This window comes from Pseudophryne corroboree, chromosome 7 (genome assembly GCF_028390025.1).
Source record: "Pseudophryne corroboree isolate aPseCor3 chromosome 7, aPseCor3.hap2, whole genome shotgun sequence".
In the NCBI taxonomy this organism is placed as follows: Eukaryota; Metazoa; Chordata; class Amphibia; order Anura; family Myobatrachidae; genus Pseudophryne; species Pseudophryne corroboree.
In genome coordinates, this window is record NC_086450.1 from 90099670 (window position 1) to 90171758 (window position 72089).

The window sequence follows — 72089 nt, forward strand, 5'->3', positions numbered from 1 at the left end:
CGTCACTCGTCGTCCATAAGTATACTATCCATCCATCTACATTGTATACCTGTGGTGTCTTTTTTTTATACTATAAACGCAGTCTGCTGACAGTGTCCACCAGGTCCATTATACTGTATATAGCAGTACGGTAGGCCACTGCTGTACCTACCTCTGTGTAGTCACTCGTCATCCATAAGTATACTATCCATCCATCTACATTGTATACCTGTGGTGCCTTTTTTTTTTATACTATAAACGCAGTCTGCTGACAGTGTCCACCAGGTCCATTATACTGTATATAGCAGTACGGTAGGCCACTGCTGTACCTACCTCTGTGTCGTCACTCGTCGTCCATAAGTATACTATCCATCCATCCACATTGTATACCTGTGGTGTCTTTTTTTTATACTATAAACGCAGTCTGCTGACAGTGTCCACCAGGTCCATTATACTGTATATAGCAGTACGGTAGGCCACTGATGTACCTACCTCTGTGTCGTCACTCGTTGTCCATAAGTATACTATCCATCCATCTACATTGTATACCTGTGGTGTCTTTTTTTTATACTATAAACGCAGTCTGCTGACAGTGTCCACCAGGTCCATTATACTGTATATAGCAGTACGGTAGGCCACTGCTGTACCTACCTCTGTGTCGTCACTCGTCGTCCATAAGTATACTATCCATCCATCTACATTGTATACCTGTGGTGTCTTTTTTTTTAATACTATAAACGCAGTCTGCTGACAGTGTCCACCAGGTCCATTATACTGTATATAGCAGTACGGTAGGCCACTGCTGTACCTACCTCTGTGTCGTCACTCGTCGTCCATAAGTATACTATCCATCCATCTACATTGTATACCTGTGGTGTCTTTTTTTTTTATACTATAAACGCAGTCTGCTGATAGTGTCCACCAGGTCCATTATACTGTATATAGCAGTACGGTAGGCCACTGCTGTACCTACCTCTGTGTCGTCACTCGTCGTCCATAAGTATACTATCCATCCATCTACATTGTATACCTGTGGTGTCTTTTTTTTTTATACTATAAACGCAGTCTGCTGATAGTGTCCACCAGGTCCATTATACTGTATATAGCAGTACGGTAGGCCACTGCTGTACCTACCTCTGTGTCGTCACTCGTAGTCCATAAGTATGCTATCCATCCATCTACATTGTATACCTGTGGTGTCTTTTTTTTTATACTATAAACGCAGTCTGCTGACAGTGTCCACCAGGTCCATTATACTGTATATAGCAGTACGGTAGGCCACTGCTGTACCTACCTCTGTGTCGTCACTCGTCGTCCATAAGTATACTATCCATCCATCTACATTGTATACCTGTGGTGTCTTTTTTTTTATACTATAAACGCAGTCTGCTGACAGTGTCCACCAGGTCCATTATACTGTATATAGCAGTACGGTAGGCCACTGCTGTACCTACCTCTGTGTCGTCACTCGTCGTCCATAAGTATACTATCCATCCATCTACATTGTATACCTGTGGTGTCTTTTTTTTTATACTATAAACGCAGTCTGCTGACAGTGTCCACCAGGTCCATTATACTGTATATAGCAGTACGGTAGGCCACTGCTGTACCTACCTCTGTGTCGTCACTCGTCGTCCATAAGTATACTATCCATACATCTACATTGTATACCTGTGGTGTCTTTTTTTTATACTATAAACGCAGTCTGCTGACAGTGTCCACCAGGTCCATTATACTGTATATAGCAGTACGGTAGGCCACTGCTGTACCTACCTCTGTGTCGTCACTCGTAGTCCATAAGTATGCTATCCATCCATCTACATTGTATACCTGTGGTGTCTTTTTTTTTATACTATAAACGCAGTCTGCTGACAGTGTCCACCAGGTCCATTATACTGTATATAGCAGTACGGTAGGCCACTGCTGTACCTACCTCTGTGTCGTCACTCGTCGTCCATAAGTATACTATCCATCCATCTACATTGTATACCTGTTGTGTCTTTTTTTTATACTATAAACGCAGTCTGCTGACAGTGTCCACCAGGTCCATTATACTGTATATAGCAGTACGGTAGGCCACTGCTGTACCTACCTCTGTGTCGTCATTCGTCGTCCATAAGTATACTATCCATCCATCTACATTGTATACCTGTGGTGTCTTTTTTTTTTTATACTATAAACGCAGTCTACTGACAGTGTCCACCAGGTCCATTATACTGTATATAGCAGTACGGTAGGCCACTGCTGTACCTACCTCTGTGTCGTCACTCGTCGTCCATAAGTATACTATCCATCCATCTACATTGTATACCTGTGGTGTCTTTTTTTTATACTATAAACGCAGTCTGCTGACAGTGTCCACCAGGTCCATTATACTGTATATAGCAGTACGGTAGGCCACTGCTGTACCTACCTCTGTGTCGTCACTCGTTGTCCATAAGTATACTATCCATCCATCTACATTGTATACCTGTGGTGTCTTTTTTTTATACTATAAACGCAGTCTGCTGACAGTGTCCACCAGGTCCATTATACTGTATATAGCAGTACGGTAGGCCACTGCTGTACCTACCTCTGTGTCGTCACTCGTCATCCATAAAGTATACTATCCATCCATCTACATTGTATACCTGTGGTGCCTTTTAGTTGTGCGCATTAAAATATGGAGAACAAAAATGTGGAGGTTAAAAAAATAGGGAAAGATCAAGATCCACTTCCACCTAGTGCTGAAGCTGCTGCCACCAGTCATGGCCGAGACGATGAAATGCCATCAACGTCGTCTGCCAAGGCCGATGCCCAATGTCATAGTACAGAACATGTAAAATCCAAAACACAAAAGATCAGTAAAATGACCCAAAAATCTAAATTAAAAGCGTCTGAGGAGAAGCGTAAACTTGCCAATATGCCATTTACGACACGGAGTGGCAAGGGACGGCTGAGGACTGGAAGGAGCACCCGCAGTCCAGTTCCTGATAGTCAAATTGAAGATGTCAGTGTTGAAGTACACCAGGATGAGGAGGATATGGGTGTTGCTGGCGCTGGGGAGGAAATTGACCAGGAGGATTCTGATGGTGAGGTGGTTTGTTTAAGTCAGGCACCCGGGGAGACACCTGTTGTCCGTGGGACGAATATGGCCATTGACATGCCTGGTCAAAATACAAAAAAAAATCAGCTCTTCGGTGTGGAATTATTTCAACACAAATGCGGACAACAGGTGTCAAGCCGTGTGTTGCCTTTGTCAAGCTGTAATAAGTAGGGGTAAGGACGTTAACCACCTCGGAACATCCTCACTTATACGTCACCTGCAGCGCATTCATCATAAGTCAGTGACAAGTTCAAAAACTTTGGGTGACAGCGGAAGCAGTCCACTGTCCACTAAATCCCTTCCTCTTGTAACCAAGCTCCCGCAAACCACACCACCAACTCCCTCAGTGTCAATTTCCTCCTTACCCAGGAAAGCCAATAGTCCTGCAGGCCATGTCACTGGCAAGTGTGACGAGTCCTCTCCTGCCTGGGATTCCTCCGATGCATCCTTGAGTGTAACGCCTACTGCTGCTGGCGCTGCTGTTGTTGCTGCTGGGAGACGATCGGCATCCCAGAGGGGAAGTCGGAAGACCACTTCTACTACTTCCAGTAAGCAATTGACTGTCCAACAGTCCTTTGCGAGGAAGATGAAATATCACAGCAGTCATCCTGCTGCAAAGCGGATAACTGAGGCCTTGGCAGCCTGGGCGGTGAGAAATGTGGTTCCGGTATCCATCGTTACTTCAGAGCCAACTATAGACTTGATTGAGGTACTGTGTCCCCGGTACCAAATACCATCTAGGTTCCATTTCTCTAGGCAGGCGATACCGAAAATGTACACAGACCTCAGAAAAAGACTCACCAGTGTCCTTAAAAATGCAGTTGTACCCAATGTCCACTTAACCACGGACATGTGGACAAGTGGAGCAGGGCAGACTCAGGACTATATGACTGTGACAGCCCACTGGGTAGATGTATTGCCTCCCACTCCAAGAACAGCAGCGGCGGCACCAGTAGCAGTATCTCGCAAATGCCAACTCGTTCCTAGGCAGGCTACGCTTTGTATCACTGCTTTCCAGAATGCGCACACAGCTGAAAACCTCTTACGGCAACTGAGGAAGATCATCGCAGAATGGCTTACCCCAATTGGACTCTCCTGGGGATTTGTGACATCGGACAACGCCAGCAATATTGTGCGTGCATTACATCTGGGCAAATTCCTGCACGTCCCATGTTTTGCACATACCTTGAATTTGGTGGTGCAGAATTATTTAAAAAACGACAGGGGCGTGCAAGAGATGCTGTCGGTGGCCCGAAGAATTGCGGGCCACTTTCGGCGTTCAGGCACCGCGTACAGAAGACTGGAGCACCACCAAAAATACCTGAACCTGCCCTGCCATCATCTGAAGCAGGAGGTGGTAACGAGGTGGAATTCAACCCTCTATATGCTTCAGAGGATGGAGGAGCAGCAAAAGGCCATTCAAGCCTATACATCTGGCCACGATATAGGCAAAGGAGGTGGAATGCACCTGTCTCAAGCGCAGTGGAGAATGATTTCAACGTTGTGCAAGGTTCTGCAACCCTTTGAACTTGCCACACGTGAAGTCAGTTCAGACACTGCCAGCCTGAGTCAGGTCATTCCCCTCATCAGGCTTTTGCAGAAGAAGCTGGAGACATTGAAGGAGGAGCTAAAACAGAGCGATTCCGCTAGGCATGTGGGACTTGTGGATGGAGCCCTTAATTCGCTTAACCAGGATTCACGGGTGTTCAATCTGTTGAAATCAGAGCACTACATTTTGGCCACTGTGCTCGATTCTAGATTTAAAACCTACATTGTATCTCTCTTTCCGGCAGACACAAGTCTGCAGGGGTTCAAAGACCTGCTGGTGAGAAAATTGTCAAGTCAAGCGGAACGTGACCCGTCAACAGCTTCTCCTTCAAATTCTCCCGCAACTGGGGGTGCGAGGAAAAGGCTAAGAATTCCGAGCCCACCCGCTGGCGGTGATGCAGGGCAGTCTGGAGCGAGTGCTGACATCTGGTCCGGACTGAAGGACCTGCCAACGATTACTGACATGTCGTCTACTGTCACTGCATATGATTCTGTCACCATTGAAAGAATGGTGGAGGATTATATGAGTGACCGCATCCAAGTAGGCACGTCAGACAGTCCGTACGTATACTGGCAAGAAAAAGAGGCAATTTGGAGGCCCTTGCAGAAACTGGCTTTATTCTACCTAAGTTGCCTTCCCTCCAGTGTGTACTCCGAAAGAGTGTTTAGTGCCGCCGCTCACCTTGTCAGTAATCGGCGTACGAGGTTACTTCCAGAAAATGTGGAGAAGATGATGTTCATTAAAATGAATTATAATCAATTCCTCCGTGGAGACATTCACCTGCAGCAATTGCCTCCAGAAAGTGCACGGGGACCTGAGATGGTGGATTTCAGTGGGGATGAATTAATAATCTGTGAGGAGGGGGATGTACACAGTGAAAGGGGTGATGAATCGGACGATGATGATGAGGTGGACATCTTGCCTCTGTAGAGCCAGTTTGTGCAAGGAGAGATTGATTGCTTCTTTTTTGGTGGGGGCCCAAACCAACCAGTCATTTCAGTCACAGTCGTGTGGCAGACCCTGTCGCTGAAATGCTGGGTTCATTAAAGTGTGCATGTCCTGTTTATACAACATAAGGGTGGGTGGGAGGGCCCAAGGACAATTCCATCTTGCCCCTCTTTTTTCTTTCATTTTTCTTTGCATCATGTGCTGTTTGGGGACAATTTTTTCAAAGTGCCATCCTGTCTGACACTGCAGTGCCACTCCTAGATGGGCCAGGTGTTTGTGTCAGCCACTTGGGTCGCTTATCTTAGTCACACAGCTACCTCATTGCGCCTCTTTTTTTCTTTGCATCATGTGCTGTTTGGGGAGTATTTTTTTGAAGGGCCATCCTGCGTGACACTGCAGTGCCTCTCCTAGATGAGCCAGGTGTTTGTGTCGGCCACTAGGGTCGCTTAGCTAAGTCACACAGCTACCTCATTGCGCCTCTTTTTTTCTTTGCGTCATGTGCTGTTTGGGGAGTTTTTTTTTGAAGGGCCATCCTGCGTGACACTGCAGTGCCATTCCTAGATGGGCCAGGTGTTTGTGTCAGCCACAAGGGTGGCTTAGCTTAGTCACACAGCTACCTCATTGCGCCTCTTTTTTTCTTTGCGTCATGTGCTGTTTGGGGAGTATTTTTTTGAAGGGCAATCCTGCGTGACACTGCAGTGCCACTCCTAGATGGGCCAGGTGTTTGTGTCGGCCACTAGGGTCACTTAGCTTAGTCACACAGCTACCTCATTGAGCCTCTTTTTTTCTTTGCATCATGTGCTGTTTGGGGAGTATTTTTTTGAAGGGCCATCCTGCGTGACACTGCAGTGCCACTCCTAGATGGGCCAGGTGTTTGTGTCGGCCACTAGGGTCGCTTAGCTTAGCCATCCAGCGACCTCGGTGCAAATTTTAGGACTAAAAATAATATTGTGAGGTGTGAGGTGTTCAGAATAGACTGGAAATGAGTGGAAATTATGGTTATTGAGGTTAATAATACTTTGGAATCAAAATGACCCCCAAATTCTATGATTTAAGCTGTTTTTAGGGTTTTTTGAAAAAAACACCCAAATCCAAAACACACCCGAATCCGACAAAAAAATTTCAGTGAGGTTTTGCCAAAACGCGTCTGAATCCAAAACACGGCCGTGGAACCGAACCCAAAACTAAAACACAAAACTAGAGATGTGCACTTGAAATTTTTCGGGTTTTGTGTTTTGGTTTTGGGTTCGGTTCCGCGGCCGTGTTTTGGGTTCGACCACGTTTTGGCAAAACCTCACCGAATTTTTTTTGTCGGATTCGGGTGTGTTTTGGATTCGGGTGTTTTTTTCAAAAAACACTAAAAAACAGCTTAAATCATAGAATTTGGGGGTCATTTTGACCCCAAAGTATTATTAACCTCAAAAACCATAATTTCCACTCATTTTCAGTCTATTCTGAATACCTCACACCTCACAATATTATTTTTAGTCCTAAAATTTGCACCGAGGTCGCTGGATGACTAAGCTAAGCGACCCTAGTGGCCGACACAAACACCTGGCCCATCTAGGAGTGGCACTGCAGTGTCACGCAGGATGGCCCTTCCAAAAAACACTCCCCAAACAGCACATGACGCAAAGGAAAAACGAGGCGCAATGAGGTAGCTGTGTGAGTAAGATAAGCGACCCTAGTGGCCGACACAAACACCTGACCCATCTAGGAGTGGCACTGCAGTGTCACGCAGGATGGCCCTTCCAAAAAACACTCCCCAAACAGCACATGACGCAAAGAAAAAAAGAGGCGCAATGAGGTAGCTGTGTGAGTAAGATAAGCAACCCTAGTGGCCGACACAAACACCTGGCCCATCTAGGAGTGGCACTGCAGTGTCACGCAGGATGGCCCTTCCAAAAAACACTCCCCAAACAGCACATGACGCAAAGAAAAAAAGAGGCGCAATGAGGTAGCTGTGTGAGTAAGATAAGCGACCCTAGTGGCCGACACAAACACCTGGCCCATCTAGGAGTGGCACTGCAGTGTCACACAGGATGGCCCTTCCAAAAAACACTCCCCAAACAGCACATGACGCAAAGAAAAAAAGAGGCGCAATGAGGTAGCTGTGTGAGTAAGATAAGCGACCCTAGTGGCCGACACAAACACCTGGCCCATCTAGGAGTGGCACTGCAGTGTCACGCAGGATGGCCCTTCCAAAAAACACTCCCCAAACAGCACATGACGCAAAGAAAAAAAGAGGCGCAATGAGGTAGCTGTGTGAGTAAGAAAAGCGACCCTAGTGGCCGACACAAACACCTGGCCCATCTAGGAGTGGCACTGCAGTGTCACGCAGGATGGCCCTTCCAAAAAACACTCCCCAAACAGCACATGACGCAAAGAAAAAAAGAGGCGCAATGAGGTAGCTGTGTGAGTAAGATAAGCGACCCTAGTGGCCGACACAAACACCTGGCCCATCTAGGAGTGGCACTGCAGTGTCACGCAGGATGGCCCTTCCAAAAAACACTCCCCAAACAGCAAATGACGCAAAGAAGAAAAAAAGAAAAAAGAGGTGCAAGATGGAATTGTCCTTGGGCCCTCCCACCCACCCTTATGTTGTATAAACAGGACATGCACACTTTAACCAACCCATCATTTCAGTGACAGGGTCTGCCACACGACTGTGACTGAAATGACGGGTTGGTTTGGACCCCCACCAAAATAGAAGCAATTAATCTCTCCTTGCACAAACTGGCTCTACAGAGGCAAGATGTCCACCTCATCATCCCCCTCCTCACAGATTATCAATTCGTCCCCACTGGAATCCACCATTTCAGCTCCCTGTGTACTTTGTGGAGGCAATTGCTGCTGGTCAATGTCTCCACGGAGGAATTGATTATAATTCATTTTAATGAACATCATCTTCTCCACATTTTCTGGAAGTAACCTCGTACGCCGATTGCTGACAAGGTGAGCGGCGGCACTAAACACTCTTTCGGAGTACACACTTGTGGGAGGGCAACTTAGGTAGAATAAAGCCAGTTTGTGCAAGGGCCTCCAAATTGCCTCTTTTTCCTGCCAGTATAAGTACAGACTGTGTGACGTGCCTACTTGGATGCGGTCACTCATATAATCCTCCACCATTCTTTCAATGGGGAGAGAATCATATGCAGTGACAGTAGACGACATGTCCGTAATTGTTGTCAGGTCCTTCAGTCCGGACCAGATGTCAGCATCAGCAGTCGCTCCAGACTGCCCTGCATCACCGCCAGCGGGTGGGCTCGGAATTCTGAGTCTTTTCCTCGCACCCCCAGTTGCGGGAGAATGTGAAGGAGGAGATGTTGACAGGTCGCGTTCCGCTTGACTTGACAATTTTCTCACCAGCAGGTCTTTGAACCCCAGCAGACTTGTGTCTGCCGGAAAGAGAGATCCAAGGTAGGTTTTAAATCTAGGATCGAGCACGGTGGCCAAAATGTAGTGCTCTGATTTCAACAGATTGACCACCCGTGAATCCTTGTTAAGCGAATTAAGGGCTCCATCCACAAGTCCCACATGCCTAGCGGAATCGCTCCGTGTTAGCTCCTCCTTCAATGTCTCCAGCTTCTTCTGCAAAAGCCTGATGAGAGGAATGACCAGACTCAGGCTGGCAGTGTCTGAACTGACTTCACGTGTGGCAAGTTCAAAGGGCAGCAGAACCTTGCACAACGTTGAAATCATTCTCCACTGCGCTTGAGACAGGTGCATTCCACCTCCTATATCGTGCTGAATTGTATAGGCTTGAATGGCCTTTTGCTGCTCCTCCAACCTCTGAAGCATATATAGGGTTGAATTCCACCTCGTTACCACTTCTTGCTTCAGATGATGGCAGGGCAGGTTCAGGCGTTTTTGGTGTTGCTCCAGTCTTCTGTACGTGGTGCCTGTACGCCGAAAGTGTCCCGCAATTCTTCTGGCCACCGACAGCATCTCTTGCACGCCCCTGTCGTTTTTTTAAAAATTCTGCACCACCAAATTCAAGGTATGTGCAAAACATGGGACGTGCTGGAATTTGCCCATATTTAATGCACACACAATATTGCTGGCGTTGTCCGATGCCACAAATCCACAGGAGAGTCCAATTGGGGTAAGCCATTCCGCGATGATCTTCCTCAGTTGCCGTAAGAGGTTTTCAGCTGTGTGCGTATTCTGGAAACCGGTGATACAAAGCGTAGCCTGCCTAGGAAAGAGTTGGCGTTTGCGAGATGCTGCTACTGGTGCCGCCGCTGCTGTTCTTGCGGCGGGAGTCCATACATCTACCCAGTGGGCTGTCACAGTCATATAGTCCTGACCCTGCCCTGCTCCACTTGTCCACATGTCCGTGGTTAAGTGGACATTGGGTACAACTGCATTTTTTAGGACACTGGTGAGTCTTTTTCTGACGTCCGTGTACATTCTCGGTATCGCCTGCCTAGAGAAGTTGAACCTAGATGGTATTTGGTAACGGGGGCACACTACCTCAAGAAATTGTCTAGTTCCCTGTGAACTAACGGCGGATACCGGACGCACGTCTAACACCAACATAGTTGTCAAGGCCTCAGTTATCCGCTTTGCAGCAGGATGACTGCTGTGATATTTCATCTTCCTCGCAAAGGACTGTTGGACAGTCAATTGCTTGGTGGAAGTAGTAAAAGTGGTCTTACGATTTCCCCTCTGGGATGACCATCGACTCCCAGCAGCAACAACAGCAGCGCCAGCAGCAGTAGGCGTTACACGCAAGGATGCATCGGAGGAATCCCAGGCAGGAGAGGAATCGTCAGAATTGCCAGTGACATGGCCTGCAGGACTATTGGCATTCCTGGGGAAGGAGGAAATTGACACTGAGGGAGTTGGTGGGGTGGTTTGCGTGAGCTTGGTTACAAGAGGAAGGGATTTACTGGTCAGTGGACTGCTTCCGCTGTCGCCCAAAGTTTTTGAACTTGTCACTGACTTATTATGAATGCGCTGCAGGTGACGTATAAGGGAGGATGTTCCGAGGTGGTTAACGTCCTTACCCCTACTTATTACAGCTTGACAAAGGCAACACACGGCTTGACAAATGTTGTCCGCATTTCTGTTTAAATACTTCCACACCGAAGAGCTGATTTTTTTTGGTATTTTCACCAGGCATGTCAACAGCCATATTCCTCCCACGGACAACAGGTGTCTCCCCGGGTGCCTGACTTAAACAAACCACCTCACCATCAGAATCCTCCTTGTCAATTTCCTCCCCAGCGCCAGCAACACCCATATCCTCCTCATCCTGGTGTACTTCAACACTGACATCTTCAATCTGACTATCAGGAACTGGACTGCGGGTGCTCCTTCCAGCACTTGCAGGGGGCGTGCAAATGGTGGAAGGCGCATGCTCTTCACGTCCAGTGTTGGGAAGGTCAGGCATCGCAACCGACACAATTGGACTCTCCTTGTGGATTTGGGATTTCGAAGAACGCACAGTTCTTTGCGGTGCTTTTGCCAGCTTGAGTCTTTTCATTTTTCTAGCGAGAGGCTGAGTGCTTCCATCCTCATGTGAAGCTGAACCACTAGCCATGAACATAGGCCAGGGCCTCAGCCGTTCCTTGCCACTCCGTGTGGTAAATGGCATATTGGCAAGTTTACGCTTCTCCTCCGACAATTTTATTTTAGATTTTGGAGTCCTTTTTTTACTGATATTTGGTGTTTTGGATTTTACATGCTCTGTACTATGACATTGGGCATCGGCCTTGGCAGACGACGTTGCTGGCATTTCATCGTCTCGGCCATGACTAGTGGCAGCAGCTTCAGCACGAGGTGGAAGTGGATCTTGATCTTTCCCTAATTTTGGAACCTCAACATTTTTGTTCTCCATATTTTAATAGGTACAACTAAAAGGCACCTCAGGTAAACAATGGAGATGGATGGATACTAGTATACTTATGGATGGACCAGCGACTGCCGACACAGAGGTAGCTACAGCCGTGGACTACCGTACTGTTTCTGCTGCTAATATAGACTGGATGATAATGAGATGAAATTAATATATATATATATAATATCACTAGTACTGCAGCCGGACAGGTATATATATTTATTATGTAATGACTGATGACGGACCTGCTGGACACTGTCAGCTCAGCAGCACCGCAGACTGCTACAGTAAGCTACTATAGTAGTATGTATCAAGAAGAAAGAAAAGAAAAAAACCACGGGTAGGTGGTATACAATTATGGATGGACGAGCGTCTGCCGACACAGAGGTAGCTACAGCCGTGGACTACCGTACTGTGTCTGCTGCTAATATAGACTGGATGATAATGAGATGAAATTAATATATATATATATAATATCACTAGTACTGCAGCCGGACAGGTATATATATTTATTATGTAATGACTGATGACGGACCTGCTGGACACTGTCAGCTCAGCAGCACCGCAGACTGCTACAGTAAGCTACTATAGTAGTATGTATCAAGAAGAAAGAAAAAAAAAAAACACGGGTAGGTGGTATACAATTATGGATGGACGAGCGACTGCCGACACAGAGGTAGCTACAGCCGTGGACTACCGTACTGTGTCTGCTGCTAATATAGACTGGATGATAATGAGATGAAATTAATATATATATATATAATATCACTAGTACTGCAGCCGGACAGGTATATATATTTATTATGTAATGACTGATGACGGACCTGCTGGACACTGTCAGCTCAGCAGCACCGCAGACTGCTACAGTAAGCTACTATAGTAGTATGTATCAAGAAGAAAGAAAAAAAAAAAAAAACACGGGTAGGTGGTATACAATTATATATATATTATATACAATTATATATATATATATATATATATATATATATTAAACTGGTGGTGATTAATTAAACTGGTGGTCAGGTCACTGGTCACACTATCAGCAACTTGCAAGTAGTACTCCTAAGCAGACAATCACAATATATACTGGTGGTCAGTGTGGTCACAATGGCAGTGTGGCACTCTGGCAGCAAAAGTGTGCACTGTACGTTAAAATATGTACTCCTGCTCTCAGACTCTAACTGCTCCCCACTGTCTCCCCCACAAGTCAGATATACAGTCACACTATCACTTCAGCAAGTAGTAGTACTCCTCCTAATGCTCCCCAAAATTACTAAAGTAAATACTGTGTCTCTCTCTACTCTAGTCTCACTCTCTTCTCTATAAACGGAGAGGACGCCAGCCACGTCCTCTCCCTATCAATCTCAATGCACGTGTGAAAATGGCGGCGACGCGCGGCTCCTTATATAGAATCCGAGTCTCGCGATAGAATCCGAGCCTCGCGAGAATTCGACAGTGGGATGATGACGTTCGGGCGCGCTCGGGTTAACCGAGCAAGGCGGGAAGATCCGAGTCGCTCGGCCCCGTGTAAAAAAAACTGAAGTTCAGGCGGGTTCGGATTCCGAGGAACCGAACCCGCTCATCTCTACACAAAACCCGAAAAATTTCCGGTGCACATCACTAATTTCTTTACCATTTATTTTCCAAAAATTTTGCCTAGTGCTATCACGGCAGCTTTTAATCAAGGGTTGCCAGACACTTCAGGGCTGATAACATGCAGCCGTATATCACACGGGCTAAGGGTCCCATCCCAGAGCTGGCTCACCAGACAGAGGCAGCGGGACCTGCAATCATCATTGTCAGCCCAAGGTAATATCCTAGAAGGGTATAAAACAGCTAAGGGTCGGCAGGACTCAGGCGCGGTGATGCAGCAGCGGCCGCAATAAAAGTAATATCTCTAATCAATAAATCGAGGCCGCAGCTTCAGGGCCTACTCCAGAGCTGAGATTAGGAGAGCAACGATCTCCGCACTACTAATCCCAGGCGCCGGGATCCCTGTGGCAGTTTAACACTTAATGGCATACTTCCCAACTGTCCTGCTGGCGGCAGAACAGTCATGTTTTTCTGAGACTGTCCCACCGCCCTTCCCAGTGTCTCACGGGAGGGGAAAAGGTTGTGGGATGCAACGTCACTGCAGCTTGCAGCAGGTGAATAGATACCGTGTGATGTGCATGGCATCTATTCACAGTGAAGGGAGAGCTCTAGAGACAGCCCAGTATGTTGAAGAGTGCTGGGGACGCCTCCAATGTGAGGCAAATGGGGGTTTGCCACTAGGCTCCACCCCTTCCGATGAGGCCCCAACTCCTTTTCGAAACGCACGTGCCTCCGGTACTTGAAAGATCCCGATTTCCAGTTTAACAATGTTGGGAGGGATGCAATGAGACCGTACCCAATGAAGGGCAAGCACACAGATTTAGAGTTGCTGAAGGGGACAAGGAAACAAGGAGCAGGGACAGCAAGGATAGTGTGGTAGATGAACCAGAGGATGAAGGGCCCTACACCTGAGACCTTACATACTAAAGATATGTTTTTTTGCTGCTTTAGCATTCAGCGTCACACTAATGTTTTCTATCTTTTGAAAAGTTAATGCTTTGTATAAAGTGGTTAGCACAGCCATAAAGAATCAATTTTAGTTTTCTTCACCAAGAAATGATGTTCTGCTGAGAAAAAAAACTGATAACACTAAGTTTGTCCTCAAGTTCTCTCTTCTACCCCTTTCATACCAGCACCTCTGAACACGGGTTTTTGGCACATGAGCGCGCATAACCTGTGTTCATGTGCGGTGTGAACGGGAGCCGGGTCAATGCGACACGTTTCCCGTTCACTCTCTATGTAAGGGCGGCGCTTGGAGATCATGTGATCTCCAAGCGCCGCCCACGCCACGTCACTGCTGACGTCAGCAACCCGGCTGAAAAGCGCCAGAGGCGGGTCGCACCCTGCAATCTCCCGTGTCAGGCTCCTGGGTGCGATCCGCCTCAGGCAGTGTGATGGGGTATTACAGGTTGCCATGATTAGTCATTTGTATATGTGTCACATAATTAGTGATGTGCACCGGAAATTTTTCGGGTTTTGTGTTTTGGTTTTGGGTTTGTTTCCAAGGCCGTGTTTTGGGTTCGAACGCGTTTTGGCAAAACCTCACCGAATTTTTTTTGTCGGATTCGGGTGTTTTTTTCAAAAAACCCTAAAAAACAGCTTAAACCATAGAATTTGGGGGTCATTTTGATCCCATAGTATTATTAACCTCAATAACCATAATTTCCACTCATTTTCAGTCTATTCTGAACACCTCACAATATTATTTTTAGTCCTAAAATTTGCACCGAGGTAGCTGTGTGACTAAGATAAGCGACCCAAGTGGCCGACACAAACACCTGGCCCATCTAGGAGTGGCACTGCAGTGTCACGCAGGATGGCCCTTCAAAAAAATACTCCCCAAACAGCACATGACGCAAAGAAAAAAGGAGGCGCAATGAGGTAGCTGTGTGACTAAGCTAAGCGACCCTAGTGGCCGACACAAACACCTGGCCCATCTAGGAGTGGCACTGCAGTGTCAGACAGGATGGCCCTTCAAAAAAATACTCCCCAAACAGCACATGACGCAAAGAAAAAAAGAGGCGCAATGAGGTAGCTGTGTGACTAAGCTAAGCGACCCTAGTGGCTGACACAAACACCTGGCCCATCTAGGAGTGGCACTGCAGTGTCACGCAGGATGGCCCTTCAAAAAAATACTCCCCAAACAGCACATGACGCAAAGAAAAAAAGAGGCACAATGAGGTAGCTGTGTGACTAAGCTCAGCGACCCAAGTGGCCGACACAAACACCTAGCCCATCTAGGAGTGGCACTGCAGTGTCAGACAGGATGGCCCTTCAAAAAAATACTCCACAAACAGCACATGACGCAAAGAAAAAAAGAGGCGCACTTGCAGGGGGCGTGCAAATGGTGGAAGGCGCAAGCTCTTCCCGTCCAGTGTTGGGAAGGTCAGGCATCGCAACCAACACAATTGGACATCCTTGGGGATTTGTGATTTCGAAGAACGCACAGTTCTTTGCTGTGCTTTTGCCAGCTTAAGTCTTTTCTTTTTTCTAGCGAGAGGATGAGTGCTTCCATCCTCATGTGAAGCTGAACCACTAGCCATGAACATAGGCCAGGGCCTCAGCCGTTCCTTGCCACTCCGTGTCGTAAATGGCATATTGGCAAGTTTACGCTTCTCCTCAGACGCTTTTAATTTTGATTTTTGGGTCATTTTACTGATCTTTTGTGTTTTGGATTTTACATGCTCTGTACTATGACATTGGGCATCGGCCTTGGCAGACGACGTTGATGGCATTTCATCGTCTCGGAAATGACTAGTGGCAGCAGCTTCAGCACGAGGTGGAAGTGGATCTTGATCTTTCCCTATTTTTTTAACCTCCACATTTTTGTTCTCCATATTTTAATGCGCACAACTAAAAGCCACCACAGGTATACAATGTAGATGGATGGATACTATAGTATTATATTACTTATGGACGACGAGTGCACTGACGACACAGAGGTAGGTACAGCTGTGGCCTACCGTACTGCTATATATATATATATATATATATATATATATATATAATATACTGTATAATAATAATAACGGACCTGGTGGACACTGTCAGCAGACTGCTAAACTAGTATGAAGAAAAAAAAAGCCACCACAGGTATACAATGTAGATGGATGGATACTATAGTATAGTATTATATTACTTATGGATGACGAGTGCACTGACGACACAGAGGTAGGTACAGCCGTGGCCTACCATACTGCTATATATATATAATATACTGTATAATAATAATAACGGACCTGGTGGACACTATCAGCAGACTGCTAAACTAGTATGAAGAAAAAAAAAGCCACCACAGGTATACAATGTAGATGGATGGATAGTATAGTATTATATTACTTATGGACGACGAGTGCACTGACGACACAGAGGTAGGTACAGCCGTGGCCTACCGTACTGCTATATATATATATATAATATACTGTATAATAATAATAACGGACCTGGTGGACACTGTCAGCAGACTGCTAAACTAGTATGAAGAAAAAAAAAGCCACCACAGGTATACAATGTAGATCGATGGATACTATAGTATAGTATTATATTACTTATGGACGACGAGTGCACTGACGACACAGAGGTAGGTACAGCCGTGGCCTACCATACTGCTATATATATATATATATATATATATATATATATATATATAATATACTGTATAATAATAATAACGGACCTGGTGGACACTGTCAGCAGACTGCTAAACTAATATGAAGAAAAAAAAAGCCACCACAGGTATACAATGTAGATGGATGGATAGTATAGTATTATATTACTTATGGACGACGAGTGCACTGACGACACAGAAGTAGGTACAGCCGTGGCCTACCGTACTGCTTATATATATAATATACTGTATAATAATAATAAAGGACCTGGTGGACACTGTCAGCAGACTGCTAAACTAGTATGAAGAAAAAAAAAGCCACCACAGGTATACAATTTAGATGGATGGATAGTATAGTATTATATTACTTATGGACGACGAGTGCACTGACGACACAGAGGTAGGTACAGCCGTGGCCTACCGTACTGCTTATATATATAATATACTGTATAATAATAATAACGGACCTGGTGGACACTGTCAGCAGACTGCTAAACTAGTATGAAGAAAAAAAAAGCCACCACAGGTATACAATGTAGATGGATGGATATAGTATAGTATTATATTACTTATGGACGACGAGTGCACTGACGACACAGAGGTAGGTACAGCCGTGGCCTACCGTACTGCTATATATATATATAATATACTGTATAATAATAATAACAGACCTGGTGGACACTGTCAGCAGACTGCTAAACTAGTATGAAGAAAAAAAAAGCCACCACAGGTATACAATGTAGATGGATGGATAGTATAGTATTATATTACTTATGGACGACGAGTGCACTGACGACACAGAGGTAGGTACAGCCGTGGCCTACCGTACTGCTTATATATATAATATACTGTATAATAATAATAACGGACCTGGTGGACACTGTCAGCAGACTGCTAAACTAGTATGAAGAAAAAAAAAGCCACCACAGGTATACAATGTAGATGGATGGATAGTATAGTATTATATTACTTATGGACGACGAGTGCACTGACGACACAGAGGTAGGTACAGCCGAGGCCTAACGTACTGCTACATATATATATATAATAAATAATATACTGTATAATAATAATGGACCTGGTGGACACTGTCAGCAGACTGCTAAACTAGTATGAAGAAAAAAAAAGCCACCACAGGAGTGTTTTTCAGGCAGACAAACGTATACTGGACTGGTGGTCACTGTCAGCAAAACTGTGCACTGTACTCCTGCTATAACTGCTCCCCAGTCCCCACAATTAGGCAGTGTGAGCAGTGCACTCAGCACAGATATATGTAGCAGTGCAGCACACTGAGTGAGCACAGATATGGTGGAGCGTTTTTTTTCAGGCAGAGAAACAACGGATTAAACTCACTGGTGGTATAATCAAAACCCTGCACTGTACTCCCTAACAGCTGCTCCCCGTCCCCAATCCTCCCCACAATTATAACTAAGTCACTCAGTCTTTACTCTTTTCTACTATAACGGAGAGGACGCCAGCCACGTCCTCTCCCTATCAATCTCAATGCACGTGTGAAAATGGCGGCGACGCGCGGCTCCTTATATAGAATCCGAATCTCGCGAGAATCCGACAGTGGGATGATGACGTTCAGGCGCGCTCGGGTTAACCGAGCAAGGCGGGAGGATCCGAGTCGCTCGGACCCGTGAAAAAAAAGGTGAAGTTCGGGCGGGTTCGGATCCCGAGGATCCGAACCCGCTCATCACTACACATAATCATCTGTTAAATACATAAAAATAGACAAAAAGAATTGAGTCTCAAAGCTTTTTATGGTACCAAAGCCATCCATCAAGAAAATCCTCATTCCTCTTCAGACTCCAAGACTTATTCTTTTGGATTGTGTATTTATTAATTTTAGACATCAATCATTTTACTTTCCTGCTACTGCATTGGGCTGGTTAACTAAAAACTGAGCTCCTGTGCAGGGAGGCGGGGTTATAGAGGAGGCGGCGCTATGCATCTTGGGAACAGTCAAAGCTTTTGAGCCTATTGGTGCCTCGGATCAAGATCCTACTCTACACCCCAATGTCTCTCCTTGTGGAGCCCAGTGTACCTCGCAGAAAGAGTTTCAACAAAGGTAAGTTCTTACCATAAAACTCGTTTTAGCAGCATTGCAAACGCTAGGCCGCCGCCCTCTGGGAGTGTATCTTAGTTTAGCAGTATAGCGAACGAAAGATTAGCAGAACTGCTACTAAATAATTCCTTGCAGTTTCTGAGTAGCTCCAGACCTACTCCTAGATTGCAATCGCCTCAGTCCGTTTAGTTCCTGGTTTGACGTCACAAACACGCCCTGCGTTCGGCCAGCCACTCCCCCGTTTCTCCAGCCACTCCTGCGTTTTTACCTGGAACGCCTGCGTTTTTTTAGCACACTCCCTGAAAACGGCCAGCTTCCGCCCAGAAACACCCACTTCCTGTCAATCACACTACGATCACTCGAGCGATGAAAAAACGTTGCTCGAGCTTGTGCAAATCTCCAAAGTTTTGTATTAAATTACTGAACGCATGCGCGCTGCGTACCATTTTTCACCTAATCGCTCCGTTGCGAAAAACGGCAACGAGCGAACAACTCGGAATGACCACCATAGTTAGTACTTGACAATTGCTATTCAAAGATAATATTTATGTGTACCAGAGCCAGTAGTTAGGATTAGAGATGTGCACTTGAAATTTTTCGGGTTTTGTGTTTTGGTTTTGGGTTCGGTTCCGCGGCCGTGTTTTGGGTTCGACCGCGTTTTGGCAAAACCTCACCGAATTTTTTTTGTCGGATTCGGGTGTGTTTTGGATTCGGGTGTTTTTTTCAAAAAACACTAAAAAACAGCTTAAATCATAGAATTTGGGGGTCATTTTGATCCCAAAGTATTATTAACCTCAAAAAACATCATTTCCACTCATTTTCAGTCTATTCTGAATACCTCACACCTCACAATATTATTTTTAGTCCTAAAATTTGCACCGAGGTCGCTGGATGACTAAGCTAAGCGACCCTAGTGGCCGACACAAACACCTGGCCCATCTAGGAGTGGCACTGCAGTGGCACGCAGGATGGCCCTTCCAAAAAACACTCCCCAAACAGCACATGACGCAAATAAAAATGAAAGAAAAGAGAGGTGCAAGATGGAATTGTCCTTGGGCCCTCCCACCCACCCTTATGTTGTATAAACAGGACATGCACACTTTAACCAACCCATCATTTCAGTGACAGGGTCTGCCACACGACTGTGACTGAAATGACGGGTTGGTTTGGACCCCCACCGAAAAAGAAGCAATTAATCTCTCCTTGCACAAACTGGCTCTACAGAGGCAAGATGTCCACCTCATCATCATCCTCCGATATATCACCGTGTACATCCCGCTCCTCACAGATTATCAATTCGTCCCCACTGGAATCCACCATCTCAGCTCCCTGTGTACTACTTTGTGGAGGCAATTGCTGCTGGTCAATGTCTCCACGGAGGAATTGATTATAATTCATTTTAATGAACATCATCTTCTCCACATTTTCTGGAAGTAACCTCGTACGCCGATTGCTGACAAGGTGAGCGGCGGCACTAAACACTCTTTCGGAGTACACACTTGTGGGAGGGCAACTTAGGTAGAATAAAGCCAGTTTGTGCAAGGGCCTCCAAATTGCCTCTTTTTCCTGCCAGTATAAGTACGGACTGTCTGACGTGCCTACTTGGATGCGGTCACTCATATAATCCTCCACCATTCTTTCAATGGGGAGAGAATCATATGCAGTGACAGTAGACGACATGGCCGTAATCGTTGTCAGGTCCTTCAGTCCGGACCAGATGTCAGCATCAGCAGTCGCTCCAGACTGCCCTGCATCACCGCCAGCGGGTGGGCTCGGAATTCTGAGCCTTTTCCTCGCACCCCCAGTTGCGGGAGAATGTGAAGGAGGAGATGTTGACAGGTCGCGTTCCGCTTGACTTGACAATTTTGTCACCAGCAGGTCTTTGAACCCCAGCAGACTTGTGTCTGCCGGAAAGAGAGATCCAAGGTAGGTTTTAAATCTAGGATCGAGCACGGTGGCCAAAATGTAGTGCTCTGATTTCAACAGATTGACCACCCGTGAATCCTTGTTAAGCGAATTAAGGGCTCCATCAACAAGTCCCACATGCCTAGCGGAATCGCTCCCTTTTAGCTCCTCCTTCAATGCCTCCAGCTTCTTCTGCAAAAGCCTGATGAGGGGAATGACCTGACTCAGGCTGGCAGTGTCTGAACTGACTTCACGTGTGGCAAGTTCAAAAGGTTGCAGAACCTTGCACAACGTTGAAATCATTCTCCACTGCGCTTGAGACAGGTACATTCCACCTCCTATATCGTGCTCAATTGTATAGGCTTGAATGGCCTTTTGCTGCTCCTCCAACCTCTGAAGCATATATAGGGTTGAATTCCACCTCGTTACCACTTCTTGCTTCAGATGATGGCAGGGCAGGTTCAGGCGTTTTTGGTGGTGCTCCAGTCTTCTGTACGTGGTGCCTGTCCTCCGAAAGTGTCCCGCAATTCTTCTGGCCACCGACAGCATCTCTTGCACGCCCCTGTCGTTTTTAAAAAAATTCTGCACCACCAAATTCAAGGTATGTGCAAAACATGGGACGTGCTGGAATTTGCCCATATTTAATGCACACACAATATTGCTGGCGTTGTCCGATGCCACAAATCCACAGGAGAGTCCAATTGGGGTAAGCCATTCCGCGATGATCTTCCTCAGTTGCCGTAAGAGGTTTTCAGCTGTGTGCGTATTCTGGAAACCGGTGATACAAAGCGTAGCCTGCCTAGGAAAGAGTTGGCGTTTGCGAGATGCTGCTACTGGTGCCGCCGCTGCTGTTCTTGCGGCGGGCATCCATACATCTACCCAGTGGGCTGTCACAGTCATATAGTCCTGACCCTGCCCTGCTCCACTTGTCCACATGTCCGTGGTTAAGTGGACATTGGGTACAACTGCATTTTTTAGGACACTGGTGAGTTTTTTTCTGACGTCCGTGTACATTCTCGGTATCGCCTGCCTAGAGAAGTGGAACCTAGATGGTATTTGGTAACGGGGGCACACTACCTCAAGAAATTGTCTAGTTCCCTGTGAACTAACGGCGGATACCGGACGCACGTCTAACACCAACATAGTTGTCAAGGCCTCAGTTATCCGCTTTGCAACAGGATGACTGCTGTGATATTTAATCTTCCTCGCAAAGGACTGTTGGACAGTCAATTGCTTGGAGGAAGTAGTAAAAGTGGGCTTACGACTTCCCCTCTGGGATGACCATCGACTCCCAGCAGCAACAACAGCAGCGCCAGCAGCAGTAGGCGTTACACGCAAGGATGCAACGGAGGAATCCCAGGCAGGAGAGGACTCGTCAGAATTGCCAGTGACATGGCCTGCAGGACTATTGGCATTCCTGGGGAAGGAGGAAATTGACACTGAGGGAGTTGGTGGGGTGGTTTGCGTGAGCTTGGTTACAAGAGGAAGGGATTTACTGGTCAGTGGACTGCTTCCGCTGTCGCCCAAAGTTTTTGAACTTGTCACTGACTTATTATGAATGCGCTGCAGGTGACGTATAAGGGAGGATGTTCCAAGGTGGTTAACGTCCTTACCCCTACTTATTACAGCTTGACAAAGGCAACACACGGCTTGACAAATGTTGTCCGCATTTCTGGTGAAATACTTCCACACCAAAGAGCTGATTTTTTTGGTATTTTCACCAGGCATGTCAACGGCCCTATTCCTCCCACGGACAACAGGTGTCTCCCCGGGTGCCTGACTTAAACAAACCACCTCACCATCAGAATCCTCCTGGTCAATTTCCTCCCCAGTGCCAGCAACACCCATATCCTCCTCATCCTGGTGTACTTCAACACTGACATCTTCAATCTGACTATCAGGAACTGGACTGCGGGTGCTCCTTCCAGCACTTGCAGGGGGCGTGCAAATGGTGGAAGGCGCATGCTCTTCACGTCCAGTGTTGGGAAGGTCAGGCATCGCAAACGACACAATTGGACTCTCCTTGTGGATTTGGGATTTCGAAGAACGCACAGTTCTTTGCGGTGCTTTTGCCAGCTTGAGTCTTTTCATTTTTCTAGCGAGAGGCTGAGTGCTTCCATCCTCATGTGAAGCTGAACCACTAGCCATGAACATAGGCCAGGGCCTCAGCCGTTCCTTGCCACTCCGTGTGGTAAATGGCATATTGGCAAGTTTACGCTTCTCCTCCGACAATTTTATTTTAGGTTTTGGAGTCCTTTTTTTACTGATATTTGGTGTTTTGGATTTTACATGCTCTGTACTATGACATTGGGCATCGGCCTTGGCAGACGACGTTGCTGGCATTTCATCGTCTCGGCCATGACTAGTGGCAGCAGCTTCAGCACGAGGTGGAAGTGGATCTTGATCTTTCCCTAATTTTGGAACCTCAACATTTTTGTTCTCCATATTTTAATAGGCACAACTAAAAGGCACCTCAGGTAAACAATGGAGATGGATGGATACTAGTATACTTATGGATGGACCAGCGACTGCCGACACAGAGGTAGCTACAGCCGTGGACTACCGTACTGTGTCTGCTGCTAATATAGACTGGATGATAATGAGATGAAATTAATATATATATATATATATAATATCACTAGTACTGCAGCCGGACAGGTATATATATTTATTATGTAATGACTGATGACGGACCTGCTGGACACTGTCAGCTCAGCAGCACCGCAGACTGCTACAGTAAGCTACTATAGTAGTATGTATCAAGAAGAAAGAAAAAAAAAACCACGGGTAGGTGGTATACAATTATGGATGGACCAGCGACTGCCGACACAGAGGTAGCTACAGCCGTGGACTACCGTACTGTGTCTGCTGCTAATATAGACTGGATGATAATGAGATGAAATTAATATATATATATATATATATATATATATAGACAAATGGTCCCGGCACTCTTTCCACAAAGTGAAGATACTGCGGTGCCTTCCCTGAGGGGTTACCTCATAGATACATGTGGGGAATAAAGGCGGCACTCACGCAGATTTTTGCTGAAGTAGAAAAGTTGTCAGTTTTATTAGACCGACATGTTTCGGGGACTCGCCCCGTCCTCAGGGCATTAACGGGTTAATGCCCTGAGGACGGGGCGAGTCCCCGAAACATGTCGGTCTAATAAAACTGACAACTTTTCTACTTCAGCAAAAATCTGCGTGAGTGCCGCCTTTATTCCCCACATGTATATATATATATATATATAATATCACTAGTACTGCAGCCGGACAGGTATATATATTTATTATGTAATGACTGATGACGGACCCGCTGGACACTGTCAGCTCAGCAGCACCGCAGACTGCTACAGTAAGCTACTATAGTAGTATGTATCAAGAAGAAAGAAAAAAAAAAAACACGGGTAGGTGGTATACAATTATGGATGGACCAGCGACTGCCGACACAGAGGTAGCTACAGCCGTGGACTACCGTACTGTGTCTGCTGCTAATATAGACTGGATGATAATGAGATGAAATTTATATATATATATATATATATATAATTCACTAGTACTGCAGCCGGACAGGTATATATATTTATTATATAATGACTGATGACGGACCTGCTGGACACTGTCAGCTCAGCAGCACCGCAGACTGCTACAGTAAGCTACTATAGTAGTATGTATCAAGAAGAAAGAAAAAAAAAAACACGGGTAGGTGGTATACAATTATGGATGGACCAGCGACTGCCGACACAGAGGTAGCTACAGCCGTGGACTACCGTACTGTGTCTGCTGCTAATATAGACTGGATGATAATGAGATGAAATTAATATATATATATATATATATATATATAATATCACTAGTACTGCAGCCGGACAGGTATATATATTTATTATGTAATGACTGATGACGGACCTGCTGGACACTGTCAGCTCAGCAGCACCGCAGACTGCTACAGTAAGCAACTATAGTAGTATGTATAAAGAAGAAGAAAGAAAAAAAAAAAACGGGTAGGTGGTATACAATATTATATATATATTATATACAATTATATATATATATATATATATATATGTATATGGGGTGAACTGACAGCGCCAAAAAAAATAGTAGAGATAGTTTTTCACAGTATGTCTAGTATATTCCCCTGTTTAATCTCTATAGTACCACTCCCCTTTCTTTATGGGGTGTCTGCTCAATCTTAAATAAAACCTACACTTGTACGTGTGTAGGATAAAAGAAATGTAGAAAAAACAGATAAGATCAGAGCGACCACCGGTGGTAAAAACAGTATAAAACTAGAGATGTATATTTAAATAAAAAGACGGGATTTATTTATAACGAACGTAGTCAGTAAAAAATTTTTTAGACATACATGGCAATATATAAAATGCGTGTTTTCCTAAAAAAGTTTTTAGGTTAAAAATAAACCATAAAAAATTCAGAAAAAGGCATGAAAAGACCCAGATGTGTACTAAAAACAGGTCCTTATAGACATAAAAAAAGTACCATGTGAGGCATAAATGTATCTAAAAAGTATTTAAAAAAGAGGTAATGAATAGAATGAATAGCTTATCTTGAGGATTTTCAGTGATAACAGGAATCACCCAACGCGTTTCGTCTGGTTTGACTTCATCAAGGGGTAGTGAGCACAGTGGGACATGTCATCTATTTATACCCCTATGGGTCAGGAAGTAATTGGTGACATCACTTCCTGTGACAGGATGTACAAAATACATAGTAAGTTTTAATATTAAAAAATACAATTTAAATGATATCTGCAGTGAGGGGTGTTTGTAACATATAAAGCGCCTCAGTTGCGCCGAGATATTGTGTCCAGAATCTTTGTATGAACCAGAATACTTTCATAATTGCTGCAGTCCGGTTTTGACGCGAATTGCGTCATTTCCGCCCCACTTCCGGTGTCCGTAGGTCCTCTCCGCGCATGCGCCGGTTGTTTTGAGAGGAAGTGCGGCGGCCATTTTCTTGGAGTCCGTTTAGAGAGACTGTTGTCTTTGCTGGAAGCAAATGCCGGCGGCCATGTTTTCACAGTTTATATGTATATGTTTATGCAGTTAAGAAACGCTGACTCCGTCTCCACACAGGAAGCCCCACATGTAAATAGGAGAAACGAGAGTCAGTGATGCTGCAGATAATTCTGTAAGCATGGCATATCAATGCCTCATTTATAAATAACACTTATTGATTATAAATTGTGTTTGGAATATGCATTATAACACTGGTCAATAAATATAAAGTTGCTTCAGTTCAAATACCGATTGATATCTATTTTGCGGTATCAGACATATTCTATAGGTCTGCGTTTAGTTAGTAGCATATAAATTGAATGGAGAGGAATTAAAAGGTGAGATCGGCGTTATGATTAAATTCATAAATGTATGTATAGTTAAAAAACCATAAAAATACTAACTTCAGTTTAGGTGAAGGATAAGTTGAAATCGTGAATAGGATGGGATATGGAAGAAGGAAGGAAAATGGGAAGTAGGGAGGTGACGAAACACACAAGAAGGGGGGTAGTAGAAAGAACACCGACCCATGTTCTAGTTGTTATTACAGTACCCGGTCTTCTTGGGATGTTCCCATACCCAATACTGGCCGGGCCAACACTGCTTGGCTTCCAAGATCGGACGAATTTGGGCATATCCAGTGTGGTATGACTGTAATCTGAGGTCAGGGTAGTGAGAGAAGTGGTCCAGAGGTTGGGGAGCCCATCGCTCCGTGTTCCAACCTGGACTCAGCTAGATAAAACGGGGGGGGGGGGGGGAAAGGGGGGGAAAAAGGGGGGGGGAAGAGGGGTGCGCGGATATATAATGGTGGGGAATGCGAGCTTACGTTTACAGAAAGGGGGCTATTTCATAGCCTTCATTCAGTCCATACGGATGGAGGGATCTCAATTCATGTATCCAGAACATCTCTCTTCTTGACAAGAGGTTGGAGAGGTCCCCCCCTCTTTCTCCTAATGTCACCAGTTCCAGGCCTTTGAATGTGAGTTCTTCCGGGTTGGAACCGTGATGTTGTAGGAAGTGTCTGGAAACCGCGTGTGTTTGGACCCGGTTCTTTATATTCCTAATATGTTCTTGTATGCGGATTTTCAGTGGTCGTTTAGTCTTTCCGATGTATTTCATCTTGCACGTGCATTCCAGGAGGTAGATGACGGAGCATGTATTGCAATTAATAAAATGCTTGATTTTGTACTCCTTGGTTTCACCTGCGTTTTTAAAGGTTTTTCTATTGGGGTTCACAAATTTGCAAATGTTGCAGTGGCCACATTTAAAACATCCCACACATCTCGGTAGTGTGTTTCTTGGAGTCTCATGATTTCTTATCATGCTTGGTGCTAGGAGGTCCTTTAGATTTTGTGATTTCTTGAAAACCACTTGGGGTTCGTTTGGTAAATAATCTTTGAGAATGGGGTCCATTAACAATATGTTCCAATGTGATTTAAGTGTTTGTTTGATCAGGTTGTCATGTTTACTGTAGGTGGTAATGAATCTAACCGTGTCTTTAGCAGTTTCCTTGGGTTTGTATTCCAGGAGTTTATTTCTTTCCAGGGTTTTTGCTTTTGTATTTGCAGCTGCTGTGATGTGTTCAGGGTACCCTTTTTCTTTGAATCTCTCTGTGTAGACTGTCAGTTGGGCATCACGATCATCCTTCTTCGTGCAGTTCCGTGCAATCCTTGTAAACTGGGAAAGGGGAATATTATTCTTCCATCGTTTAAGGTGGTTGCTACGGTAGTGGACGTAGCTGTTTGTATCCACCTTTTTGATGAAATTTTTTGAAATAATTTCCTTCCCTTGGTGAGTCAATATTAGATCTAGGAACTCTATCTGTTCCGTACTATTGTTGGAGGTGAATTTCAAGTTCCTGGTATTGTCAGATATATATGTAAGGAAGTTATTGAACGAGGTTTCATCTCCGTCCCATATAATTAGGATGTCATCAATATATCTTTTATAAAAAATTAGTTTTGCGTTGAAGGGATGATCCGTGTAGATATATTCATCTTCCCAGTGGCCCATAAAGAGATTGGCGAAACTGGGCGCGAAAATTGTTCCCATCGCCGTCCCGCAGGTCTGGAGATAAAATTGGTCCTGGAATTTAAAATAATTGTGTTTTAAAATGAAGTTCATAATATCGCAAATAAAAAGCCGGTGGTCGTCCTTAATAAAAGGGTCCTTACTCATAAAAAAGTTGCATGCTTGGATCCCTTGGTCATGTTTGATGCACGTATATAAGGACTGTACATCTACAGTAGCCCACCTGTAAGTGTCCTTCCATACTTGTAATTCCATTAGGTTCAGAACTGATGTAGTGTCTTTAAGATACGCGGGTAAGTCCATAACATATTTTCTGAGGAAAATATCCACGTATTCCGACAGGTGGGATGTTAGGGAGTCAATTCCTGCCACAATTGGCCTCCCTGGTGGGTTGGTTATTGATTTGTGCACTTTTGGGAGGAAGTAAAAAATGGGGGTGACGGGGTTGGTGTTAAGGAGATATTGGTATTCCTCCTTAGTGAGTGTCTCGTTCCTGAGGCCTTTAAGGAGGATCGCTCTGAGTTCCTCCACGAATGATTCCTTCGGATCTGCTGCTAGTGGTTTATAAGATGATTCATCTCCCAGTAGTCTTTCTGCTTCCACAATGTATGCCGTACGATCCATAATCACCAAACCCCCCCCCCTTATCAGCCGGTTTTAAAATGATGTCTTTATTTCCCTGGATTTGTTTAATTGCTTGTCTTTCTTTATTGGTTAGATTCTTCTCTTTAATAGGTTGGATCTCAGCTTCACATAGGTCTTTTGCCACTAGGTCGTAAAACATGCCTATGTTGTTTCCCTTGGATTCCAGGGGATAAAATTTAGAGATCGGTTTTAATCCTGATTTTGATTGATCATAGTTTCTTACAACCGCGTCATCCTTCTTTAAAAAATGTCGTTTCAGGGTGAGTTTCCTCACAAATTTGTTTAAATCTATAAACGTTTCGAATTTATTCATCCCTTTTGTGGGTGCAAATGACAACCCTTTATTCAAAAGGGAGATTTCGTGCGTGGTTAGGTCGTGTTTAGATAGATTGAAGATGCCTTTGGGTGCGGCGTCTTCTACTGCAGGTACCTCCGTTTGAAACGGCTTTTTTCTGCCACTCCCCCGGCATCCTCTTCTTCTAGGTGCCTTTTTCGTGGTGATGCGTAGCTCGCTCCCTCCTTGGTGGTTGTGGTCGTATCCCTGATCTTTGTGTTTGGTCCTTGGGATAAAAAAACCTCTCCTGTTGAGTCTAGCTTGCGTAGTGCTGTGAATCTGTTGGAAGTTTGTGTGTGTCTCTTTTCTTGCATGGCTTGGCTAGGTAGTCCCCTTTTCCCTTTTTGTGGTACTGATTGCCAGTAATCCTTTCTCACCTTCTGTTCTTGTGGTCCCTCTTGGTTGAACCTGTTCCAGTTCTTTACTTTATTGTTTTCGTAATCCTGTTTGTCCCTGTTGAACTTTTTTTCTTTATTCCTGATTACTGTGTCCTCAATGTGTTCAAGTTTCTTATTCAAAACCTTCTCATTAATTTTGAAGTCTTCCTTATCCTTGAAGGTCTCAAAACCCTTTTCGGTTTCATTAATTTCTGTTTCTAGGTTTACAAGAATGCGTTTTTTCTCCGATACGAGCAGTCTCATTAAATTAATGGAGCAATTGTGTAGGATGGTATCCCATTCTTTCATGAAAGCCTGGTTTTCAGTGCCAAAGGTGGGTTGCTTTAGAATCCTGAGGCCTCTAGGGACTCTATCCACACTAACATAGTGTTCTAGACCTTTGATGTCCCACCATGCCTTTATTTCCTTAACAAGAAGTTTCTCAATGTCCCAAAACATATTGTCCAGGTTACCTGATGTGGGTATTTCCTCTGGTTTATTGGTTTCATTGAAGATTTTATTGCACAAATTGCTCCTTTTATCTGTACGTTCGTTTAATCTGAACATGCTGTGTAAATCCACTGACCCAATTTAAGGCGGCTGTAAGAAATAGTACAGAGATATGTGTATATGGGGTGAACTGACAGCGCCAAAAAAATAGTAGAGATAGTTTTTCACAGTATGTCTAGTATATTCCCCTGTTTAATCTCTATAGTACCACTCCCCTTTCTTTATGGGGTGTCTGCTCAATCTTAAATAAAACCTACACTTGTACGTGTGTAGGATAAAAGAAATGTAGAAAAAACAGATAAGATCAGAGCGACCACCGGTGGTAAAAACAGTATAAAACTAGAGATGTATATTTAAATAAAAAGACGGGATTTATTTATAACGAACGTAGTCAGTAAAAAATTTTTTAGACATACATGGCAATATATAAAATGCGTGTTTTCCTAAAAAAGTTTTTAGGTTAAAAATAAACCATAAAAAATTCAGAAAAAGGCATGAAAAGACCCAGATGTGTACTAAAAACAGGTCCTTATAGACATAAAAAAAGTACCATGTGAGGCATAAATGTATCTAAAAAGTATTTAAAAAAGAGGTAATGAATAGAATGAATAGCTTATCTTGAGGATTTTCAGTGATAACAGGAATCACCCAACGCGTTTCGTCTGGTTTGACTTCATCAAGGGGTAGTGAGCACAGTGGGACATGTCATCTATTTATACCCCTATGGGTCAGGAAGTAATTGGTGACATCACTTCCTGTGACAGGATGTACAAAATACATAGTAAGTTTTAATATTAAAAAATACAATTTAAATGATATCTGCAGTGAGGGGTGTTTGTAACATATAAAGCGCCTCAGTTGCGCCGAGATATTGTGTCCAGAATCTTTGTATGAACCAGAATACTTTCATAATTGCTGCAGTCCGGTTTTGACGCGAATTGCGTCATTTCCGCCCCACTTCCGGTGTCCGTAGGTCCTCTCCGCGCAAGTGGTTTTCAAGAAATCACAAAATCTAAAGGACCTCCTAGCACCAAGCATGATAAGAAATCATGAGACTCCAAGAAACACACTACCGAGATGTGTGGGATGTTTTAAATGTGGCCACTGCAACATTTGCAAATTTGTGAACCCCAATAGAAAAACCTTTAAAAACGCAGGTGAAACCAAGGAGTACAAAATCAAGCATTTTATTAATTGCAATACATGCTCCGTCATCTACCTCCTGGAATGCACGTGCAAGATGAAATACATCGGAAAGACTAAACGACCACTGAAAATCCGCATACAAGAACATATTAGGAATATAAAGAACCGGGTCCAAACACACGCGGTTTCCAGACACTTCCTACAACATCACGGTTCCAACCCGGAAGAACTCACATTCAAAGGCCTGGAACTGGTGACATTAGGAGAAAGAGGGGGGGACCTCTCCAACCTCTTGTCAAGAAGAGAGATGTTCTGGATACATGAATTGAGATCCCTCCATCCGTATGGACTGAATGAAGGCTATGAAATAGCCCCCTTTCTGTAAACGTAAGCTCGCATTCCCCACCATTATATATCCGCGCACCCCTCTTCCCCCCCCCTTTTTCCCCCCTTTCCCCCCCCCCCCCCCGTTTTATCTAGCTGAGTCCAGGTTGGAACACGGAGCGATGGGCTCCCCAACCTCTGGACCACTTCTCTCACTACCCTGACCTCAGATTACAGTCATACCACACTGGATATGCCCAAATTCGTCCGATCTTGGAAGCCAAGCAGTGTTGGCCCGGCCAGTATTGGGTATGGGAACATCCCAAGAAGACCGGGTACTGTAATAACAACTAGAACATGGGTCGGTGTTCTTTCTACTACCCCCCTTCTTGTGTGTTTCGTCACCTCCCTACTTCCCATTTTCCTTCCTTCTTCCATATCCCATCCTATTCACGATTTCAACTTATCCTTCACCTAAACTGAAGTTAGTATTTTTATGGTTTTTTAACTATACATACATTTATGAATTTAATCATAACGCCGATCTCACCTTTTAATTCCTCTCCATTCAATTTATATGCTACTAACTAAACGCAGACCTATAGAATATGTCTGATACCGCAAAATAGATATCAATCGGTATTTGAACTGAAGCAACTTTATATTTATTGACCAGTGTTATAATGCATATTCCAAACACAATTTATAATCAATAAGTGTTATTTATAAATGAGGCATTGATATGCCATGCTTACAGAATTATCTGCAGCATCACTGACTCTCGTTTCTCCTATTTACATGTGGGGCTTCCTGTGTGGAGACGGAGTCAGCGTTTCTTAACTGCATAAACATATACATATAAACTGTGAAAACATGGCCGCCGGCATTTGCTTCCAGCAAAGACAACAGTCTCTCTAAACGGACTCCAAGAAAATGGCCGCCGCACTTCCTCTCAAAACAACCGGCGCATGCGCGGAGAGGACCTACGGACACCGGAAGTGGGGCGGAAATGACGCAATTCGCGTCAAAACCGGACTGCAGCAATTATGAAAGTATTCTGGTTCATACAAAGATTCTGGACACAATATCTCGGCGCAACTGAGGCGCTTTATATGTTACAAACACCCCTCACTGCAGATATCATTTAAATTGTATTTTTTAATATTAAAACTTACTATGTATTTTGTACATCCTGTCACAGGAAGTGATGTCACCAATTACTTCCTGACCCATAGGGGTATAAATAGATGACATGTCCCACTGTGCTCACTACCCCTTGATGAAGTCAAACCAGACGAAACGCGTTGGGTGATTCCTGTTATCACTGAAAATCCTCAAGATAAGCTATTCATTCTATTCATTACCTCTTTTTTAAATACTTTTTAGATACATTTATGCCTCACATGGTACTTTTTTTATGTCTATAAGGACCTGTTTTTAGTACACATCTGGGTCTTTTCATGCCTTTTTCTGAATTTTTTATGGTTTATTTTTAACCTAAAAACTTTTTTAGGAAAACACGCATTTTATATATTGCCATGTATGTCTAAAAAATTTTTTACTGACTACGTTCGTTATAAATAAATCCCGTCTTTTTATTTAAATATACATCTCTAGTTTTATACTGTTTTTACCACCGGTGGTCGCTCTGATCTTATCTGTTTTTTCTACATTTCTTTTATCCTACACACGTACAAGTGTAGGTTTTATTTAAGATTGAGCAGACACCCCATAAAGAAAGGGGAGTGGTACTATAGAGATTAAACAGGGGAATATACTAGACATACTGTGAAAAACTATCTCTACTATTTTTTTGGCGCTGTCAGTTCACCCCATATACACATATCTCTGTACTATTTCTTACAGCCGCCTTAAATTGGGTCAGTGGATTTACACAGCATGTTCAGATTAAACGAACGTACAGATAAAAGGAGCAATTTGTGCAATAAAATCTTCAATGAAACCAATAAACCAGAGGAAATACCCACATCAGGTAACCTGGACAATATGTTTTGGGACATTGAGAAACTTCTTGTTAAGGAAATAAAGGCATGGTGGGACATCAAAGGTCTAGAACACTATGTTAGTGTGGATAGAGTCCCTAGAGGCCTCAGGATTCTAAAGCAACCCACCTTTGGCACTGAAAACCAGGCTTTCATGAAAGAATGGGATACCATCCTACACAATTGCTCCATTAATTTAATGAGACTGCTCGTATCGGAGAAAAAACGCATTCTTGTAAACCTAGAAACAGAAATTAATGAAACCGAAAAGGGTTTTGAGACCTTCAAGGATAAGGAAGACTTCAAAATTAATGAGAAGGTTTTGAATAAGAAACTTGAACACATTGAGGACACAGTAATCAGGAATAAAGAAAAAAAGTTCAACAGGGACAAACAGGATTACGAAAACAATAAAGTAAAGAACTGGAACAGGTTCAACCAAGAGGGACCACAAGAACAGAAGGTGAGAAAGGATTACTGGCAATCAGTACCACAAAAAGGGAAAAGGAGACTACCTAGCCAAGCCATGCAAGAAAAGAGACACACACAAACTTCCAACAGATTCACAGCACTACGCAAGCTAGACTCAACAGGAGAGGTTTTTTTATCCCAAGGACCAAACACAAAGATCAGGGATACGACCACAACCACCAAGGAGGGAGCGAGCTACGCATCACCACGAAAAAGGCACCTAGAAGAAGAGGATGCCGGGGGAGTGGCAGAAAAAAGCCGTTTCAAACGGAGGTACCTGCAGTAGAAGACGCCGCACCCAAAGGCATCTTCAATCTATCTAAACACGACCTAACCACGCACGAAATCTCCCTTTTGAATAAAGGGTTGTCATTTGCACCCACAAAAGGGATGAATAAATTCGAAACGTTTATAGATTTAAACAAATTTGTGAGGAAACTCACCCTGAAACGACATTTTTTAAAGAAGGATGACGCGGTTGTAAGAAACTATGATCAATCAAAATCAGGATTAAAACCGATCTCTAAATTTTATCCCCTGGAATCCAAGGGAAACAACATAGGCATGTTTTACGACCTAGTGGCAAAAGACCTATGTGAAGCTGAGATCCAACCTATTAAAGAGAAGAATCTAACCAATAAAGAAAGACAAGCAATTAAACAAATCCAGGGAAATAAAGACATCATTTTAAAACCGGCTGATAAGGGGGGGGGTTTGGTGATTATGGATCGTACGGCATACATTGTGGAAGCAGAAAGACTACTGGGAGATGAATCATCTTATAAACCACTAGCAGCAGATCCGAAGGAATCATTCGTGGAGGAACTCAGAGCGATCCTCCTTAAAGGCCTCAGGAACGAGACACTCACTAAGGAGGAATACCAATATCTCCTTAACACCAACCCCGTCACCCCCATTTTTTACTTCCTCCCAAAAGTGCACAAATCAATAACCAACCCACCAGGGAGGCCAATTGTGGCAGGAATTGACTCCCTAACATCCCACCTGTCGGAATACGTGGATATTTTCCTCAGAAAATATGTTATGGACTTACCCGCGTATCTTAAAGACACTACATCAGTTCTGAACCTAATGGAATTACAAGTATGGAAGGACACTTACAGGTGGGCTACTGTAGATGTACAGTCCTTATATACGTGCATCAAACATGACCAAGGGATCCAAGCATGCAACTTTTTTATGAGTAAGGACCCTTTTATTAAGGACGACCACCGGCTTTTTATTTGCGATATTATGAACTTCATTTTAAAACACAATTATTTTAAATTCCAGGACCAATTTTATCTCCAGACCTGCGGGACGGCGATGGGAACAATTTTCGCGCCCAGTTTCGCCAATCTCTTTATGGGCCACTGGGAAGATGAATATATCTACACGGATCATCCCTTCAACGCAAAACTAATTTTTTATAAAAGATATATTGATGACATCCTAATTATATGGGACGGAGATGAAACCTCGTTCAATAACTTCCTTACATATATATCTGACAATACCAGGAACTTGAAATTCACCTCCAACAATAGTACGGAACAGATAGAGTTCCTAGATCTAATATTGACTCACCAAGGGAAGGAAATTATTTCAAAAAATTTCATCAAAAAGGTGGATACAAACAGCTACGTCCACTACCGTAGCAACCACCTTAAACGATGGAAGAATAATATTCCCCTTTCCCAGTTTACAAGGATTGCACGGAACTGCACGAAGAAGGATGATCGTGATGCCCAACTGACAGTCTACACAGAGAGATTCAAAGAAAAAGGGTACCCTGAACACATCACAGCAGCTGCAAATACAAAAGCAAAAACCCTGGAAAGAAATAAACTCCTGGAATACAAACCCAAGGAAACTGCTAAAGACACGGTTAGATTCATTACCACCTACAGTAAACATGACAACCTGATCAAACAAACACTTAAATCACATTGGAACATATTGTTAATGGACCCCATTCTCAAAGATTATTTACCAAACGAACCCCAAGTGGTTTTCAAGAAATCACAAAATCTAAAGGACCTCCTAGCACCAAGCATGATAAGAAATCATGAGACTCCAAGAAACACACTACCGAGATGTGTGGGATGTTTTAAATGTGGCCACTGCAACATTTGCAAATTTGTGAACCCCAATAGAAAAACCTTTAAAAACGCAGGTGAAACCAAGGAGTACAAAATCAAGCATTTTATTAATTGCAATACATGCTCCGTCATCTACCTCCTGGAATGCACGTGCAAGATGAAATACATCGGAAAGACTAAACGACCACTGAAAATCCGCATACAAGAACATATTAGGAATATAAAGAACCGGGTCCAAACACACGCGGTTTCCAGACACTTCCTACAACATCACGGTTCCAACCCGGAAGAACTCACATTCAAAGGCCTGGAACTGGTGACATTAGGAGAAAGAGGGGGGGACCTCTCCAACCTCTTGTCAAGAAGAGAGATGTTCTGGATACATGAATTGAGATCCCTCCATCCGTATGGACTGAATGAAGGCTATGAAATAGCCCCCTTTCTGTAAACGTAAGCTCGCATTCCCCACCATTATATATCCGCGCACCCCTCTTCCCCCCCCCTTTTTCCCCCCTTTCCCCCCCCCCCCCCGTTTTATCTAGCTGAGTCCAGGTTGGAACACGGAGCGATGGGCTCCCCAACCTCTGGACCACTTCTCTCACTACCCTGACCTCAGATTACAGTCATACCACACTGGATATGCCCAAATTCGTCCGATCTTGGAAGCCAAGCAGTGTTGGCCCGGCCAGTATTGGGTATGGGAACATCCCAAGAAGACCGGGTACTGTAATAACAACTAGAACATGGGTCGGTGTTCTTTCTACTACCCCCCTTCTTGTGTGTTTCGTCACCTCCCTACTTCCCATTTTCCTTCCTTCTTCCATATCCCATCCTATTCACGATTTCAACTTATCCTTCACCTAAACTGAAGTTAGTATTTTTATGGTTTTTTAACTATACATACATTTATGAATTTAATCATAACGCCGATCTCACCTTTTAATTCCTCTCCATTCAATTTATATGCTACTAACTAAACGCAGACCTATAGAATATGTCTGATACCGCAAAATAGATATCAATCGGTATTTGAACTGAAGCAACTTTATATTTATTGACCAGTGTTATAATGCATATTCCAAACACAATTTATAATCAATAAGTGTTATTTATAAATGAGGCATTGATATGCCATGCTTACAGAATTATCTGCAGCATCACTGACTCTCGTTTCTCCTATTTACATGTGGGGCTTCCTGTGTGGAGACGGAGTCAGCGTTTCTTAACTGCATAAACATATACATATAAACTGTGAAAACATGGCCGCCGGCATTTGCTTCCAGCAAAGACAACAGTCTCTCTAAACGGACTCCAAGAAAATGGCCGCCGCACTTCCTCTCAAAACAACCGGCGCATGCGCGGAGAGGACCTACGGACACCGGAAGTGGGGCGGAAATGACGCAATTCGCGTCAAAACCGGACTGCAGCAATTATGAAAGTATTCTGGTTCATACAAAGATTCTGGACACAATATCTCGGCGCAACTGAGGCGCTTTATATGTTACAAACACCCCTCACTGCAGATATCATTTAAATTGTATTTTTTAATATTAAAACTTACTATGTATTTTGTACATCCTGTCACAGGAAGTGATGTCACCAATTACTTCCTGACCCATAGGGGTATAAATAGATGACATGTCCCACTGTGCTCACTACCCCTTGATGAAGTCAAACCAGACGAAACGCGTTGGGTGATTCCTGTTATCACTGAAAATCCTCAAGATAAGCTATTCATTCTATTCATTACCTCTTTTTTAAATACTTTTTAGATACATTTATGCCTCACATGGTACTTTTTTTATGTCTATAAGGACCTGTTTTTAGTACACATCTGGGTCTTTTCATGCCTTTTTCTGAATTTTTTATGGTTTATTTTTAACCTAAAAACTTTTTTAGGAAAACACGCATTTTATATATTGCCATGTATGTCTAAAAAATTTTTTACTGACTACGTTCGTTATAAATAAATCCCGTCTTTTTATTTAAATATACATCTCTAGTTTTATACTGTTTTTACCACCGGTGGTCGCTCTGATCTTATCTGTTTTTTCTATATATATATATATATTAAACTGGTGGTGATTATTAAACTGGTGGTCAGGTCACTGGTCACACTATCAGCAACTTGCAAGTAGTACTCCTAAGCAGACAATCACAATATATATAATACTGGTGGTCAGTGTGGTCACAATGGCAGTGTGGCACTCTGGCAGCAAAAGTGTGCACTGTACGTTATATGTACTCCTGAGTCCTGCTCTCAGACTCTAACTGCTCCCCACTGTCAGTGTCTCCCCCACAAGTCAGATATACATTATACAGTCACACTATCTATCTATCTATCACTTCAGCAAGTAGTAGTACTCCTCCTAATGCTCCCCAAAATTACTACTGTGTCTCTCTCTACTCTAGTCTCACTCTCTTCTCTATAAACGGAGAGGACGCCAGCCACGTCCTCTCCCTATGAATCTCAATGCACGTGTGAAAATGGCGGCGACGCGCGGCTCCTTATATAGAATCCGAGTCTCGCGATAGAATCCGAGCCTCGCGAGAATCCGACAGCGGGATGATGACGTTCGGGCGCGCTCTGGTTAACCGAGCAAGGCGGGAAGATCCGAGTCGCTCGGACCCGTGTAAAAAAACATGAAGTTCGGGCGGGTTCGGTTTCCGAGGAACCGAACCCGCTCATCTCTAGTTAGGATAGCATAATAGCATATAACCATACGCAATCAAGAAACCCACTGGAAACATTATTCTGTCCTCTTTCTGGTTCCCACGATCAGTCACAAGGGGGCTTATTTCCAAAATCCTCCAGACCCCATATAAAGTCCCCCCAGACCCCGCCGACTGGGTGAACTTTACTTCAGGCATGGTAGATAACGGAATGCTGTGGATTAAAGCTTATTGGTTATAATACCATCATATTTTCTCTCGCACCCCATTTTCCCAATTCTTGCCAGTTAATTCCCCAGGTGCCCATTAATCAGTATGCTTGGGTAAGGTTCTGTCTGTTTTAAAATCTGTGTGATAGCTGGCGACAAAGGATGCGAGCCGTTCTCATGTTTTTGTGAGTCAGTGTAGGGACTGGCCACAAGGGACCAATTTGATGAAGTAGGGTGGCTTCACTAATACACCTTTCACATCGCAATGTCGGGTCCCACTCGGGAATTGGAGAGGGTCCTTCCCGGGTGGGACCCAACATTGGACCCTTGCACACTGCCACCTAGACCCGGCAATATTGGTATCATGGGCGGAGCTGGCGCTGGGAAATCACATAATTTCCGCGCCGTCTCTCCCTATGCAGTGAACGGGTCCCAGGTCGAATCGACCCACCATCCCTTTCACACTGCACCTGACCCGGTATTTCACCTAGGAATAACACTGCTTGATTCCCAGTTTGAATTACCGGATCAGGCGACTCGGGAATTCGACCACGGCCCCTTTCACACCGCACAGCGACCCGTGTCGACCCGGCAATATACCGGGTATACTGGGTTATTTTTGTGGTGTGAAAGGTGTATAATCTCCAAGAGCCATCAATGTGGGAGGTGCACTATTTGTGACATTGTACGGTATTGGTGTGGCCATGAAGACATGGTTCACCGCAAATCATTTCATCAAGCCCTCAGACCGGCCACTTCACTGGGGGGAGTGGACAGGATCTGGGAGACTGGTCTCTCACTGGAGAGCCTCCCAGAGAGTAGTCATGTATGCATTGCATCTGCACCCATTCCAGTGTATATTCTGCACACAGGCAAAGTTTGCATGTAACTTAGAACCATTTCCATGGTACGATTCAGATAGCATCATGTGCTACAACCAACTGACACATGTTACTTCAGGAGGGTTCATTCTAAGCACTGAGGTCATGGGTTCGATTCCCACCATGGCCCTAACTGTGTGGAGTTTGTATATTCTCCCTGTGCTTGCGTAGGTTTCCTGCAACAATCCAAAATTATACTGATAGGTTAATTGGCTCAGGACAAAAAGTATCCCTAGTGTGTAAGTGTGTGCATGTACATGTGTTTAGGTCAGACTAGACGGGCAAAGTGGTTCGTATTTGCCCCTGCATAAGGTGAACGTATTCTCTCTTTGTTGCCTTAAATCCAGCACATTTTGGCAACAGTAACATTGAGCCAGATTCAGAGATGGACGCAGTGGCTGTGCTAAAAGATGCTAATGCCGCAGGGGGCGTCTTGTGTCCGCCCCCAACCACAGTGGCCACTGGCCACACGCGCACGGAAGGAATGGAGGGGGTCTGAGTACCTACAAACCCCCCTCCCCGGCGCCGATTCATCGGAGCTGCTGGCACAGCTATGAGGCAGCGGCTGACACTGAGAGGCTGGGCTCAGCACTGGCTGCATGTAGGGGGAGCTGCAGTGGCCGCGCGCTGCTCCTCCCATCCCAAGCAGTTCTTGAATGGGGCTTTCACACAGATCCTCGTGTGAGGCGCAGCCTCTGAGCAGGTGAGGCAGTGACTGTGTGGAAGCCAGGTTTGTGTCACATACAGGGAGTGGGGATGACATATGACAGGGTGGGCAGCCTATTATAAAAGGAGTTTTGCTTTCTGTTATTCGGGGGGGGGGGGGTTGTGGGCCTGTATGTATGTACTCAGTGTGTATGTATGTTTTGTGTATGTATGCTGTGCGTGTGCTTGTAAGTAAGATGTGTGTGTATATGTATGTCTATGCATATGTACAGATGTACTGTATGTATGTGTATATATATATATATATATATATGTATACAGTGGTTGAAGTGGGGCGGTATACCGCCACTTCTTCCACTGATCCGGAAATGAGCAAATGAAAGTGCAGCAGGAGGCGAGGGAAGTGGCCATCCTGCTGCACATGTTGCTCCCCATCCCTGCGCGGCGGCCGGCGGCTGTGTAGAGCGCTGTACAAGCTCACAGCTGCTCACCGCCATCAGCCGCTCACCGCCGCCAACCACTCACCGCCGCTCACCGCCGTCAGCCGTCCGCCGTCCACCGCTCACCCGCAACAAATGAGGTAATGCTCCCTCTCTCCCTGTCGTTACCGTCCCTGTCCCTACCGTCACACTCTCTCCCTGTCATCACTGTCTTCACTCTCTCCCCCTGTCGTCACTCTCTCCCCCTGTCGTCACTCTCTCCCCCTGTTGTCACTCTCTCCCTGTCGTCAGTGTCGTCACGCTCTCTCCCTGTCGTCACTCTCTCTCCGTCGTCACTCTCTCTCCCTGTCGTCACTGTCTTCACTCTCTCTCCCTGTCGTCACTCTCTCCCTGTTCTCCCTGTCGTCACTCTCTCTCCCTGTCGTCACTTTCTCCCTGTCGTCAGTGTCGTCACGCCCTCTCCCTGTCGTCACTCTCTCTCTGTCGTCACTCTCTCTCCCTGTCGTCACTCTCTCTCTATCGTCACTCTCTCTCCCTGTCGTCACTGTTGTCACTCTCTCTCTCCCTGTCATCACTCTCTCTCCCTGTCGTCACTCTCTCTCCCTGTCATCACTGTCGTCACTCTCTCTCCCTGTCGTCACTCTCTCTCCCTGTAGTCACACTCTCTCTCCCTGTCGTCACTCTCTCTCCCTGTCCCTGCTGTCACAATTTCAGCTCATTCAGTACACAATGTGAATTTCGGCTCATTCAGTGTGCTACAATGTGAATTTCGGCTCATACAGTGTGCTACAATGTGAATTTCGGCTCATTCAGTGTGGTACAATGTGAATTTCGGCTCATTCAGTGTGCTACAATGTGAATTTCGGCTCATTCAGTGTGCTACAATGTGAATTTCGGCTCATTCAGTGTGCTATAATGTGAATTTCGGCTCATTCAGTGTGCTACAATGTGAATTTCGGCTCATTCAGTGTGCTACAAGGTGAATTTCGGCTCATTCTGTGTGCTATAATGTGAATTTCGGCTCGTACCGTGTGCTATAATGTGAATTTCGGCTCGTACCGTGTGCTATAATGTGAATTTCGGCTGGTACCCTGTGCTATAATGTGAATTTCAGCTCGTACCATGTGCTATAATGTGAATTACGGCTCGTACCGTGTGCTATAAGGTGAAAGGGGCACCAGTACTAGATAGTATAAGGGGTTCTATTACACTGGACACGCCCCCTTTTGGGTGACCACGCCCATTTTTGGGAGACTGCGCACCACATAATTGCGTCCTTCACTTTTGCATACCCCTACGCACACACATATACATATGTATATATATGTATGTATGTATACATACAATACATACACACACACACACACACACACAGCCGGCAACAGAAACCTTGCGCCCCCCCAGTCCAACTCTGTGTGGACCAAACCCCCCTTGACCTCAGACCCACACATCCCTCCGAGAGAGCTGATATATCACTATAGTTCAGTCACTGATTATGTTTGTTGTCCAGTGTCCAGAGAATAAAAATGAGTGACAGCCTGCCTGAGTGTCTGCACGCCGGGCTGGCACTCTGTAGCCACAGTCCCACTCGGCCGCTCCTCACAGAGCATAGACAGGGCGGGTGGAGAGGAGGGAAGGACAAGGGTCTTACGTATAGCCATGCAACGTCATTGCACACGGGGACTGGCTGCTGGAGCCCCAGACAGCTGAGCTGGGTCTGGTCTGGGTGGTGACCACGGGGGTGCCGCTGCAGCTGAACCACCAAAATGTCCTTTTACTACATAGCGGGCGGGCCGCAGCTGGCACGATGCAGCGAAGCCGCAATCAGTATAATTATTTAAAGCAGGATCCATGCCATGCTGCTGCTGCCGCTGGACCTTGGGGCTCCTCACAGTGGTGAGGCCTGGGACGCATGTCCCCTTTGACCCCCCTTGTCACCATACAAAGGATCCCACACTCTAGCAGTCCCTAAGGAGACAAATCCTGCATTGGTGCCATTCCTAGGTGGACGGCACCCGCAATAGACCGCAAAGATGGAGGGAATCATTAAGTGACTTTTTGATGGTGAAAAATCTGCTCTTTAATACATCAATGATTTGGAGATGTGCTTCTCTTCTTCAGGATACAGCAAAGTATGGGTGTAGTACTGGTGACCGGCGGTCTCCTGACCGCCGGTCACCTTACCGACGCCGTGATCCCGGCGGGGAGGGGCGAGTGCAGCAAGCCCCTTGCGGGCTCGGTGGCGACCTGCGGTCGCCACGGGTTCTATTCCCACTCTATGGGTGTCGTGGACACCCACGAGTGGAAATAGTCCCTGTTGGTCGGCATGCCGACCATCGGGATAGTGAGCCGTCGGGTTAACGGAGGAGGTCATGTGACTGTCGGTCAGCTGACCGGCGGTCACATGAATACCACCCGCAAAGTATACCGTGCAAAAAACAAACCTTAAACGTCTTACCTTCCAGACCCCCTGCAGCTGTCTCCATGTGTACGCTGTCAAACCATTTCTGATTGTTCAGACCAGCGCTGCAACCGGAAGAGGTCAGACGGCGTACATGTGAAGACTGCTGCGGAGGGTCTAGTAGGTAAAATATTTAAGGTTTTCTGCAGTGTACTAAGGAAATGGAGGACATCCCCAAATCATATAATCATACAAACATGTGTGTCCTGATGATAGAGTTACGTACCCCGAAACGCTAAGTGCGTTAAAGCATCTTTGTGCTTTGTAGTGCAGTATATATATATATATATATATATATATAGATATATATATATATATATAGTAAACTCTCTTGGGCAGGGCCCTCTCCCTTCATGCGATTTTAATTCTTTTAGACTATGTTACTCTATTTATCGCTACCTAACCCTCGATGCAACAATGTTTATATACCCTATACTTGTCCTACATTGTCTTGTACTGCAAAGGTCCATACACATTAGACGATGTCGCTCTTTGAGCGACGTCGTCTAATGTTTCACCTCCTGGGCTGGCCGGTCGGCGGCCGACTGTACACACTGAGCGATATGACCGCTCATATCTCTCAGTGACGTCACGCCTCCGGCAGCCCTGCATGCAGGTCGTGGGCAACAGTCCAGATCCTGCATGCATGCACTGCCGACAGCGACGATCGTTGCCGACCCGTGGGGCTGCGCATTGGTCATCGCTGGCGGCATACACACTTGCCGATAAAATGAGCGACGTCGCTCAGGGAGGGGGGAAATGAGCGACGTCGCTCATTTTATCGGCAAGTGTGTATGGGCCTTAAGTGATTGCTTTCTTCTCTTGCCCATTTGTTTATGTATTTTCTTAGGCATTGCGGAACCTTTGCTATTTATCCTGATGACGGGGCATGGTTAACCCCAAAACAGTGGAAGCCCTGCAGCTATGGAGGATGTAGCGAGAGAGGGGATACCAAGCCTGACCCAGCCTGATCTGTCCCTGTCCTACCTGCCCTGGTTGGCTCACAGTGGTAGTGCCGTGATTTGCGCGCATTTGGGGGTGGAGCCTAATGCCGGGAAGTGTCCGCCCCCATAAGATACCTGTACTGTAGTCAGGTAGTGTATGTCCAGCTGGCTCCCTCTCCCTCTCTCTCTTTCCCTCTTCCTCTGTCCCTGACACTATATCGCTCTCTCCCTGACACTGTCTCTCTGTCCCCTCCCCACACCCTCTCTCTTTGACACTGTCTCCCCCACTCTCTTCCTGACACTGTCTGTCTCTCCCTGGCACTCTAGCTTTCTCTCTCTCTGTGACACTGTCTCTCCCTGATGCTGTCTAAATATCTCTCCCTGGCACTGTCTCTCTGTCCCTGACACTGTGTCTCTGTCTCTCTTTCTCCCTGACACTGTATGTCTCTCTCTCTCCCTCTCTTTGACACTGTCTTTCTCCCTCTCACTCGCCAACACTGTCTCTCTCCCTGACACCACCTCTCTCCTGACACTGTTTCTCCCTCTCTCAGCTTTCTCCCTGACACCCTCTCTCTCTCGCTCCTCTATTTTGCTCATTCCCTCTTTTTCCAATAAAATAAGATTTTACTCACCGGTAAATCTATTTCTCGTAGTCCGTAGTGGATGCTGGGACTCCGTAAGGACCATGGGGATTAGCGGCTCCGCAGGAGACTGGGCACAACTAAAGAAAGCTTTAGGACTACCTGGTGTGCACTGGCTCCTCCCACTAAGACCCTCCTCCAGACCTCAGTTAGGATACTGTGCCCGGAAGAGCTGACACAATAAGGAAGGATTTTGAATCCCGGGTAAGACTCATACCAGCCACACCAATCACACCGTATAACTCGTGATACTATACCCAGTTAACAGTATGAAAATGAAATATAACTGAGCCTCTCAACAGATGGCTCAACAATAACCCTTTAGTTAGGCAATAACTATAAACAAGTATTGCAGACAATCCGCACTTGGGATGGGCGCCCAGCATCCACTACGGACTACGAGAAATAGATTTACCGGTGAGTAAAATCTTATTTTCTCTGACGTCCTAAGTGGATGCTGGGACTCCGTAAGGACCATGGGGATTATACCAAAGCTCCCAAACGGGCGGGAGAGTGCGGATGACTCTGCAGCACCGAATGAGCAAACTCTAGGTCCTCCTCAGCCAGGGTATCAAACTTGTAGACTCTTACAAAAATGTTTTAACCCGACCAAGTATCAGCTCGGCAAAGTTGTAAAGCCGAGACCCCTCGGGCAGCCGCCCAAGAAGAGCCCACTTTTCTCGTGGAATGGGCTTTTACAGAATTAGGGTGCGGCAGTCCAGCCGCAGAATGTGCAAGTTGAATCGTGCTACAGATCCAGCGAGCAATCGTCTGCTTAGAAGCAGGAGCACCCAGCTTGTTGGGTGCATACAGGAGAAATAGCGAGTCAGTTTTCCTGACTCCAGCTGTCCTGGAAACATATACTTTTCAGGGCCCTGACTACATCCAGTAACTTGGAATCCTCCAAGTCCCAAGTAGCCGCAGGCACCACAATAGGTTGGTTCACATTAAAAAATTATACCACCTTAGGAAGGAATTGGGAACGAGTCCTCAATTCCGCCTTATCCATATAAAATACAGATAAGGGCTTTTGTATGACAAAGCCGCCAATTCTGATACACGCCTGGCCGACGCCAAGGCCCACAGAATGAACACTTTCCTCGTGAGGTATTATAGCTCCACGGATTTAAGTGGCTCAACCCAATGCGACTTCAGGAAATCCAACACCACGTTGAGATCCCACGGTGCCACTGGAGGCACAAACGGGGGCTGACTATGCAGCACTCCCTTAACAAAAGTCTGAACTTCAGGCAGTGAAGCCAGTTCAATTTTGGAAGAAAATCGATAGAGCCGAAATCTGGACCTTAATGGAACCCAATTTTAGGCCCATAGTCACCTCTGATTGTAGGAAGTGCAGAAATCGACCTAGCTGAAATTTCTCCTTTGGGGCCTTCCTGGCCTCACAGTACGCAACATATTTCCGCCATATGCGGTGATAATGGTTTGCGTTCACTTCTTTCCTAGCTTCAAATAGCGTAGGGATAACTTCCTCCGGAATGCCCTTTTCCTTCAGGATCCGGCGTTCAACCACCATGCCGTCAACGCAGCCGCGATACGTCTTGGAACAGACAGGCCCCCTGCTGCAGCAGGTCCTGTCTGAGCGGCAGAGGCCATGGGTCCTCTGAGATCATTTCTTGGAGTTCTGGTTACCAAGCTCTTCTTGGCCAACCCGGAACAATGAGTATAGTTCTTACTCCTCTCCTTCTTATTATTCTCATTACCCTGGGTAAGAGAGGCAGAGAAGGGAACACATACACCGACTGGTACACCCACGGTGTTACCAGAGCGTCCACAGCTATCGCCTGAGGGTCCTTGACCTGGCGCAATATCTTTGTAACTTTTAGTTGAGGCGGGACGCCATCATGTCCACCTGTGGCCTTTCCCAACGGTGTACAATCATTTGGAAGACTTCTGGATGAAGTCCCCACTCTCCCGGGTGGAGGTTTCTTAGTTGTCCACTCCGGGAATGAACACTGCTGACAGTGCTAACACATGATTTTCCGCCCATCGGAGAATCCTTGTGGCTTCTGCCATCGCCATCCTGCTTCTTGTGCCGCCCTGTCGGTTTACATGAGCGACCGCCGTGATGTTGTCTGACTGGATCAGCACCGGCCGGTGTTGAAGCAGGGGTCTAGCCTGACTTAGGGCATTGTAAATGGCCCTCAGTTCCAGAATATTTATGTGTAGGGAAGTCTCCTGACTTTTCCATAGCCTTGGAAGTTCCTTCCCTGTGTGACTGCCCCCCAGCCTCGAAGGCTGGCATCCGTGGTCACCAGGACCCAGTCCTGTATGCCGAATCTGCGGCCCCCTAGAAGATGAGCACTCTGCAGCCACCACAACAGCGACACCCTGACCCTTGGAGACAGGGTTATCCGCCGATGCATCTGAAGATGCGACCCGGACCACTTGTCCAACAGATCCCACTGGAAAATCCTTGCATGGGACCTGGCGAATGGAATTTCTTCGTAAGAAGCTACCATCTTTCCCAGGGCTCGCGTGCATTGATGCACCGACACCTGTATACGTATTAGGAGGTCTCTGTCTAGAGACAACAACTCCTTGGACTTCTCCTCCGGGAGAAACCCTTTTTATCCTGTTCTGTGTCCAGAACCATACCCAGGAACAGTAGACGCGTCGTAGGAACCAGCTGCGACTTTGGAATATTCAGAATCCAGCCGTGCTGTTGTAGCACTTCCCGAGATAGTGCTACTCCGACGAACAACTGCTCCCTGGACCTCGCCTTTATAAGGAGATCGTCCAAGTACGGGATAATTATTTCGGCCATTACCTTGGTAAATACCTCGGTGCCGGGGACAGACCAACGGCAATGTCTGGAATTGGTAATGACAATCCTGTACCACAATATTGAGGTACTCCTGGTGAAGAGAGTAAATAGGGACATGCAGGTAATCATCCTTGATGTCCAGTGATACCATGAAATTCTCCAGGCTTGCAATAATCGCCCTGAGCGATTCCATTTTGAACTTGAACCTTCGTATATAAGTGTTCAAGGCTTTCAATTTTAGAATGGGTCTCACCGAACCATCTGGTTTCGGTACCACAACATTTTGGAATAGTAAACCCGGCCTTGTTGAAGGAGGGGTACCTTGCTTTCACCTGCTGGAAGTACAGCTTGTGAATTGCCGCCAGTACTACCTTTCTCTGAGGGCAGCCGGCAAGGCTGATGTGAGGTAACGGCGAGGGGGAGTCGCCTCGAACTCCAGCCTGTATCCCTGTGATACTATTTGCAGAACCTAGAGATCCACCTGTGGGCAAGCTCACTGGTCCCTGAAGTTCCCGAGAAGCGCTCCTACCGCACCTGTCTCCACCTGTGGAGCCCCAGCGTCATGCGGTGGACTCAGAGGAAGCGGGGGAAGATTTTTGATCCTGGGAACTGGCTGCTGGTGCAGCTTTTTTCCTTCTTCCCTTGTCTCTGTGCAGAAAGGAAGCGCCTTTGACCCGCTTGCTTTTCTGAAGCCGAAAGGACTGTACCTGAAAATACGGTGCTTTCTTAGGCTGTGAGGAAACCTGAGGTAAAAAATTTTCTTCCCAGCTGTTGCTGTGGATACGAGGTCCCAGAGACCATCCCCAAACAATTCCTCACCCTTATAAGGCAGAATCTCCATGTGCCTTTTACAGGCAGCATCACCTGTCCACTGCCGGGTTTCTAATACCCTCCTGGCAGAATGAACATTGCATTAATTCTGGATGCCAGCAGGCAAATATCCCTCTGTGCATCCTTTATATATAAGACAACGTCTTAAATATGCTCAATGTTAGCAAAATATTATCCCTGTCTTAGCGTATTAATATTATCTGACAGGGTATCAGACCACGCTGCAGCAGCCCTATTTATGCTGAGGCAATTGCAGGTCTCAGTATATAACCTGAGTGTGTAAATACAGACTTCAGGATCGCCTCCTGCTTTTTATCAGCAGGTTCCTTCAAGGTGGCCGTATCCTAAGACGGCAGTGCCACCTTTTGACAAACGTGTGAGCGCCTTATCCACCCTAAGGGATATCTCCCAACGTGACCTATCCTCTGGCGGGAAAGGGTACGCCATCAGTAACTTTTTAGAAATTACCAGTTTCTTATCGGGGGAAACCACGCTTCTTTACACACTTCATTCATTCATCTGATGGGGGAACAAAACACTGGCTGCTTTTTCTCCCCAAAAATAAAACCCCTTTTATGTGGTACTTGGGTTCATGTCAGAAAATGCGTAACACATTTTTCATTGCCGAGATCATGTAACGGATGTTCCTAGTGGATTGTGTATATGTCTCAACCTCGTCGCCACTGGAGTCAGACTCCGTGTCGACATCTGTGTCTGCCATCTGAGGTAACGGGCGTTTTTTGAGCCCCTGATGGCCTTTGAGACGCCTGGGCAGGCGCGGTCTGAGAAGCCGGCTGTCCCACAGCTGTTACGTCATCCAGCCTTTTATGTAAGGAGTTGACACTGTCGGTTAATACCTTCCACCTATCCATCCACTCTGGTGTCGGCCCCACAGGGGGCGACATCCCATTTATCGGCCTCTGCTCCGCCTCCACGTAACCTTCCTCATCCAACATGTCGACACAGCCGTACCGACACACCGCACACACACAGGGAATGCTCTGACTGAGGACAGGACCCCACAAAGTCCTTTGGGGAGACAGAGAGAGAGTATGCCAGCACACACCAGAGCGCTATATAATGCAGGGATTAACACTATAACTGAGTGATTTTTCCCCAAATAGCTGCTTGTATACATATATTGCGCCTAAATGTTGTGCCCCCCCTCTCTTTTTAACCCTTTGAGCCTGAAAACTACAGGGGAGAGCCTGGGGAGCTGTCTTCCAGCTGCACTGTGAAGAGAAAATGGCGCCAGTGTGCTGAGGGAGAAGCCCCGCCCCTTTTTCAACTGACTTTCTCCCGCTTTTTCTGGAATACTGGCAGGGGTAATTTTACATCTATATAGCCTCTAGGACTATATATGATGTAGATTTGCCAGCCAAGGTGTCATATATTGCCCTCAGGGCGCCCCCCCCCCCAGCGCCCTGCACCCATCAGTGACCGGAGTGTGAGGTGTACATGAGGAGCAATGGCGCACAGCTGCAGTGCTGTGCGCTACCTTGGTGAAAACCGAAGTCTTCTGCCGCCGATTTTCCGGACTCTTCATGCTTCTGGCTCTGTAAGGGGGACGGCGGCGCTGCTCCGGGAACGAACACCAAGGTCGGGTCCTGCGGTCGATCCCTCTGGAGCTAATGGTGTCCAGTAGCCTAAGAAGCCCAAACTACCACCTGTTAGGTAGGTTCGCTTCTTCTCCCCTTAGTCCCTCGCTGCAGTGAGTCTGTTGCCAGCAGATCTCACTGTAAAATAAAAAAACCTAAATATACTTTCTTTCTAGGAGCTCAGGAGAGCCCCTAGTGTGCATCCAGCTCAGCCGGGCACAAGAATCTAACTGAGGTCTGGAGGAGGGTCTTAGTGGGAGGAGCCAGTGCACACCAGGTAGTCCTAAAGCTTTCTTTAGTTGTGCCCAGTCTCCTGCGGAGCCGCTAATCCCCATGGTCCTTACGGAGTCCCAGCATCCACTTAGGATGTCAGAGAAACCCTATTTCTCTCTCCTCTCTCTATTTCTCTCTCTCCCTGATACCCGCTTTGTCTGTCTCAATCTCTCCTGCTACCCCTAAGCCGCCTCGTCACTGTCTATCCTCCCATCCTCCCCTCCTCCCGCCTATCTCTCCCCCTCCCTCCCACGACCACCTAATTTTTGCCGGACAAATGCCTATGGCCTGGGAGTCCGCCATAGCTCCTGCAGAACCACTGCCTGGCCGGAGAGCAATGCAGCCTCCTCCCGGAGACCTCCAGGTAACTGCTATCCTGGGCACATCACATTCTGCTGCTGATGATAAACCTCTCTTTCTCTTTCTCCATCTCTCTCTCCATGTATCTCTCTCTGTCACTCTTCATGTCTTTCTCTCTCTCTCCATTTTTGTTATGAGGTATAACACAAAGGGGGGCGACATTTAGCGATTAAGGGGCGCCAAACGGAAATTATATCCTGCCCCCCCCAACCTAAAAACGTTCTGACACCCCTGGTCATGGATATGATACCCTTATACGACCCTACCACCTAGCTGTGTTATATCATCTTTATATATTTGGAACTATGGTCATGTGTTACTGCATTAGACTTTAGAAAATACTTTATTAGAAAATCCACTTCAAATCCACCTCAACTAGATCCAGATTTTAGGGTATTATTATCATCTAGAGGGTTCTTTATGAAATCACAAATCAAAAACCCACTTCCTCCAATCTCTCAGCCTTTTGATCACATCCAGGGTGCTGCTATTTCACCAAGTCTGAGCTATGATTTACATGATATAACCATTTGTATTGAGAAAATGAATGCGAGGAAGATTCCATTCAACACAATACAAAGGACAACTACAAATATTCAGCAATTCCATCCAGTTTATTCAGTGCTCCAGCAGTTTTTCAAACCTTTATCAACATTTTTCTTCCCTAACAATTGTTTTTACTACACTTGGGTAATATGCTGGCTTACGTCCCTGATCTTGTATTACAAAGCCTGTATGTCAACTCAGTCACACAGTAACTCTATGAAAATGGTTCACATGCTAAACAGTAATGTGTACCCTACGAGCTCACAGTGATGTCATAATGGCAGGCACACAGGCCTATGAGCTCATAGTGGTGTCATAAAGGCACACAGCCCTATGTAAAGGCTAGCTAGTCAGTGGCTGGCCATTTGTGGTGATAGTTTATCCCACAGCGCTACTCTCTGAGTATTTCGTGATTTATATTTGGATTACGACTGGTAAGTCTATCTTACCGTTTTTAAAACACTACGCATAGAGTCCGTCTAACTTAGGATGTGATTCTGCGAGAAGATCAGAAGAAATTACCCATCATGTCACCCTCCAGGATATTTATCCAAAAGATGGAGAATGATCTTCAGCTGCTTAAGATCTTCTATTCCCCACTGTTAAGGGAATGTTTGCCTGAGATCATTGACAAGATGGCAACTGAGAAACTTATCCCTACCATCGATATGCTAAGTGAGGTCCTATGTTGCAAGGGGCTGTCCAGTTACGAGGGGCAGATAATCCTGGACTTTTTTTGCAACGTATTAGAAATAAGGAAGGACGCAGCTGACCTGTTTACGGAGCACACAGTGCCCATCGTCCTAAACTCCATGGTAGAGGCCGACCAGATGGAGAGAGATGCTCCTTGGCTTGCAGCAAGTAAAGTCCTCTACCTTTTAGCCAATAAGTACACGCTGATTACCATCTGGGAGCTGCAGACCTGTATACAGGCGTCCTCGTGCCCCCCTCCGCTTTCAGCACTTACCACACTGGCAGCTGTAATATCCTATACAAGCGTGCCACTTAATTTCCTGAGTTATATGTTGCCTAGGATATGTTCTTACATGGAATCTGCAACTGATCCCAGCACACAGAGATCTCTGGCTATAATGATACACAATGCTGCGCTGGCCATGAAATCTGCTGCTGCGCTAGAGCCAGGAATAAAGGGACATTTCACCAGAGCCTGCGCCCTACTGAACACCTGGGAAACACAAAGCAGGCCTAATACTGATAATCAGGATATAATACTGGCCGCCACAGTACAAGTACAGTCTCTGCTGGATGATTCATCTACAACATCTATGTTGGGTACAGAGAAAAGAGGAACACCACTTCTTCCTTATGGAACAGGCAAATTCCTTCAGCCAACTCAAACTGATGCAGCGTTCTCACAGTGCAGATCTGCCAATGACTATGTTAAATGGCTTGTGCAGACCGAGCGCTGGAAGGACATTTTTAATCATCTGATGCCTTTGTGGAAATCTAGCATCATCCACAACAAAATGACCATCACCATTATTTGTGCAGCACTACTGAGTTATCCAGATTGTATCACTGGACACTTTTATGATGTCATCATTAAGGAGATGTTATGCATGTTGGATGACATTGATAACAACATTTGCATGAAAGTACTTGAAGGCATCACAAATTCCACCAGGGGATCACCAGACCAGGCCATGAGGTACAGAAATGTATTTATAACAGCTATTCTGCAAAAAATCCAATTGGCAAACATGGAACTGGTTCCCATGCTGCTAAAAACATTACTGGCAGTAATACAGATGCGTCATCATAAGACATGGAAGAAGTATGACAAAGTCCTCCCCTACCTCATAAGATTTATGGACTCTGTCCACCACGACATACAACTGCTATCAATGGTACTATTTGGAGAAATAGTTAACAGATATCGCGTGTTCCCATGGAGTCCCATCAAGAGGCTGATTACAGAACCGGTCCTCTCACTAATGATGATCAAACTTGGCAACCAGGACATGGACATTGTGTCTGCTGCAGTAGTCTGTCTCAACCGATGCCTTCCTCACCTGGGCTGCAGGGTCATGGTGCTGGAAGAGGGCAGTGACTGGCAGGACCCCAGATACGTACAGGCTATTTATCAAAAGTTGGCGCGGAAACATCTGCTTAAGCCAATGCTGCTATATGCAGTAGAAAATCTGGTCGAATATTCAGATATCTGGGCCACAGTCAGGTATATTAATGCTATGAAGGCATATATACCTTATGAGGAGATCACCTCGACAGACTACAGAGACTTGTGGAAGGGACTACAGAGAGCAAATCAAACATATTACCGTAAAGCTGTCAGAATGGTAATACAAGATCTTGGCCAGAAGTGGAAGTGTCTAGAAACAGCGACATGATGAAGAGCTCACTATGTGGATTGCTGTTGGCTAGGTGAGCTACAGCAATATGTGGGGATTAGGGCTACTGGCGACACCCCACCTAAAAAAAAAAAAACGACATTGGGCAGCCACCTCATGGGTGTGTTGGAAGAGCTGCTAAGCTGTTAATTATTTTTCACATGTTGATAGTTACATCCAACTCACTGATAACTTCATCACTTGAAGATTTAAAGCCGGACAACACTGGGTGCTTCAGCTAGTGGTTAATATAGGTAAAACTAAGACCGGCGCCCTGCCATACTTTCAAAAAGGGTCAATGAGCACATGCCGAAAGAAAGGGGTGTGGTCTCACAAGGAAGGGGGCGTGGTCACATAATAGTACCCCCATTTTAAATTACATCACATAGTAGCACAATCTTATACATTGCACTGCATGTAATGCCCTTGTTTCATATTACACCACATAGTAGTGTCCCTTATTCATGTTACAACACACAGTAGTAGCCCTAATGCCCACAGTAATAGTGCTATTTACACAGATAATGCTTAGAGTATTAGTGCTGCGTTTACACATAATGTCCACATTAATAGTGCTGCTTACACACATAATGCCCACAGTAGTAGTGCCATTATACACATAATGCCCATGGTAGTAGCGCCCCTTATACACACAATACCCACAGTAGTAGCGCTGCTTGTACACATAATGCCCACAGTAGTAGCGTGCCTTATACACATAATGCCAACAGTATTAGTGCCCCTTAAACACATAATGCCCACAGTAGTAGCACTGCTTATACACATAATGCCCACAGTAGCGCCTCTTATGCACATAATGCCCACAGTAGTAGCTCCCCTTATGCACATCATACTCACAGCAGCAGTGCCCTTTATACATAATACCCACAGTAATAGCGACCCTTATACACACAATGCCCCCACTAGATTAGTAGTGCCCCTCATACACATAATACCCATGTTTGTAGCGCCCCTTATACACATAATGCCCACAGTAGTAGTGCCCCTTATACACATAATGCCCATGGTAGTAGCACTGCTTATGCACATAATGCCACAGTAGTAGCGCCCCTTATGAACATAATGATCACAGCAACAGCGCCCCATATACATAATACCCACAGTAATAGCGCCCCTTATACACACAATGCCCCCACTAGTAGGGCCTCTTATACACATAATGCCCACAGTAGTAGTGCCCCTTATGCACATAATACCCACAGTAGTAGCACCACTTATACACATGATACCCACAGTAGTAGCGAGTCTTATACACATAATGACCACAGTAGTAGCGCAGCTTATACACATAATGCCCACAATAGTAGCGTCGCTTAAACGCATAATGCTCTCGGTAGTAGCACTGCTTATACATATAATGCCCACACTAGTAGCACCCCTTATACACATAATGCCAACAGTAGTAGTGCACCTTATACACATAATGCTCATGGTAGTAGCACTGCTTATATGCATAATGCCAATGGCAGTAGTGCTGGTTATATACATAATGCCCACAGTAGTAACGCGGCTTATAAGCATAATGCCCACGGTAGTAGCGCTGCTTATACACATAATGCCCACAGTAGTAGCGCCTCTTATAAAAATAATGTCCACTGTAGTAGCGCCCCTTACATGCATAATTCCCACGGTAGTATCACCCCTTATATGCATAATGGCCTGGTAGTAGTGCCGCTTATATGCATAATGCCCACAGTAGTAGCGCCACTTATATATATAATGCCCACAGTAGTAGCACTGCTTATACACATAATAAACACCCACACTTTCTCTCTTTCCCTCCACTCCACTGACCAGATCTGTAGCAGCTCATCCTCACCCTCTGACACACAGCAGCCCTGGTCCTGTGTAGCTCCGCAACCTCAGTCCTGTGAAACTCTGCTCCTTCAGTCTCTGATCACTGATGGCAGGGGTTCTCAAACTCGGTCATCAGGGGCGCACACAGTGCATGTTTTGCAGGTAACCCAGCAAGTGCACAGGTGTATTAATTACTCACAGACACATTTTAAAAGGTCCACAGGTGGAGCTAATTATTTCACTTGTGATTCTGTGAGGAGACCTGCAAAACATGCACTGTGTGCGCCCCTGAGGACCGAGTTTGAGAACCCCTGACTGAAGGGGATGGACGCTAAATTCAGGCTACCGGCACCACTGCCTGTCATACAGTGTGACAGGTGCAGCCGGCAGCAAAAGGGAGGGGACATTAGCAGGGTTGCAGAGCAGGGAGAGCGCTTCTCCCACTTGGCGCCTCCCTGCTTTGCATCCCTTTGCTGAGCGCTGGACCTGGTTAAAACCAACAGCAGGCATATTTCTTTACCATTTTCTTTCCAAAAATTTTGCCTAGTGCTATCACGGCAGCTTTTAATCAAGGGTTGCCAGACACTTCAGGGCTGATAACATGCAGCCGTAGATCACACGGGCTAAGGGTCCCATCCCAGAGCTGGCTCACCAGACAGAGGCAGTGGGACCTGCAATCATCATTGTCAGCCCAAGGTAATATCCTAGAGGGGTATAAGACAGCTAAGGGTCGGCAGGACTCAGGCGCGGTGATGCAGCAGCGGCCGCAATAAAAGTAATATCTCTAATCAATAAATCGAGGCCGCAGCTTCAGGGCCTACTCCAGAGCTGAGATTAGGAGAGCAACGATCTCCGCACTACTAATCCCAGGCGCCGGGATCCCTGTGGCAGTTTAACACTTAATAGCATACTTCCCAACTGTCCTGCTGGCGGCAGAACAGTCATGTTTTTCTGGGACTGTCCCACCGCCCTTCCCAGTGTCTCACGGGAGGGGAAAAGGTTGTGGGATGCAACGTCACTGCAGCTTGCAGCAGGTGAATAGATACCGTGTGATGTGCATGGCATCTATTCACAGTGAAGGGAGAGCTCTAGAGACAGCCCAGTATGTTGAAGAGTGCTGGGGACGCCTCCAATGTGAGGCAAATGGGGGTTTGCCACTAGGCTCCACCCCTTCCGATGAGGCCCCACCTCCTTTTCGAAATGCACGTGCCTCCGGTACTTGGAAGATCCCGATTTCCAGTTTACCAATGTTGGGAGGGATACAATGAGCCGTACCCAATGAAGGGCAAGCACACAGATTTAGAGTTGCTGAAGGGGACAAGGAAACAAGGAGCAGGGAAAGCAAGGATAGTGTGGTAGATGAACCAGAGGATGAAGGGCCCTGCACCTGAGACCTTACATACTAAAGATATGTTTTTTTGCTGCTTTAGCATTCAGCGTCACACTAATGCTTTCTATCTTTTGAAAAGTTAATGCTTTGTATAAAGTGGTTAGCACAGCCATAAAGAATCAATTTTAGTTTTCTTCACCAAGAAATGATGTTCTGCTGAGAAAAAAAACTGATAAGACAACACTAAGTTTGTCCTCAAGTTCTCTCTTCTACCCCTTTCATACCAGCACCTCTGAACACGGGTTTTTGGCACATGAATGCGCATAACCTGTGTTCATGTGCGGTGTGAACGGGAGCCGGGTCAATGCGACACGTTTCCCGTTCACTCTCTATGTAAGGGCGGCGCTTGGAGATCATGTGATCTCCAAGCGCCGCCCACGCCACGTCACTGCTGACGTCAGCAACCCGGCAATACGCCGAGCTGCTAACTGTGGTGTGAAAAGCGCCTGAGGCGGGTCGCACCCTGCAATCTCCCGTGTCAGGCTCCTGGGTGCGATCCGCCTCAGGCAGTGTGATGGGGTATTACAGATTGCCATGATTAGTCATTTGTATATGTGTCACATAATCATCTGTTAAATACATAAAAATAGACAAAAAGAATTGAGTCTCAAAGCTTTTTATGGTACCAAAGCCATCCATCAAGAGAAACCTCATTCCTCTTCAGACTCCAAGACTTATTCTTTTGGATTGTGTATTTATTAATTTTAGACATCAATCATTTTACTTTCCTGCTACTGCATTGGGCTGGTTAACTAAAAACTGAGCTCCTGTGCAGGGAGGCGGGGTTATAGAGGAGGCGGCGCTATGCATCTTGGGAACAGTCAAAGCTTTTGAGCCTGTTGGTGCCTCGGATCAAGATCCTACTCTACACCCCAATGTCTCTCCTTGTAGAGCCCAGTGTACCTCACAGAAAGAATTTTAACAAAGGTAAGTTCTTACCATAAAACTCGTTTTAGCAGCATTGCAAACGCTAGGCCGCCGCCCTCTGGGAGTGCATCTTAGTTTAGCAGTATAGCGAATGAAAGATTAGCAGAACTGCTACTAAATAATTCCTTGCAGTTTCTGAGTAGCTCCAGACCTACTCCTAGATTGCAATCACCTCAGTCCGTTTAGTTCCTGGTTTGACGTCACAAACACGCCCTGCGTTCGACCAGCCACTCCCCCGTTTCTCCAGCCACTCCTGCGTTTTTACCTGGAAAGCCTGCGTTTTTTTAGCACACTCCCTGAAAACGGCCAGCTTCCGCCCAGAAACACCCACTTCCTGTCAATCACACTACGATCACTCGAGCGATGAAAAAACGTTGCTCGAGCTTGTGCAAATCTCCAAAGTTTTGTGTTAAATTACTGAACGCATGCGCGCTGCGTACCATTTTTCACCTAATTGCTCCGTTGCGAAAAACGTCAACGAGCGAACAACTCGGAATGACCACCATAGTTAGTACTTGACAATTGCTATTCAAAGATAATATTTATGTGTACCAGAGCCAGTAGTTAGGATAGCATAAATATAGACGAACGTTGAATAAACGTAAGGATAAATAAGAATCCGGGTTTTTTCTGATGGCTGGATGTGGCAGCCTTTGTTACTAGGCAGAGTTAGGCTAGTAGTGTGATGTTGTCAATCAAAGGTTGAGAGCCAATAAGGGCTCTGTGGGTGTGTCGTTTGGTTAAGGGTATTTATGGTGGGCTGTTCTGTGCGGACAGCCTCTTGGATAATTGCCTTGGAGTCTGGCTGACAGGGTCCTTTGCTGGCTAAGTCGATTTTTCTCTTCCTTCGTTATTAATTTTAGTTGTTTTAACTTAATTGTCCTTGGCCTACTCCTCACCCACCCCCCACCCCACCAGGCTGTGCATTCCCCCCCCCCCTGGCTTTGCTTCCCCCCCTTGGGCCGTGAGGCAACTCTGTCCAGCATTATGCCCCGTCCCCGACGCACTGCTCCCCCCCCGCGCCGGCTGGCGGGTCATCTGCCGCTCCCGGCAGCTCGCCCGAGGACGACCCGTCAGCGGCGCCCTGCCTTGTCCCCAGCTGCATGCCGCCCTGCTGCCTCACCTCGGCCCGCCGTGTCCTCTCTCCCTGCCGCGGCTCACGATGCGCCTGCTGTAGCGCACGTGACCGCGGCTCCCACTGTCAGCTCGCCGCCCGCTGCACTGCTTACCTCCGTGCGGGTGGCTTCACGGTGCAGACGCCAGCAATGTCTGACCTGGGGTCTCTGATTGGGGCTCCTGCTTCTTCCGTGGGCCCGGCCAGTGCGGCGGCCCCGGCGGCCATTTTAGGTGTCCCGGCTCTAGGGGGGGACGGCCATCCCTGGCTTGGGGGGGCCGTTTCATCAGCTTCGGGCACCCCTTTTTCCACAGGGTTGCCTGGGTTGTTGCCCAGGGGCTCGGGCATCTCGGCTGGGATGTCCTTCTCGCCCCCCAACCCCCCTGCCTGCGGTTCCTGGCCTCCTATTAGTTGGCCGGGGGTCTCCCCTCGGGGCCCCCTGGTGGCCCCCTCGCCTGCCACTATTTCCTGGCCGCAGGCATCTTGGAGCGCGGGTTTCGCGCCGCCGGTGTACCCCTCCACCTCAGTGTCCCCCTCAGCCTCGGTGTCTGCTGGGCTCCCCCCCCCCCCATCTGCGTATTCTTTCCCGTATTGGCCCCCGGCCCTTTCGGGTCCCTCACCCTGGTTCGCACCCCCCCCCTCTCCCGGGTCCGCAGGGGTACCCCGTGTTTCCCCCTTTTACAGCTTCGCCCCCTTGGGTTCCTTCTGTTGCTCCGGCAGGGAGCTCTCAGGCCCCTGGGGGGGTGGGCTTGCATTCCCCCATGCGCCCCTTTCTTCCGCCCTCCCCCGTTGCTCAACCCCCCGCGCCTGCGGAGCCCCCCCGGGTTTCAGTGGGTGCCCCCTCCCTTCCTGCGGCTTCCGTAGCTTCTCCTGCAGTGTTATCTGATGCTTCTATTTTAGTTTCAGTGGTTCCTGCAGCGGCTGGTGCTCCGGAGGTTGTCGCATCTTCAGCGAGTGGGGTTCCTGCGGGCGTTGTGGTGGCCCCTCCGGCCGGAGGTGTGGCTCCTCCGCCTGAAGTTGCGGTTTCCGCGGTTCCGGGGGCGTCTGGTGCCGGTGAGTATGATTTGCTTGCTGCTTGTGATTCTACATCTGTTTCAAGTTCCTCCTCTAGCTTGGGTTCGCGCTCGTCAGGTTCCGGGGGTGGTCGGCGTAAGCTTGCTAAGTTAATTGCGCGTCGGTTGCATAGGAAGGCTGGTTCTGTCCCGGGGCTGAAGGCAGCTGCTGTAGAGGTTGCGCGCGAGCCGTCGGTGTTGCCGGGTGTCTCCGATGCTGTTCATGTGGCCAACACTGCGATCCTTCGGGGTTTGCGCAAGAGCGTGCGGGACAAAATCCGCAAAGGTCGGTTTGTGGATTTTTTCTCTCTCACAGATGAGATGAAAAAAGGGTTGTCTAAGGCTAAGAAGCAGGGAGGTGTTGGTGAGGAGTCGTATTGCTGTTATAATTTGTGGCTGAAGGGCGCACTTGTGTTTGCGGCTTGTTATACTGACACGCGCCCCGCGGAGCATTTGAATGTTCTTAAGTACATTTATTTGGTTCATGATATGTCTATGCGTTCTAAAGGGGCGGCATGGCGTGAGTATGACGTTCAGTTCAGGCGTAAGCATGATGGGGTCGCTGTCCTGCCATTTGGTGCGAAGGACGCTGAGGTTTGGCTTGATGTATCGCAGCAGCGCAAGCCACCCGCAGAGGTGGTGCTGGCGCGAAAGCCCCAGCCTCCCTCTCGGCAGGCGGGGGCAGGTATAGCGAAAGGGAAGTGTTTCGCTTATAATGATTCCCATTGCACTCGCGGGACGGCGTGTCGATTTCGCCACTCCTGCCGCGTTTGCGGGGGGGAACACCCCGCCAAGGACTGCCGTAAAGCAGCAAGAGGGGCAGTCGCGGATAGAGGGGAACCCCGGGTTGAGCCTAGCTAAAGCGCCCTCTCCAATTAAGGTGCACCAGTTGGCTAGCTGGTTGGACCGTTATCCGGATAAGGGTGCTGCAGAGTTTTTGCTACAGGGTTTCTCTTTGGGTTTTTGTTTACCGATTACAGTTTCGCTGGTGGTGCGGGCGCCTCGGAATTTGAGGTCTGCCAGGGAATTGCCGGAGGTTGCCCGGGCTAAGGTAGATGCTGAGGTTTCTTTGGGCAGGATGGCTGGTCCTTTTCCTACGGCTCCGCTTCCTGACCTTTGTGTTTCTCCTCTCGGGGTCGTCCCTAAGAAGGCCCCGGGAAAGTTTCGCCTCATTCAGTATTTATCTTACCCCCGGGGTGCTTCCGTCAATGATGCCATTCCTGCGGCGGCCTGCAGGGTCGTGTACCAGTCCTTTGACGAGGCTTTGGAGCTTATCCGGGGCTTCGGCTCGGGCGCTTTGTTGGCAAAATTGGATATCGAGTCGGCATTTCGGCTGATGCCATTGCATCCGGATTCCTTTCGCTTTATGGGTTTTCGGATTGCTGGTGGTTTTTATGTTGATAAATGTTTGCCAATGGGGTGTGCAGTGTCTTGTGCCTATTTTGAGGTTTTCAGTTCGTTTTTGCATTGGTGTGTTTTTGCGGGCACTGGTCATGCTGGCATTGCACACTACTTAGACGATTTTCTTTTCGTTGGGCCAGGAGGTAGTGATGTCTGTGCGGACGTCCTATTTTCGGCTCAAGCTTTGTTTCGGGTTTTGGGTGTGATAGGGTATGTTAACAATAGGTCTGATTATGAACTCTCTTCAGTCATCAGTCAGAATGCTGTTTCCCTTAGCAACCGGTTGGAGATCAGTGAATGAATAAGTGACACCGGATCATTGTGTAACCTAAGCAGTTCATAGTTGATCTGTTTGGGGGCCGTCATGGCTTTATTATTTATAGCTTGAACACAAAGGGTTTATGCTTGCCAATATATTTAGCCAATCAGAATACACCATGTATGTCTTGAAAATACATCGATTGTTATACAATGTTAGAAGTGGCAACTAGGACAGCCTTGAAAATGGTTATTGTTTCGTTTATCAGTCTTTCGGACATAAACTCAAAAGATTTCTTTCTTTATTCTTCTCAATTAGCCTTGGATATATCTGGTGTTGCTTTGTCCGTCCTAGATACATTTCCAATACATTTAATGTTGCATTTGTCTTGTACAAGTCATGCCTTAAAACAAGATTATTCAGCAAATACAACATTCTGACCAGCTCTGCACATTTTTCTTAAGGACATATCAACTCATTTTGTGATTAACAGTAAATATCTTAATAAATGCGAAAAACGTGAATCAATATATATATATATACTAAACTGCGGAAGCTCCTACACTATCAGGTGTCCCTGTTGCTAAGGACAAAACTGAGGGCCCTTCTACTTGCTTATCCTATCTGGGGATTGAGGTGGACACTGCAGCTGAGTGCTGCCGGTTACCGGCGGAGAAGGTGTTGAAGTTGCTTCAGCAGATTGAGGGTTGTCTGGCGTCCAAGTCTGTTCGTCTTCGGGCGGTGCAGTCGTTATTGGGTTCTTTTAATTTTGCCTGCCGCGTCATCCCCATGGGACGGGTGTTTTGTAGGAAGTTGGAGAGGGCCACGGTTGGGGCTACCCTGCCGCATCATCACATTCGGTTGTGTTCTGAGATTAGAGATGACCTTCGGGTTTGGGCGCGGTTCTTGGCCGATTTTAATGGGGAGAGGATTTGGCCGGAACTGCCTGTAGCCAATGCTGTCTTACAACTTTTTACTGATGCGGCGGGGGGGTCCGGATTTGGGGCCTACTTCAACGGGGAATGGTGTGCGGCCCCGTGGCCTGCTGCCTGGGTTTTGGAGGGTCTCACCGCCAATATGTTGCTTCTTGAGCTTTTTCCGATTGTTGTGGCTGTGGAATTGTGGTCTGGGGCTTTGGCGAATCAACATATTATTTTCTGGTGTGATAACCTAGGCGTGGTGCATGCCGTTAATAATCAGAGGTCCTCTTCTCCAATGGCTTTGCGGCTGTTGCGGCATTTGGTCTTGCGCTGTTTGGAGGCAAATATTCGTTTTAGGGCTCGTCATGTACCTGGGGTTAATAATGAGGTTGCTGATGCTCTATCACGCTTTGATTTTGTTTGTTTCCGCGCGCTGGCTCCGCAGGCCTCTGCAGTTGGGTTACCTTGCCCCCCATTTGTTTGGCAGATTATCAGGCCGGTTTAGAGTCTCTGGCGCAGCGGTCCTTGGCCCCGGCGACTTTGCGGTCGTACGGTGCTGCTTGGCGGGATTGGGAAGCTTACCTCGCGCGTTGTCCGGTGGAGGGTAAGTCCGTGCATGACCTATTGTTAGCTTTTGTGTGGGGGCACTATCAACAAGGCCGCTCCAAGGCCTCTATGGCGGCTGCGCTAGCGGGGATTTCGTTTTATAGCAGGTTGCGTAGCGTCTCTGACCCTACTAGGTCGTTTGTGCTTTCCAGGGCTTTAAAGGGTTGGGCTAGGTTGCGCCCGTCGCGGGCCGATTCACGCAAGCCTATTGATTTGCAGCTGTTGCGGGCGTTGATTGGCGTTGTTCCTGGTGTGGCTCTGGATGCTTTCGAAGCGGCCCTTTTCCGTTTGGCCTTTTCGGCTGCCTTTTTTGGCGCTTTTCGCGTTAGTGAGCTTGTTGCGTCGAGCAGGGCGTCTGTATCTTCTGGTTTGCTTTTCAGGGATGTTTTGCTGCGAGATTCATCAGTGCTTTGCAAGCTCCGTTCCTCTAAGACGGATCAAGCGGGTAGGGGGCGCTGGGTTACACTTCCTGCGCACGCCGATGTGTCTATTTGTCCGGTGTCCCTTGCTGGGGCTTACTTTGTTGGTCGCCCTTCTGGCGGCCTTCAGTGGTTGATCCATGCCGATTTGACGCCTCTCTCCCAGTTTCAGTTTGCAGCGGTCCTCCAGCGATGTTTGACGGCTTTGGGGCTGGATGCCAAATCTTACGGGACGCATTCCTTTCGGATTGGGGCCGCGACGGTCGCTGCAGCGGCTGGGGCCCCGCCTTCTGTCATTCAGGCGATCGGGAGATGGAAGTCTTCGGCTTACAAGTCTTATGTGCGCTGCAATCAGGCATAGTTGCGCTTCCTGCGCCAACCCGAAAACATTAGTTTACTCTCCATTTGTGGAACGGTTAGCGTTCGACAAATGGGGGTGTGCAGGGGCTTTTTGTTTTTCCTCCCGGGAGCCATGATTCGGCCCCTTTTGGTTCACGGGAGGTTGTTTTGTTTTGCCCTTTCACTCGGGTTACATGTTTCCCTTCCTTGGCTAGGCGCGTAGTTGCTGTTCCATTTTGTTGTGTTGGTTTTTCTTTCATTATAACTTGGTTTTGGTGCGGTGGCTCATTTTCAGGTTTTCTTTTGCAGCAGAAGAGGAGCGTTTGGAGCAGGTTTGGCTTGTCGGCCATTCCTATATTTACTGGGCTGAGCGGCATGGGCTTGCTCAGCGTGCTGAGCTGTTGTTGGGTGGCCGCCGTGTGCGGTGGCTCGGGGTTCGGGGCCTTCGTTGTGAAGGATTGATGGCTTTGCTGCTTTCGGCGGCTGAGACATGGGGCGTCCCTGACTGGTTGGTGTTGCATGTTGGAGGAAATGACGTTGGTCAATTGAAAGGTGTGGAGCTTATTGTGCGTTTACGGGGGTTGCTGACAGATATCAGGACTATGTGGCCGGAGGCCACCATCGTCTGGTCGGAGGTGATGCCGCGGTTGGTTTGGAGGGATGCCCGTAAGCACAAGTCTTTGGACAGGGCGCGGAGGAAGGTTAATGTGGCAGTCTCTCGTGTTGTTGTGGCCTCTGGTGGGAAGGTGGTGCAGCATCGGTTTTTGGGGTCTGACCCCTCACGGTATTTTAGGTCCGATGGAGTGCATCTTAATAATTTGGGTCTTGGTTTGTTCATTAAAGATCTGTTGTCTTTTTTGGATTAGTTTGTTTCTCGGTTTTGGTGGCGGGCCACGGCTTAGGGCGCCTTGGCTGTGGCGGGAGAGCGCTGCATCTCAGTGGCTTTCTGTGACGTAAGATATCGTTGTGGGGCACCTGCCTCTAACTACTTGACGAGTTTGTCCTGCTCTGTGCGAGGGACCTGGGCGCTTTTTGTGCGGGAGCGCTCGGACTTTGTCCGGGAGGTCAGGTGAGTCCCCACGACGCAAGTGCGTCAGTAGGGTGACGGTGTAGTCGTCACCTTTAAATTGATATAGCAATAAGGCTGGAACTGAGAGTGCAGCGTCTCCTGGCCACCCTTCTCCTCGTTAGGTTAATTATAATTGAATAAAAAGCTGTGACCTTTAAGCCAAGCCGTATCTTGTGTCAGTGTCTTTATTTCATTAGGGTTTAAGTTACTTGATTAAGGTTATGGGTAAGTGCACAGGGTTGGATATTTCTTATCAAGGGTAAATGTGGTTTAGTTTATAAAGGTTAACGAGTTAATTGGGAATAAACCAATGGAGCTCTTAATATAGACGAACGTTGAATAAACGTAAGGATAAATAAGAATCCGGGTTTTTTTCTGATGGCTGGATGTGGCAGCCTTTGTTACTAGGCAGAGTTAGGCTAGTAGTGTGATGTTGTCAATCAAAGGTTGAGAGCCAATAAGGGCTCTGTGGGTGTGTCGTTTGGTTAAGGGTATTTATGGTGGGCTGTTCTGTGCGGACAGCCTCTTGGATAATTGCCTTGGAGCCCACCCTCCCGCCCAAAACCTTGTTTTGTCACTGCTTTGTTTTGCCTCTTTTTCCATTTAGGGGAGGCGCAGCTCGGCGGGAGAGCGCTGCATCTCAGTGGCTTTCTGTGACGTAAGATATCGTTGTGGGGCACCTGCCTCTAACTACTTGACGAGTTTGTCCTGCTCTGTGCGAGGGACCTGGGCGCTTTTTGTGCGGGAGCGCTCGGACTTTGTCCGGGAGGTCAGGTGAGTCCCCACGACGCAAGTGCGTCAGTAGGGTGACGGTGTAGTCGTCACCTTTAAATTGATATAGCAATAAGGCTGGAACTGAGAGTGCAGCGTCTCCTGGCCACCCTTCTCCTCGTTAGGTTAATTATAATTGAATAAAAAGCTGTGACCTTTAAGCCAAGCCGTATCTTGTGTCAGTGTCTTTATTTCATTAGGGTTTAAGTTACTTGATTAAGGTTATGGGTAAGTGCACAGGGTTGGATATTTCTTATTAAGGGTAAATGTGGTTTAGTTTATAAAGGTTAACGAGTTAATTGGGAATAAACCAATGGAGCTCTTATACCATGTAACCATACGCAATCAAGAAACCCACTGGAAACATTATTCTGTCCTCTTTCTGGTTCCCACGATCAGTCACAAGGGGGCTTATTTCCAAAATCCTCCAGACCCCATATAAAGTCCCCCCAGACCCAGCCGACTGGGTGAACTTTACTTCAGGCATGGTAGATAACGAAATGCTGTGGATTAAAGCTTATTGTTTATTATAATACCATCATATTTTCTCTCGCACCCCATTTTCCCAATTCTTGCCAGCTAATTCCCCAGGTGCCCATTAATCAGTATGCTTGGGTAAGGTTCTGTCTGTTTTAAAATCTGTGTGATAGCTGGCGACAAAGGATGCGAGCCGTTCTCATGTTTTTGTGAGTCAGTGGGGTATATTTACTAAGGTCCCGATTTTGACCGAGATGCCGTTTTTTCTCAAAGTGTCATCTCGGTAATTTACTAAACTCAAATCACGGCAGTGATGAGGGCATTCGTATTTTTTGGGTAGTCCATGAAAATAATTACGAATGAATACACCATCGGTCAAAACGCGGCTGTTTAAGTATGAATCTCGGTCATTTACTAAGAAGTGCAAAGCAAAAAAAAATAAAACACTGCCGTGAAAAATTACAACTCGTAAAAAAGTGCTAAAAAAAAACAGACCTGCTTTTTTAATCCGTGATTGTATAGGCATGCAGGGATCCATGAGATCCGTGCATGTATATCAGTGGGAAGGGGTGGGAAAGTGGTTATTTTCTAAAAAAAAATTGCGTGGGGTCCCCCCTCCTAAGCATAACCAGCCTCGGGCTCTTTGAGCCGATCCTGGTTGCAGAAATATGGGGAAAAAATTGACAGGGGTTCCCCCATATTTAAGCAACCAGCATCGGGCTCTGTGCCTGGTCCTGGTTCCAAAAATACGGGGGACAAAAAGAGTAGGGGTCCCCCGTATTTTTAAAACCAGCACCGGGCTCCACTAGCTGGACAGATAATGCCACAGCCGGGGGTCACTTTTATATAGTGCCCTGCGGCCGTGGCATCAAATATCCAACTAGTCACCCCTGGCCGGGGTACCCTGGGGGAGTGGGGACCCCTTCAATCAAGGGGTCCCCCCCCAGCCACCCAAGGGCCAGGGGTGAAGCCCGAGGCTGTCCCCCCCCATCCAATGGGCTGCGGATGGGGGGCTGATAGCCTTTGTTGAAAATGTAAAGATATTGTTTTTAGTAGCAGTACTACAAGTCCCAGCAAGCCTCCCCCGCATGCTGGTACTTGTCTCCATTGTAACCAATGGTGGGAACTTTCTGCTCAGCGGTTGACCGAAAGTGACCTCACCGCTGAGCAGAAAGTTCCCACCATTGGTTACAATGGAGCGCATAGGCGCTACATTGTAACACTGCCGTGTGCCGCCTGTCAGACAGTACAGGAGCACACAGCCGATCAGGAGGGTGCCACAACGTGGCGCTCCCTGATTGGCTGAAGAAACCCACTTAGACAGAAGTCAGAGTGGGTTTCTGGCATTCGGGGAAAGGGGGCCCATGTGAAAACATGGGTCCCCTTTCAGTGCGTGGCTCGGGTCTCCGTTTTTTTTATTTTAATCAAGTACGTGGATTACAAATGGATTCGCCAGGGAGCCTGGTACCCTGGATCTGGTGAGTATAATTTATTCAACAGGTACCCCATGGATTCTACTGGAGAAGAGGACCGACCTGCGTTTGAACATAAGGTAAGTATGTATGTATGTTTGTGTGGATGTATGTAATAAATCTTTACTTTCAAGGTGTGTGTGTCTTGTCTTTTTTTAGGTATTTTTTTAGTATTAGTACTACAGGTACCAGCGGGCCCGTTTTTCCGCCGCATGCTGGTACTTGTGGTTCTCCAAGTACCAGCATGCGGGGGAGGCTTGCTGGGACTTGTAGTACTGCTACTAAAAACAATATCTTTACATTTTCAACAAAGGCTATCAGCCCCCCATCCGCAGCCCATTGGATGGGGGGGGACAGCCTCGGGCTTCACCCCTGGCCCTTGGGTGGCTGGGGGGGGGACCCCTTGATTGAAGGGGTCCCCACTCCCCCAGGGTACCCCGGCCAGGGGTGACTAGTTGGATATTTGATGCCACGGCCGCAGGGCACTATATAAAAGTGACCCCCGGCTGTGGCATTATCTGTCCAGCTAGTGGAGCCCGGTGCTGGTTTTAAAAATACGGGGGACCCCTACTCTTTTTGTCCCCCGTATTTTTGGAACCAGGACCAGGCGCAGAGCCCGATGCTGGTTGCTTAAATATGGGGGAACCCCTGTCAATTTTTCCCCCATATTTCTGCAACCAGGATCGGCTCAAAGAGCCCGAGGCTGGTTATGCTTAGGAGGGGGGACCCCACGCATTTTTTTTGTGTGATTTTACAGTGTTTATTTAAAAAAAAAAAAAAATGAACCCCAGCACGGATCACACAGATCCGGCCGAGATTCATTGTGATAAAGTCGGCAGTGTTTTGCTAATCACTGCCGTAAAAAACGGGAAAAAAACACGAATGACATCGACATCGGAACAAATGAAAATGCAGAATACGACAGCTTAGTAAATTAGTCGTAATAAATTCAAAAAGTTGCAAGTTTACACTTGCGATGTCATTCGTGATTGAACTTTGACCTTTTTCCGAAAATTACGAATGTTAGTAAATATACCCCAGTGTAGGGACTGGCCACAAGGGACCAATTTGATGAAGTAGGGTGGCTTCACTAATACACCTTTCACATTGCAATGTCGGGTCCCACTCGGGAATTGGAGAGGGTCCTTCCCGGGTGGGACCCAACATTGGACCCTTGCACACTGCCACCTCGACCCGGCAATATTGATATCATGGGCGGAGCCGGCGCTGGGAAATCACATAATTTCCGCGCCGTCTCTCCCTATGCAGTGAACGGGTCCCAGGTCGAATCGACCCACCATCCCTTTCACACTGCACCTGACCCGGTATTTCACCTAGGAATAACACTGCTTGATTCCCAGTTTGAATTACCGGATCAGGCGACTCGGGAATTCGACCATGGCCCCTTTCACACCGCACAGCGACCCGTGTCGACCCAGCAATATACCGGGTCAATACTGGGTTATTTTTGTGGTGTGAAAGGAGTATAATCTCCAAGAGCCATCAATGTGGGAGGTGCAATATTTGTGGCATTGTACGGTATTGGTGTGGCCATGAAGACATGGTTCACCGCAAATCATGTCATCAAGCCCTCAGACCGGCCACTTCACTGGGGGGAGTGGACAGGATCTGGGAGACTGGTCTCTCACTGGAGAGCCTCCCAGAGAGTAGTCATGTATGCATTGCATCTGCACCCATTCCAGTGTATATTCTGCACACAGGCAAAGTTTGCATGTAACTTAGAACCATTTCCATGGTACGATTCAGATAGCATCATGTGCAACAACCAACTGACACATATTACTTCAGGAGGGTTCATTCTAAGCACTGAGGTCATGGGTTCGATTCCCACCATGGCCCTAACTGTGTGGAGTTTGTATATTCTCCCTGTGCTTGCGTAGGTTTCCTGCAACAATCCAAAATTATACTGATAGGTTAATTGGCTCAGGACAAAAAGTATCCCTAGTGTGTAAGTGTGTGCATGTACATGTGTTTAGTAGAGATGTGCACTTGAAATTTTTCGGGTTTTGTGTTTTGGTTTTGGGTTCGGTTCCGCGGCCGTGTTTTGGGTTCGACCGCGTTTTGGCAAAACCTCACCGAATTTTTTTTGTCGGATTCGGGTGTGTTTTGGATTCGGGTGTTTTTTTCAAAAAACACTAAAAAACAGCTTAAATCATAGAATTTGGGGGTCATTTTGATCCCAAAGTATTATTAACCTCAGTGACGTGCGGTGAGGTAAATGGCTGGGGAGGCACTGGCTTGTATCAGAGCCAGATTTACACACGCATATATGAGCCCAATAGAGGAGTACTGTACCCTAACCCTAAACCCTCTTCTGACGGCTAAACCTAACCCCCCTTTCCCCCCCTCCCACGTGATTGCATCCCGCTGATAGAAGGATCAGGATTACGGGCATCGGTATTTAGATGCCGGGATCCCGAGTCCTGTCTGGATGTCAACGCCGGTGTTCTAGCTGCGTACGGGATTCCGTCGTCAGTTTTTCCAGTGCCGGGATCCCGTCAGTCGGTATCCTCACTGCATCCCTTTTACCAAGCATGTTGTGTATGTATTACAGTCAATGTAACATTTTGGAGGGTTTGTCTGTCACTTAACTTGCAAGCTGGTGCCGCTGTATGGTCAGAACCGAAACCTCAGGATGATTTACAGAATTAAAAAGTCTGGCTAGCAATAAATAAATATGTAAAGTCTGTCCTGCCTCTGACGTTTACTATAAATCATTACTGTATTTATCCGGTTACCAGTCTGACACACATACAACTTTTTCACATAAAACAACTGCAGCATACCTAAATGAACACACAAAACTAGATGTGACCTTTTTGCCGGCTTTGTAAGAGAAGAGTATAGAGGAACCTACACACACTTTGGAATCTGGAGAAGTAATCATTAGACAGCTATATTAATGACCCCTAAAACACCCAGTGAGTGTACAGCCCATCAGCAGCTGATCATCTCACAGCCAGCATGCAGTGATACCTACGCTAATATAATACCAGACAGAAAATGAAATTACCGGATGAAGCAGTTCCACCCGGTAATTTCATGAAACACCAGGGTCCTTTTTCTGTCTGAAAGGGTCGACCCGTGTAGTAATTTCCGAGACTTCGACCCTGGAATCTACCAGGGTCGGAGACACTGGAATTTCGACACGGGTTGACCGTTTCACACAGACAAAATACCCGTCTTGATCTACAAATTACCGGGTCGAAATTCTCGAACCGGTAATTTGCACGTCTATGTGAAAGGGGAGTCAGGCAGGTCCCGGCAAAATGACCCGGCACTGAAGAGAGGAGGAGGGAAGAGGGAGCATACAAAGTAAAGTTACAGTACTTTTTATTCCAGTACTGCTGTGTAGATTAAAAAAAAAGTACATGTTGGCAATTATGTGATAAAACCACACACAAAACTAAAAATAATACCAAAAATTGCAGTTAATGTTATTCCAGTTTCAGAGGGCAACACTACAAAACAACAACTTAAAGTGTTCTATACACACATTAACTGCATTCTATATTAAATACACATACTGTAGCTAAAGGTCCCACCTGGGCAATTCAGATTGGTCACTGCCACTAATCACATACAGTATAAATGTGCAGAGTATGCTACATGTAGTACTGTATATACCAGATTACAGTCAGGGCAGCTCCTGATGTGCAGATTTTTATCAAAATAACAAGATGGGTGAGTATGATATTGCAGAGCCAAAGTCCTGTGGTTCCCCTGTGCAGAGCTCTCAGCCAGCAGCATCACACAGAGACTGCTGCATGCTGTGCACAGGGGTGGGCTGTCAGTGCCCATGAGCCTTGACCTCTGCACCAGTGTAGGGCAGCAGGCAGGCTCATGTCACAGAGGAGAGAATGATTGATCAGCTGTGTGCTAACAGTGCGCAGCATACTCACTCACTTTGGGGAACTGTGAGTACACAGAGCTGAGGCACACAAAATGTGTTACAGGACCTTACCTAGCCAGGGCACAGGAGGCTTAGGAGCATCACCGCAGCAGCAGTGCTCTGTCTCTGAAGTGAGCTGTCTGAAGTCTGAACTTCCTGGTTACGTCCTGGACAGGTCACCTGATCATCATTGAGGCAGATGTAGTAGCTGCCTCTAGTGGTCCGTTTTCTCTGCGGGATTATTGGCTGCTGTGGAGCCCCGCCCCCTCTGCACCAGGTCGTTCTTATTATCACAGTGGAGGGGGCTGCATGTTGCCTCACGACTCTCTGTGTCTTCCTGGAGCAGTGCAGCATTTGTGAGTTTACACTATAAAAATGATTTGAAGACTACAAAGATTATATATGATTATATTTATAAGTTAGAAATAATTACTTTGTATTTTCCAGATTATTTTTATAATAAAAACTGTGTAGTATGACAGGTGAGGCACTGCCTCCCCTGACTGCACGTCCCTGATTAACCTCAAAAACCATAATTTCCACTCATTTTCAGTCTATTCTGAATACCTCACAATATTATTTTTAGTGCTAAAATTTGCACCGAGGTCGCTGGATGACTAAGCTAAGCGACCCTAGTGGCCGACACAAACACCTGGCCCATCTAGGAGTGGCACTGCAGTGTCACGCAGGATGGCCCTTCCAAAAAACACTCCCCAAACAGCACATGACGCAAAGAAGAAAAAAAGAGGCGCAATGAGGTAGCTGTGTGAGTAAGATAAGCGACCCTAGTGGCCGACACAAACACCTGGCCCATCTAGGAGTGGCACTGCAGTGGCACGCAGGATGGCCCTTCCAAAAAACACTCCCCAAACAGCACATGACGCAAAGAAAAAAAGAGGCGCAATGAGGTAGCTGTG